Source organism: Paroedura picta, chromosome 10 (assembly GCF_049243985.1).
Source record: "Paroedura picta isolate Pp20150507F chromosome 10, Ppicta_v3.0, whole genome shotgun sequence".
Classification (NCBI taxonomy): domain Eukaryota; kingdom Metazoa; phylum Chordata; class Lepidosauria; order Squamata; family Gekkonidae; genus Paroedura; species Paroedura picta.
Window position 1 is genome coordinate 34,329,053 of NC_135378.1, and position 71,064 is coordinate 34,400,116.

The following is a 71,064-nucleotide window of genomic DNA, read 5'->3' on the forward strand; positions in this document are numbered from 1 at the left end:
AGCACAAAGGAAAAACCAAACATCAAAAGGGAAGGAAAACTACGGGTCAGGAATGGGGGTTCACGACAACAAGTACCAATGGCAAACGTTTAAGAGACCCAGAAGAACCAGGATCACAATCCGTTTGTAAGCAAATGAAAATCAGTGACTTTTTTTCTACAAAGGGAAGTGTATACCCATGCAATTGAGACATCCAACTGTTTCACCCCCTTAGCCATCCCAGCAGAGGGGACAACAGGGGAGGGTATGCCTTTAAATCTGGAAGATGAGCAGTCAGAGGCATCTCTCCTCCGCCTTGAGCAAGAAGCTGGAGATAATGAGCTGTTTAAATTGATGGCAAGAACTGTGGGCTATATTGTGACAGTGTTAAAAGGATCATATCCCAATTGGAACGTCTGAGCAGCTAGTATGCAAAGCACCAAGGCCTCATCACACAATGGAATTAATCAATACCCGGATCTCTGAACCGATGACTGCCTCTTTACTCATGGTGAAACATACATCTGAATATGTAAGCAGGCAAATGATGAATTCACCTTAAGGCCCCAGGGAAATGCCCAGCACCTGATCCTGCAGGCAAGGAAAATTTGTTTGACCATTTGCAACTACGAGGGTCACAAACCAATCTGGTGTGACCATTATACGGTGAAAGAACACTTGAGTGAGCTACTCATGATCAACCAATCTTTGGTGGATCTGACAGCAATGGAAATCTTTAACCAACCAACTCAGTCTCAAAGGATTTTGCTTTCCTTTGCCTCTGCCAGAATTCCAACAAAATTTCAGAGGATGAAAAAGAGATTGCAAGTAAGAGGAGTATTCTCTATGCAACTGTTTGCAAACGCAATCCTCAGACTCCTGTACCAAGTATATCACAATAAAACCCAGCCATTTACTACTGTTGAACAAGAGTCCCAACAGAAAAAGAATGGTGACAACACAGATAGAGGCTCCTAAAGAGGATTTGGTAGCCTGGGAGGATGCAGAAGTCATGACACCACAGGTCCAGTATTTACAAAAACAAAGCCCAAAGAATAAAGTCTGTGTGGGATAAAGTCTGAATAGAGATAAAGTCTGTATAAAGTTGGGATATAACAACTCATGTTTTTATAAAACTCCCTCAAAAGATAACTGCTGTCTTCCTTTGGGAACTTGTCCTCTTCGATCCAGCAGGCAATTATTGATAAACTGGACTTTGTGAAACTCTATCTTCAGACAACTAGAGAATCAGTGTTAATGTTTTCAGGCCAACCAGATCGACTTCAGGAACCTCAGGATGAAGCACTTCAGTTTTTTTTTTTTCAGGCCCCAAGATCACCAGACCCGTCAATGCCCCATGGCCTGGAGGCCTGGCAGACCTTGGAAAGGGGGCCAGGTTAAGGAAGATGGGGCAACCAAGAGCACTGAACCCAGGCATCTTAATTGGTGTGTTTATATGGACACAGAAAATATACCTATACCCTTGAAAATATACCTATAGAAGACTGACGATTAAAGTTCCTTTTCTGGAATGTTGGCGGTTGGTGGAATAAGTCACATGATCCAGGGTTTAAAAAACTGCTCCATAGTGCTTATATGCTTTTGATCCAAGAAACCTGGGCACAGGAAACAGCACCACCAACGACTGATGGGTATATAGAACCCTAAGCAGTGCGGCTATTAAAAGACAGGCAAAAGGAAGGAGCAGTGGTGGCCTAGCAATATGCATCAGATTTATCAATCCAAGCTGAACGGGTTTTGGAAGGCTGTTCAGAATATGTGATGGTGTTACTGTTGAGTGTTTTGGCTCTTGTTGTGTGTTAATGTTTATATCCCCCCTAAATTAGCCTTGGCCCGTGATAACGGCCGATTCTGGGATAATTTGTTTTCTGTATTTGAAAACTTAGCACTTAAATTCCCAAAAGTTCCTCGTGTTGTAGTTCCAGCAAGTGAGGATGAATGGGCAGGTAGCAGGAGTGCTTCCGAGGAGTGCTTCCCTAGGGACCAGGTGGTAAACAAGGCAGGGAAAAATGTTTTGGAGCTTCTTCTGCCATTTAATTTATATATCCAACATAGTACGAAATTTGATTCATCTGGGAGAATGTTTACTTATCTCCTAAACATGCCAGCACTGTAGATTATATTGCTGTATCCATGGATCTATTACCTAGTACACTCCAGTTTGAAGTACTGGAAACCCCCTTTAGTGACCACAATTCCCTTAAGGCAGGGTTAGTTAAACTGTGGCAGGGGCTCATGGGAATTGTAGTCCATGGACATCTGGAGGGCCGCAGTTTGACTACCCCTGCCTTAAGGCCTTCAGTCTGCTGCAGTTCTTCCCCTAATGTTGGGGTTCAAAGTATGGTAGGGCACAGAAAACCTAAATGGTCTGATCAACTTCAAGCTGTAATCAGCCAATTTCTGGTCAGTGACGAATCTGTGTTGCATGTAAGAGAAAACCTAATACTAGGCAGCAAACTGATAAGCCATTACATGGAAATTATAAACCAGTGGGCCCCCAAACCCCTGGTCCGTGGATCAGTCGGTACCGGGCTGCGGCTCCTCCTCGTCCTCCTCCCCGGTTGCTGCCTTGGGGGCTGCCCTGCCACTCTGCTGCCGTCTCACCTTTGGTGTTCCCTGGCGGCCACCATGGCTGGGGCTCCCCGTCCCCACTGTGCAGCTGCTGTGGCACTGTGCAGCTGCTGCTGGCAGCACCACCCAGCGGGTGGTGGGAAGTTGGGGGCGCCAGCGGGAAGGCAAGTGGAGCAGAGCAGGGGCTCAGGCGGTGGCGACGTCCCTGCTGGCCTCAGTAAAATTGTCAAGTGTTGACCGGTCCCCGGTGATAAAAAAAGGTTGGGGACCACTGATATAAACTGTCTAAAGCCTCTGTTCCTGCATAAGAAACATCAGAATTCAAGTCCTAATATGGAAGTGCTTGGTTCCATGATGTGTGTAAAGATTGTAAAAAAAAAATTGTCTTGAGCTGTCTCAGAACAGCTGATCGAACTATCCTGAATAATTGTGCTGGGTGTGAGTGCTCAGATGTGATGCAAGTAGAGTAAAAGCTGTGTTTCACTGACTTCACCAACATCTCATAGGCTCTTAACTGCATTCTATAACATGTTCTCAATACTTCGTTGCAAATCTTCCTACAGACCGACTCTAGTTGTCTCAGTTCCTGTTACTTCCTGTGGAGCTTCTTGGTGTACCAGGGGGCCTGCTTGAGATGGCAGTGGAGAGCACATCTGGGAGCTATCTCATCAATGGCAGCCAGCGTAGTGTCATGCCAGTCGCTGACCAGTCCATCGACAGAAGTGCCAGAAGGCACTGGATCCTGCAGAGCATTCAGGAATCCAGTTGGCTCCATAAGTCTCCATGGGTGAGCTGAAATCTGCTTGGCACCCAACAGAGGGGGAGGTGGCAACCTTAGCTGGGTCTTCAGGGTATGGGTGAATTTAACATCCTATGAGAGCTTGAAAAGGATTGGACCCATGGCAGGCTGAAGCATTTTTGTCTGTTCCCCTGTATGGCCTTTTAAATGCAGAAATCCACCCCCACACACCCCTGGGGGGGGGGAGAAAACCTCAGACTGCCATGCTATAGTCCTCAAGCCATTTTTAACTACCTCATTAGTCTTTAAAAATGGGGGTGTTCCCAGGCCAGAAGCTGGGTGCCCTCTCATCTAGTTTTGCCAGCAGAAGAGTGGGTTTTTATATCCTGCTTTTGCTACACAAAGGAGTCTCCAAGCGGCTTACAAGTGCGTTTCCTTCCTCTCCCCACAGCAGACCCTCTGTGTGGTGGGTAGGTGAGGCTGAGACAGCTGAGAGAACTCAGGCTGCATGTGGAGGAGGAGTGGGGAATCAACTGTTAACCACTACACCAATCTAGTGTAGCTTGGAGACTGCTGTTTTTCAAGCACAAATAAGTGATGAAACATAAATCAAGCTCCAAAATAGAGGTTAATGCGAAGGACATGTGGCAAAACTCAGCAATTTAGTCTCATCTTCCCTTCCACACTATGCCCAGGGCAACAACAGATTGAGAAGACACACTTCCTCTTGGAATTCCTTTTTAATTGTAAAATGAAAATCAAGAACACAAATCAAAAGGTACATTTATAAAAATATCAAATAGCAGCACAGAAGCATCCATAGCCTCAGTGAGTAACCAAGGGGTGCAGAGGAGGGGATAGGAACAAGACATTGTTCAATGAGCAAGCAATGGCACCCAACCTCTTTGGCAAGCACATTATGAGAGCCCAGTGTATGAGACAGAGCTGCTTTCTCACATGCACTACAGTACACAGGAAGCCTCTCGAAGCCTTGGTACCAAGCAGACGACCGTGTGTGGCAGAAGAGGCAGGCAGAACCTATAAGCCTGATAGCACCGCCACTAACTCCACAAGCTACACGCAGCAGCTGCACTCCAAGTTAACCCCTCCAGCAGGTTGAACTTAGCTGCCTGCACAAGATGGGAGTGAGTGCACCTGCGATCTGGTCCAAGAGGGCAAGAACCCAGCAAATACCTTTCTCTCTTTTCAAGGTCAGAATCACAGAGGTCAGAAGACTAGTGCTGGTTGTGACTCAGCAAACGTGGGATAACTACGCTAGCTCTCATCCCCCCCCTCCAAAAAAAGAGAAAGAAAAACGGTTTTAACAAACAGCCAGGACGGCTCTGAGGTACTTTTAAATCCCAATAAGTGTTCTGGGCTGCTTTTCTCACAGACTGCACTGACTGCTGCATGGCAGGCTCTCCTCCCTTCCCAAGGGCTAGGAGTCATACGGACAGCCCTGCAGTGTTTCTTCAGCTGAGTGGAGACGAGAAACAGAACAGCAGGAACGGAGGAGTGATGGGAAGACTAGGTGAACAGCAAGCACCTCCTCATTCGTGGAGAAGAGCCGCTCGCTTTATTTCTGTCCCTAGTCCCAGAATAAAACCCTCTGCTTGAATTTGTGCAATGCCACTTCCAACCCAAAAGCCTAACAGACAGTTTTTTGAAAACTGACCAGCTGCGGCAGCAGGAGAAGTAGGAATCCAAAAGCAGTCATTAGTTTCATTCATTAAAAAAGCATACTTGAAAGGAAGAGTGGCGGGACATTAAGTGCCAGTTCATTGAACTGTAAGCAGTTAATGGAACAGGATGTTCCAACTCTGAAGACATGTGGAAGAGCCTAATGGCTACAGTAGATGAACATCTCTTGGGAGACTGCAGGCGAAGAAGGTTCCTGGCAGAAATATAGTTGCCGCCCAGTTCACCCTGGGGAACATTCATTCCTCTGGCGCGCTCAGTCCTCACCAGGGACTGCAAGGATCGGGACAGTTTCTCAAGTAAGTCTCTATACGGCCTTCAGAAACCTCCATCAACGTTGTAGACACGGTCAACTAATACGGAGGCAAAGAAAAAATAAACTCAGTATGACTTAAAGGTTGGTTACTTTCCCCCTAGGTTACCGCATTATTTCAAACTAGAAATAAAGCCCGCTGTAAAAATAATACAGCGGGCGCTAGCTGTTCCCAGCGGCCATGGCAGTGATGGCAGGGCGGCTGGGAAGGGCCCCCCCAGGCCTTCCCCTCCAGGCCACAGGCCTTCCCAGGTGGGAGGGAACGCGATCGCTGGATCACGCTCCTGCCCGCCTGGGAAGGCCTTTTTCAGGGCCCCCTTTCCCGACCCGGGACAGGAAAGGTGCAGGGCTGCCGCTTCTTTGATGTGGTGTCCCTCCTCCTTTCCCAAGGCCGAGGAGAAGCTGGCCGGCGGACTTACTGTCGGGGAAGGTTTCTTCCTCGGAGGTGACTTCTCAGCCGGTCCATTGGCTGCTTGGCCCGGGATTGACACTTGGAGGGCCCAATCAGAAGCCACTTCGTGTCTCCTGATTGGGCCCTCTGAGTTTTTAATCTGGACAGGGCCCACCCTTTCTCCTCCCACATTGCCCTTACTCTTTTATTACTGCCGCTCCGCAGGAGCGCTTTAAAGATAATATGGCAGTTCAGTAAGGCAAACCAATTACTTTTAGAAAGAAACACAAGCTATCAAACCAACATCCTACCTTAGCAAAGTCGCACATAAAATTTGTGCATGATGCTTCCATGGACAGAGGCCTACATGTGTTGCTCAGGAAATGCAGTGCTCATAAATTTTGGCACAGCAGGGGCAGCAATCCATTCTGTTGCACATGGGAGAACCATGGTGCCCACTCAGGCATTGGTCAGGGCTTGTTTGCTTCTTGGTAATAATATGAAGGATCTTGAATGGAACCACTTCCTACCAGCTGATTGATTAGGAACATGCCTTGGCTTGGCAATAAACAAAGGAGTTCCTTATATCTGGGGTCTTGAAAAATGCTCCCTGAGACTATGCAGAGAGCAAACTTTCCCCTTCTCTAGGAACTGAAGCTGCAGTGCCTCTTCCTGAAAGAAGAGCAAACGAGGCATTGCTCTTGTGGCTGCAGAAGTACCCATCAGGAAGTTGTTGCCTCCATCCCAGGAGGATACTTGGCTTGCAGCCTCCCAGCCTTTCGTGAGAGTCCAACCTGCTGCTACAGCGGCCGTTTCCTGATGATTCCTGCTGCCCTTTATTAAGATGCCAAGAACATTTCAGCGAGGAGTCCTCTGATGAAAAGATTCAATCTCATCCCTCCCACACTTGCCCCAGCGTTACTGGCACAGTTGTTAAGTGCTCTACCTTCTAAGCCATTTATGTTTCATAGTTCTCCAGAGACAAAGAGCATCTAGTACAAAGCACCACCTTGCCCTACAACAAGCACATAGAGACTGCTCCTTACATCATGGCCTTGTAAGCAGACCCACGCCAGCCACAAAGCACAAATAAAAGGAGGGCTGCTGAGTGCAACGTGGGGCTATCTAGACTGTCAATCTGTACATTCAGCAGAAGCAAGCCATGCAGTTTTCCTTGCATGGTATTACTTTCTGGAAGCATGCAGGCATGTTGCCAATAGGATGCACCCACTTGATGAACTCCTGCCATTAAACAAGGCTAGCTTTCTACATGCCGGGAGCTTTTTCAGGGGTCAACATTAAAAAAAAAATGCTTTTCTGTTGTCAGCCAAAAGTGTTGTGATATGGTAAAGAATAGCAGCACATTATACTCATCCAAATGTATTAACTGAATTTTGAGGGTCTCCCAAGCTTTGAAAGGCTAAGAGAGGCATATGGTTGTTTTCCCTGGGTCGGGTATGGGGCAGCATTCTACTAGTTTCCAAGTTTCAAAAGAGTGGACAGCATTCCTCCCCTTCTCCACTTGGGAGCAGCGCAGATAGCCTTTTGATGTTTTTAGTATGTGGTTTTGGATTTAGAGCAGAACAGTTGCCTCTGTTTACCACTACAAATCCACAGGAACTAAAACCACTAAGTTTTCAGAGCACTGCAATCAGCGAAAGCCAAAATATTTCCGTAAGTATTACTGGGGAAACTCAAATGAAGCTTTTTGGGCTGTGCAAAACACCAAACAATAGACAACTGGAAAAAACTTACCTTATTAAGGATAGGCTTTGTGGAGAGAACATTGTACAAAGCTGGTGTTGAGACATTCTGGAGGAAAAGGAAAGAAGAGTGCAGACTGAATTTAGCTGGAAACTGGAACAACAATGACAAATAGGTAGTGATTTCTGTACAGATCTTGCATACAAGTGGAACTTTTACCCACCTAATTTTCTTATGAGCCAACAGCTATGAACTTTCTAGGGGGCTTTAAGAAATTGTCGTATCACGCCTGCAACATGGTGCTACTGAATGAAACATGTAAGGGTAACTCTGAACAGTCAGCAATAAGTCGTAGTCTTCCTAACACAAGAATCCCTCAGATTATCCTGTATGTTTATCTGTACAAAGTTATTTCTGGGAGGAGGCGAATTTCTGCTTACACATTGTTCAAAGGCCCAGGCAGAGATGGCCGAACAGAAGGCTGCCAGGCCAGTGTTGCAGATTTATTCTACCTGCAGTAGACAGCAGAAGAGCTAACTTTGATATTGTGGTTCTTCGGCTACTAGAAAGGATTCATGATGGGTCTTTATTGTTTTATTTACATCTTGCCACTCTCAGAACATGGCGGATTACAATCATAAATATTCATTTAAATCTCCCCAGAACTATAATAAAATCCCTATAAAAATCCATCCCACAGGCAGCAAAAGATTCCCCCTCCCCCCGATATAATAGACCCTATGATGGCACAGTGCCTGGGGGAGGGGGGGGGGGAATTCCAGCGGTGCCTGATGACCTGGATCACCAGCAAAGAGACCAGATCTAAAATAAAACATTTTGTATATCTTGATTTCTGCCCTGAGAGTAGCCACAACCTGAATTTCTGAAACCAGCAGGCTTGTCATGCAACCCTGAATGGAGCTACACCCAACTAAGCTGATTCAAGTCAACGGGCTTAAAAAGGATTAGCTGCTTTGGGTTGCTCTGCTAGAAGATGAAGGATGACATTGAGAAGTGGCTGCTTCCACAGTCGACCGAGCTACCTGCTGCATCGTTTGGTTCAAGCACTTCATTGCTGGAGTTCTCCGATCGTCCACAATCAACGGAACCTTCCAGCGATCGTAATTGGTCTCCAGCACATACCAGACGCCAGTGCTGGAATTCAGGCTTGAGAGAAAGAGAAATGACTATCATGCATTTTCTAACAAGAAATCTCGGCAAGAGACATTTAAACGCATTAACAGGATGCATTTACCTAAAGCGAGATATTGCCCGCAGTTTGAGCATTACAAAATTGCCCAGTGTTATTAGCAGTCAGAATTAATTTTTTAAAAAATATTTAAGACACGCAAAAGTAGAGCAAAGGTTTCCACCCTGACCCTTGTAGAGATTAATAATGCTGCCTAACATCAGTGTATTCAGCAAGCACCTCTGTCACGTGGGCAGTGAGATTCCGTCTTAATATCAATCAAGACATACTTACTTCCAAATATCTAGGGAAGCCGTTCGGGATCGTGTAATCACACTTCCCTGTCCAGACTGATTCCCTGCCAATATGAAATAAGCTGGAGCCAGTAGTCTCGTGTTGGTCAGTCTGTCCTTTGCCTCTTCGTAGCTACAGACAACAGAAACAGCAACATGAACCAACAATGTACAATATGCAGAATGAGAAGTCTATCCCTTCCGTCTGTGACCGGCAGCCTTGTGCACTGAGTCATGTAGCACATTCCCAAGAGCAAACACTGAAATCTTGGGTCAGAGAAAAAGACGACACTGGCATAATCTCATCCCATCACTTCCAGGAGCAACTGAAGACAGGCAAGGGGAAGTTGAATACTTCCTTTATTGATGAATGCATCAGGAAAGGCAGATACAGCACAGGAGCCCCTCTACAAGCTGCAGGGGACTCTAAACAATACACTCCCACCTGATTCCAGTTGGCAACCTTTTGGGCTGGGGGAAGAAGCAGCTGGGACAGAGCTGGTAAAGGCATGAACCAAAAGACTATCACATACAGCAGCTTAACAGCCAAGCATTGATTGGTTAGAATGTATTCTTCATTTTGCTCCAAATGTGTTAAAACTAAGGATGTGCATTTGGTATATCTGAGCCGAAAAACAGCTGAAAAACACCTTATCAGTATTATCAAGATATTTTTTGGGCCGGTTATAAACCAGGGCATTTATCCAACTATCCAAATGTTGTTGTTGCTTTTTTCACACTCCTAGTCATAACTTTAAAGTTAAGTATCTCATAGGCTGACTTTGAAGTATTTTTGCCTACTGATACAAGACTTAATCTTTTCTGTACGCTCCATTTCTTTGATCTATGATGGGTGTTAAAGGCCCTTAAGAAAAGTCAGTGCCCCTTGATTTTTTGAGAGAGGCATTATAAAAGCACAAAGCAATCCAAAGTTCCTTGCAGCAGTGTTAGTCCTATCCCTAGATAAAGCACTTAAGAATCTCAAGTGTTACCTTGTGCTATTTTCAAGGACACTTCTAGTAAGGAAACTCATCCACCATCCATCTCTCTTGCCAAAGATCCACTCAAAGACTCCTGTGAGAAAGACAAGTCAAGAGCTTTAATAGCACATAGCCTCCTTACATTACTATGCATGTTTACTTAGAAGTAAGTCCTACTCGGATGGATGCTGCCTAACTTCAGGTAGTAGGGGAGATGCGATTTTCACTAACCTCTGCCCCCACACCCCATCATACTCCTGGGGTCTCACCGCATGGTGGGGGGAGGTAAAGAAAGACATGCTCTCAAGATGGAAATCCTCCTGGTCAGCAGTATTCTTTTTAAGCAGGATCCAAACAATCTGATCTGCTGTCAGGTTTACGTGCTCAGGACTGCAGTCTTACACACCCAGCCTTATCACATTTAGCTAGTAGGGCAACTGACAGCTTTGTGTCCATATAAATATGCTCGGGGATATAGTCCCTGTCGGGCCAAGCTGATTCTGAGTGGCATCTATATCATGCCACTGACTGATTTCTCTAGTCTGCATGCATCTCTCTCGTGTAACTGATGATCGGAGGCTATTAGGCTAGTGCAAGTCATCCCCTCATGTGAGCTTATGCCTCATAACTGTTCTTCTACATGTAAAAATGTTTACTCACCGATGTAGCCACCATCAATACTGAAACGCTCATTCATGGTCAGAGTAAAAAGGCCCTACAAATATAAGGTTAATAAAGAGAGGTTTTACTGGTATCAAACAATTATTCTCCATTTCCTAAATCTGTATCTTCTTGTGGAGGACTATTTGGATGAGACTATTTGTGTAAGGAATTCTTCAAACAACTGAACTGTGAAGATCCTTTGTACACAGACATCAGGGCCTCATCTCCTGATTATGACAGAGAAAACAAAAGGTTTTTGGCTACTTAGCTAGACCCCTGATATTTGGCTCATGTGGACCTCAAGTCTGTAGGAAAATTTGGAAAAAAAACAGGACAACTCTAACCAAAATAACTCAAAGTACGGGCCACAATTATTAAAGTACTTTCAGGAAAACTGAAAGCAAAGTTGAAATTTGGCAAACATAGATGAAGGCATACTGACAGCAAGAAAGAACAGGAAAAAATGAATATATTTTGCACTTAGCTGTCAAAATGGGAGCATGACATTCACATTCTAACAGGGCCGCATTCCAACACAAGGTAAGCCAACCTTTCAAGGGATGAATTTCATTCTGTGAGAGCTCTGTTACCTCCTCAACATTTCTGGTTTGGCAAGAAAATGTATGTTTGCTTGACAAATACAAGCTTTGTGCACTGTTTAAATATTCTTGCCTTTGGACTCAAGCCACCAAAAATTATAGGTCTACAGGACAATCTCCTTACAACTTGACACCTAAGTATGTAGAAAGTCTCATCAACAAAAATTATATGTCTAAGGCGGCGGTCCCCAACCCCCAGGCCGGAGACTGGTACCGGTCCGTAGATCAGTCAGTACCAAGCAGCGGCTCCTCCTCGTCCTCCTCCCAGGCTGCTGCCTCGGGGGCTGCCCTGCCACTCTGCCGCAGGCTCACTTTAGGTGCTCTCCAGCGGCCGCCATGGCTGGGGCTCCCCCTTGGCATGGCACTGCGCAGCTGCTGCTGGCAGCGCCCCCCAGCAGGCGGCAGGAAGTCAGGGGCGCTGGCAGGAAAGCAAGTGGAGCAGGGGCTCAGGTGGTGGTGGCAACGTCCCTCGGCAAAAGACTACCCCCCCCCCCCGGCCTCAGTAAAATTGTCAAACCTTGACCTGTCTGCTTACCTATATTGTTCTTTATGCCAATAAAGGCTTTTGTATCTCTTTGTATCTCTCTTGACCGGTCCCCGGTGATAAAAAGGTTGGGGACCACTGGTCTAAGGTACAAGATCCTTATCTCTTAACATCTCAGTATGTAGCAAAAGTAGCAACTTCAGCACTAGTCCTTCAAAAAAGACTATGATTACATTACTTACATTTTTTTATCCCACCTTTCCTCCAAGGGTCTCAGTGTAGCAAAGCTTTTTAAAATCACTCTCACCTAATTTTGTTTTCACAATCACTCTGTCAGGCAACTAACCCCTTGGTGGTTTGGAAAGACTTGGTTGGTATTTTAAGTCAGCGTTGTAATATATGTCTCTGGGAGACACTGTGAGCAAACCATGCCCAATATTGCATAAAAGAAGGAGTTCTTACTGGTTTGATCCCGGATACCATTCCCACGTAGCCTGCCAAGTTTGAAGACCGGAAGACTGTCTTATTGTTCTTCTGAAAATCCAGTGACACCATTAAGGGTTTCAATTTCTGTGTTACAATCCAGGAACTATTTTTAATATCCCACCTGCAAGAAATATTGCTTTAAGCATACATGGGGTTTGCGTACTTAATCCTGTTGAAAGAGGGGGTTATCCTACCACAAAGGAGATGTGGACCACTTGCCATATGTTTGAAGCCTTTTCATTTTTATGCACAAAATGAAAAACAACCGCAAATAACAAGTTACTCCACCCTCGACAAAATGCCACAGAGCCCCTGCCCTGTATGGCCACTGACGGCCTCAAAGTGGGCAAGAAGTGAGTGTGTCATGATTCTGGACACAGAAACAGCCTAAGGCAGAGTCTTTGAGTTCAAAGCCCACAAGGAGTTTTTATTAGATCCAGAGCAGAAACAGGAAAACAATCACACCAGGCAATCACTGTTAAAGACAAGTGGCCTTGGAAGGTAGGGGATACATAAAGGATTTAGCCCTAAGTCCCCCCTTCCCCTGGTCGCTTCATGCCAAATTCTTTTCCCACCAGAGAAGCCTACATTCCTCTAAACAAAAGTGAATCAAGAACATTCAGAGCTGCTTAGATACGACCATGTTTCCCCGAAAATAAGACAGTGTCTTATATTAATTTTAGGTAAAAGAAATGCACTAGGGCTTATTTTCGGATAGGCCTTATATTTCTTCCTTTGCAGTGTCCGATCCAGTATGCTTTCTCCCCTCATCCCATGCCTGCAGCGGGGCAGACGCTCTGTTGGAGCCTTCTTCCCCCAAGAGCTCAGGTGAAGATTGGGGGCGGGGAGAGGTCCTAATGATAAAGCCAACACCCGTGTAGGGCAAATGGTGGGTCGTCTTTGCAGCGGAGCCTGTGTCCCCCTTGCTCAAACCGCTGGAAGGACACCGGCGGAGAGCAGCTGGAGCTTGGGCGCTAAGAGGAAGCTGGGCAAACTCTCCAGCTCTGACTGAGTCCACCTCTTCCTGAGATGTGCACAGGGGGTGGGGAGGTCCATTCTGCAGCACCGGGATGCCGGCCTGGGGACTGTTGCTGGGCTCTCCAGGAAGGGAACGCTCCCCCCCCTCCCTCCCACTGGCTCATCCTGGCCCAAGTGGGAAGGGAACCCCCATCCTGCAAGCTGGATCCAATACTCTCCACTGAAATCCTTCTGGCTGCAGTGGGGAACCGGTTCCCCACCACATCGCCATGTTAAAATGACACTTACATGTGTCCTGGGGAGTGTCCAGGGGCAAACTGCCCACAATGTCAGCAGAGAGCCCCTGGCTGGTTGGGTGGATGGGAGTAGGAGTGGCCTGACCGAGGTAGGTCTTATTTTTGGGGGGAGGGTTTACAGTAGCGGTGCATGAAGAAGTACTGCTAGGTCTTACTTTTGGAATAGGTCTTATTTTCAGGAAAACATGGTACATAGGCCTCCAATAAAGATAAGGCTATAGAAAACACTCTAGTGACTCAAGGATCAAGGAACAAGGGGAGGGGGAAGATAAGGATGAAAAATTCACATCTATTGAAAAATAGCTAGTGCAGGTGGAGTCCTCCTGATTGAAGGTATGGCACTGATGCGCCACCATGACAAAACCTATGCTGGTTGCCAACTTAGGCAGCCCCAGCAGGGGGGCCAGCTTAGGAGGGCTGATGTGGCTCAGCGTTCTCCAGGGTGATTTTATCAATCCTGTCACCGCCTCGGAGGAGAAACAAGAGACCAGGCAAAGAACTGCAGCCTAATCTTCACTGAAAATCCCATCAATCCATTCTTTGGCTTCACAGATGTTACCAAATATTGCCCGCAGTTGTCATGTGGCAAGGAGGGCAGTCACTGCACATGCTAGTCATAATGGGAGAAACACTCCTCATAATACAAAATATGCATGACACCTTTGTACTGAAGATGCATGTTTGAGACTGCTTTTATCAGTGGTAGTCTGACAGCTAATTTCCGCCCTGCCTCTGAGATAATTACAGGACTCTGCACCCAATTTCCAGTTAAAACCTCCTTCTATCCTCCCCCAGTGCTTGCACAGCACAACCACTCAAATAATTGCCATTTTCAGATAATGGGACAGAGATGTAACAGGGCATGCACACTGGCGTCTCTATGTAAGAGCAAAGATGCTGCAAGGTTCTTGCCTTTATCCTTTTTTCTCCTTACCACAATTATCAAAAGGTGTGTCATGCTAATGAAGGGTGTGATTTAGAGATTAAACTAGTGATAACAAAAAAGTCACAGCAATATTACATACCCAAGAAAGAGTCCAAAATCAAGATTTCTGGCATGATACAGCTTTCCTGGTTGAGAAGCAGGCATGGAAGAGAGACAAAGGGATTGTATTTATTTATTTAGATTTTTATACCACCCATTCTTTACAGCTCTGGGCAGTTTACATGGCGGTTTACATTGATTGTAGACATTAATGATAAAATACCTTAAGAGAAAAATATTTCTTATGACTCCCAAACCAAGTAGTGGCTAAGCAATCCTTACCTGTTTTGTCTTCAGCTACTATTGAAGTGCACAAGGTGAAGATTTCATAGAAGACATTGAATACAACAATATCACCTGTATTAAAGAAAAAAAGGAAAGACGTAGAAATGGGGGGGGGGGGATGACCACTGTTTTCATTGACTGTAACACTAAACTTTGTGCAAAGTAGGAGGGAGTAAAGGAAAAGGTGGCATGCATCTTCAGAACATTACTAGGTAGTTCCACTTCTAGCTACTCACACACAGAATACACCAGAAGGACAGTTCCAAACTTTACCCAGAAAGGTTGAAACAAAAACTCTTGAGCAACTTGGCTATACTACAATCCATTCTTAAATTGCTACTTTATTCATCTTTAATGTTACCAACATGTCACCTGGAAACAAGTTATGCAAGTTACTAGCTTGGCTGTTTCCACTTCTCTGTTCAATATCTGAAGCTGCTCCCTCATTTAGGTTTTGCATTAACATGGTAATGACATCCTTCTGGACTGTATGATATAGGAAGCAGATAACCTGTACTTTCAAAAGCTTTAATCGGGGGAATCTGCCTACAGGTGCAGGCATAGCCTTTTTCAAGTACTTTTTAATGCCTGAAGAGAACATAGCACATGTATACAAATGGGAGGTTTGCTCCCAACTAAATTGTATTGTCTTTCACTCAAGAGAAGCAACACCTCACCACACGAATAAAAATGATCCATGTGTGCAGTTTCAGCCATGTACACAGAGTACTCTTGGATACATACATATCAAAACCCAGTGTGGCTTGCCAGAATTGCTAAAATACCCTACTGCAGCAACACAAGACTTTATATATACAACCAGCATGTTCAGCGGGTGAAAAAGGGAAGAAGGGATCCCTTTTGGCCACCAAAAAGTCTACACTGGGGATTGTGGGACCTGCATGGACAAAAACCATGTGGGATGTGGGCTAAAGGCATTAATTGTTAAAGTGATTACTGGGCAGGATTCCAGAAGTAACAAGAGATATCAACTGACTGATTTTACTGTTTCCTGCTGTTATCCTTATCCATGGGTCCTCTATATAGAGCTCTCAGCCCCATATCCCTCACAGGGTGTCTGTTAAGGGGAGAGGAAGGAAAGGCGATTTTAAATTGCTTACGGACACCTGAGGCCTGCTGGGTGACTGGCCCATTCTCAGTTCTCTCCCTAAGAAGAGTCTCCAGTCTGATTTTCCCTTCACATATCTGAAGACATGGCTCTGGAAACCTCATCTATAACCACTATGCCACAATTCCCAAAGCTCAGTCTTCTCCCACAACTAACATTCCAAACCACCCCTACAACCATGCCTTCATTTGTCACCACACTACCACGACCCCCCCACATATACAACCCCACACAACACACATATTCAACAGACTAGACCAGTGGTCCCCAACCCCCGGTCCGGGGACCGTTCCCAGTCCGTGGATCAGTTGGTACCGGGCCGCGGGTCCTCCTCCTTGGCTGTTGCCTTGGGGGCTGCTCTGCCATTCTGCTGCTAGCTCACCGTTGGTGCTCTCCAGCGGCCGCCATGGCTGGGGTGCCCCCTCTGTATGGCACTGTGCAGCTGCTCCTGGCAGCGCCCCCCAGAGGGGCACCGGTGGGAAAGCAATTGGAGCAGGGGCTCAGGCGGCAACGTCCCTCGGCAAAAGACTACCCCCCCCCCCCCGGGCCGCAGTAAAATTGTCAAGCGTTGACCGGTCCCCGGTGATAAAAAGGTTGGGGACCACTGGACTAGACAACCCCCCCTTCTTTTCACCGCCAAGCTCTCTATCTTAATCACTCTCTTCCTTTCTACCTCCCTCTCTTTGCTATTCCCCCCCCCCAGCGCTCATTGTATCAGCTGCAATGGGCTTTAATTCTAGTTGTTTATATTTTGGAATATGTATGATTTTTTTTAAATGTTGTAAACTACTCTGAGCCAGCTATGCCAAGAGGGAAGGTCCTAGAAATATAATAAATAAAATAATTGGGTGAGATTGAGCTAAAAAGCTGGTTTTCAGCTCTGTTCAATGGTCAATCCAAAGGATTTCAACTGCTTAGGACAGCATAAGGTAGTAAAACAATACTATACAGTTACGACAATCATACCCTCTTCCCTCGTCCACATACTGGATTTTCCTTTGTCTACTTTCTTGCTGATCGGTCCCTTTATTTTTTTATTGGTTGACTTATCCAGTCACTTTAATTTTAAACACACACACACACACACACACACACACACAAAGCTTTGTATTCAAACTCCAGATAATTTGTTGCCAACAAGTGTTTCTGCTTTTCAACAAGATCTTTAAAACTTTCTTTTCAGTTTCTGCTTAAATGCTCAAGTATATGTTTCTGAATTTCACTGATATGTAAAGTTTAGAAGGCAGGAACATACAACCAAATCCCCCAAATCCTTCTTTATAAACAGACTACGGATTACACTTCTTTTCTAGATGCTGTTTCCCTTCTTAACTGGGTAGGGATCACTTCACTAGAAACAATTACCCTTTTTTGGCTTGAGTAAGGACCAACACCTGCAATTCCAGCTATAGGTACACAACCTTGTCTGTAGTGACGCCTTGTAACTCTATAAAAAGTGGAATCTTCTAAAGAGGGCTCCAGAAGTACCCCACTAAAAACTGACTAGCATGTCAAAAACATAGGGTTGCAAACACCATATAAAAAAGATGGTTGCTCAATTGCATTCTGTAGCTCCATGAGATGTTTTGTCAGCAGGATATAGAACAGAATCATATGTGCCTAACACATTCCAAGCCTTCTTGTGTAATAATATGCATATAATTTCCCTTTTGAGATTCCTTCTCACTTGGCTAGCTGTTCATATTAATAAACACCACAAGAGCGAATCCAAACAGCTATCATGAATCTGACATGAAACCCAAAACATCCCCCCAAAGCAGCCAATGTAAAGATGGAGTTCTTTACAAAGCTCTCTACAAAGTCTACACCTTTTAAGTTCAAAGAACTACATGGCAATATTTTTATATAGTGAAATTTCAAATTGCTATAACAACATAGGTTACCTAACGGAGCATCAGCTGCCTCAGCAATGCCCTTGATCTCTTCATTGAAAGGATAAGGAAGGGTAGACCCTAACCACACCTAAAAGGAAAATACAAGGTTTTTAACATTTCAGATTTTAACTGGTCAAATGACTTTCTAGTCTGGATTTTTCTGTTCCTTTCCAATTTCTTATGGTACTGATTATTTCAGGAACTGTAAATGAAACAGGTTACAGGAACTTGAGGCCATTTCTAATGTTACCCATGGGTCCAAGTTACTTAAGTTTGCCAGTGAACTTACAGTCATTAGTAGTTGCTCGCAAGTATGGATTGCCATTGACTTTGACATAAGCATATAAATTTAATAAATAAATAAATAAAATGTACATCTAGGTTTGGCTCTTACTGACTTTGCCAGGGCTGCAAGAGGGAAGAATAACTTGAGTAAAGAAAAACTTAAGCTTTTCTCTAGACCATATCTCCTAACAGCTTCATGACATTTTGTAACAGCTAAAGCTATGAGATATGGTTGCAGGAGATTCTTCAAAGCCCCATCCCCTCTCTACAGTTTATTTCAATAACTGAATCTGTCTCAGAGGGAATTGTAGAAGGTTTCTAGATAACAAAGTTTAACCTCTCATCCCTCTTAACAAAGGGAAAGATTCCTACATAGCCATATGATGTAGGATTACACACTCTGTTGTGTATATCTATAAATATTTATATTTATTTTTTTAACAAAATGTGAACAGAAGGTCAGCAGAAGAGACAAAGTCATTTTTAAATTCAAGACTGGTGTTGGGAGAAAGGCAGGCTAGAACCGTTTCAAACAAATATTTAATAAACAAGCTACTCTATCACAAGCTTCTGACCTTTGGGGAAAGTACTCACCAGTTTTGATTCCAACAACTGTACCAATTTGCCACTCGGGAAGAACACAAACATTATTTTTTTGATGTGCTCTATTAGGACCTTCAGCTACAAAGATTTTTGGAAAAAAGCAGAGATTACCATTTTGTGGGAAAGTGACACAAGCAGCAGAAACACATAAAACCTGCATGTACCCCAAAAGCAAGTCAAGAGAGTGTAAAAAATGAAAGTGTTTGCATCCAAGTATTCCTTTACGAGTATGAAACAGCACTTCTGATCATGCGGAGTGCAATTTCTATGGATTCCCCTTCCTGACAAGCTCTTTTTCTGCTGCATTCTGTGGTGCAGCTTTGCTGGTGGGATGGACTGGGTACGTGTGTGTAGTTGGGTCCAAACAAGTCAGTGAGTGAGCAGGGATCTCCTCTGTTTTCTGACTCCCGGCCACTAATCTCAATCTGAAAACTGCTTATGAAAGAGCAGAGAGGGCTGTGGTCGAGGTAGCCCTCTCAGGGCTCTGATTATGTGATGCACAAGGATTTTAACGCTGCAGCCCCGACAGACTTGGCTGGTAGCAATGGGCACCTCAGGGAACGCCAGATACCCTGGGTCTTTGGAATGCCTTGCTTGAGTTGCATACAAAGCAGGTCTGTCTCAAGTCACAACTACAAGCACAGTCAACAGGGAACAGGATGACATCTCCTTTCAATAGGCATGAAAAAAAGAAATAATGTCCACACACCCAGAAATTCATTTTCAGTTCAATGGCTCAAACCTAGGCCCATTACTGAAAGTTCAACTTATACTCATGGTACATTCATTCCTTTATGAAGTCTAACTGTTTCCGATTACATACTCAAGGATTGCGGTCTTAAAAAGGAAAAAAACATGCAAATTAAACAGTTTTCTGTTATGGAATTTTCAATTTGGATTCCTAGTTCCTCAGCAAGACATGTGCCAGACATCAATGATCACATCTATGCCCGTCCTAATTATTTTGATTTTCTTTAAAGACAAGACACAAAGCCCAGTTCTCTCTGCCCAGCCCCTGAAATTAAATACCTCATTTTTCTTCTCATTTGCCATCTGGGCCCATCTTTCTCGAGGTGGCAAGTCAAGATTGATGATGTAATTTGGAATGTTCCCACTAAACCTGAAAAAAGGGAAATACCACAACATTCATACAGTATCTTATATATATGAACCACGATCTTTCAGATGTTTCCACTGGATATGTGTTCCCCCCCACCCCCCGTTCGCCGCAGTTTTTACTATAGGTAGGCCATGTGACTTCCATTGCAAATACACGTTTTCCTATTTTTTCCCAGGAGGAGCCTAAAAGTGTCTCAAACAAGATAATATTCTCAAGAAGACTTGATTGCCAATGCGTGAGTAAATTGCTTCTGATTCTTCTATCCATACTAAAACATGACTGCTGAGGCAACTCACAATGATATTCACCTACCTTATAGCAATCTCACGATGCCAACTCAGTGCAACCTATTCAGTTTTGATTAAGCCAGGGGGAAGAAAGAATTGCCCTTGCACTTACTACTATTAGCTGTAATTTCTTAAGTTACTTACGTTGCTCCTGTTGGAGGATACTGTTGAATTCGGCAATCTTCACCATACTGAAAAAACAAGACAAATCTCTTTTCAGGATAAACACTTCTGCATTTGTTGCAATGAAAGACACATTTGATGTATTTAAAGCCTTTGCAGCTTAAGCAGATGGAAATTAAGATGGAGGCTGGAAACCTATACACACTTAACCAAGAACAAACCCTATGAAGCTCAGTTGGGCTTACTTTCAAGTATAGATGTGGAAGACCAGACTATGACCCATTATGCATGGCGGCCAATTCTCTGGGTGGCCGCCACGACATTGCAGTGGGGCAGGATGCCCCACCATGTCCTGTGTATGCATGGGGGCGAAGCTCCGGGACAGCGCACGTACATGCGCTGCGCACCAAGGCCGGGAAGCCTGGGATGCTGCCCCACAGCCGTGGGCGAGTGGGGATGGGATGGGCTGGGCTCCCACTGCACACGACAGTGGGGGCAGGGGTGTGCGGTATCCCTACAGGAACACCGTAGGTTGGGGCTGGGGGGGGCAGAATGGCCCGGCGCTGTCAATTATGCACAGTGCCGGCCTGCCCCAGCCCCTGCTGGCACCCGCAGTATCCGGGGACCGTGGAAGTTCCTGCGTTTTCTTCTGTGGCCTTGGGCCATGCCATGCCCGTGCTGGCAGTGGGGGCATGCATAATCAGGGATTTACCCTGATGCCCTGCCCCCGCCAGCGCGGGCATTCTGGCCCATGCATAATGGGTCCATGAGACTTCGAAAGCATGGCAAGGATTTTCCACTTGTATATTTCTCTCATATCAGGCTTAAGCACAATTAGACAGTATAGTGGATTTCACAAGAGGTCTTTCCCAGGTATTCTTAGGAACTAGTTTGTACATTACATTCCTAATCAAAGGATTTCACAATTCGGCTCCTTTCAACTGCCCCAAAAGCACTAAGTTAAAAGACTTTAAAAGTGATTTTATGCAGAAATTCCATTTCTACAATTGTAATTTCTAAAATAGGCAAGATAAGCGTATCCTAAACAGCTTATAGTTGTCAGTAACATCTGATCACAGAAATTCTGTGCTCAAGTATGCATAAATGGCCTGCTATAATAAGTACAAGCAATCACTGATTTGCTTGTCAAAACAGATGACCTGAATATGGGTCATAAGACTCTGCATAATCACTGCACGTGGTAGTTCCCATTTTGTTAAATGAGGTGCAATGTTGGAAGGCTTAAAGCACATATTGCATGAATTGGCATTCTCTGTAATAGCCTATGAATACATAGTTGCATTTTCTCAAGATAGGCTGAAGAGGATTGTATTCCAGTTTGGCTTGCCTTTGAAGTGTTCCTCAAACTTCTTGGCCTAAGAAATATCACAAGCTGATTACTACAGGAACCAGATCCTAATATGATTTCCACCCTTTAGAGGCAGTTCCAACATGAAGGGCTGCAACATCACCGGGCCTTCACTGGAATGTTGAGACGGTCAACATTTTAAAGATCACCTCAGTCAGTGAAATAGTCTAGTTTTGAGCTTGATGCTTCCTAGAAGAGAGACAGGCAGGCTTGGAAAAGCCCATCTCTCAGGAAATAGAAGTATTCACAAACCTATCAGCCTACTCTGGCCTGACCAGAGGATATACCCAAAGCAAGTGAAACAAATAGGCAAAAGGTTGTATCTTCTTGAGATTTATTAAGAAGAAGAGTTGGTTCTTATATGCCACTTTTCTCTACCCAAAGGAGGCTCAAAGCGGCTTACAGTCGCCTTCCCTTTCTTCGCCCCACAACAGACACCCTGTGGGGTGGGTGAGGCTGAGAGAGCCCTGATATCACTGCTTGGTCAGAACAGCCTTATCAGTGCCGTGACGAGCCCAAGGTCACCCAGCTGGCTGCAGGTGGGGGAGTGCAGAATCGAACCTGGCATGCCAGATTAGAAATCTGCACTCCTAACCACTACACCAAACTGGCTCTCAAATGCAGTCCTAAATAATTTTGCAACCAGAACGGGGTCCCAGGTATTCAATCCCATTTTTTATTACTTCTTCAGTGGTTGCAATTGTAGTCTTACTATAACATCACCAGTATTAATTTCTACAGGTACGGGAAATCACATTGGCAATAGCTCTTCAGTAAAGGAGTCACTTCTTCAATTGTTTGTCAGAGGATAAGCAAGAAACCTTGTCTTTAAATAAAAGGATATGAGGGTGAAATCTAGCTGGCCTTGTCTAGCTTGTGTTACAGCTGACAAGGTTCAAGACATTTCTTGAAACACTGTTAAAAGTGGCTCCATTACAGAACACTTCAAAACAGGGCTTCAGGTAATCCTGCAAAGCAGAGAATAAAATCAGAATGTTCTTCAGTCAAGCCTCCTTGATTCGGGTGGGCTGCTCTAAACCAGTGGTCCCCAACCTTTCTGAGGCTGGGGACCGGCAGGGCCGCGGGCCGCGCGGGCCGTGTCCGCGCATCGCGCATGCATGAATGCGCCATGCGTGGCCGAAATCGCGCATGCGTGGAACTTTCGCACATGCGCAAAAGTGCAGCGCATGCACGATTTCAGCCGCGCATGGCGCATTTGCGCATGCACGATGTGCGGGCATGGCCCGCACATGCGCGATGTGTGGTCATGATTTCCTCTCCCCACCCTTCCGCAGTAAGAAGCTTCCCGGGCCGCAAGCTTGCGGCCTGGGAAGTTTTTTACTGCGGGGTGGGGGTGGGGAGAGGGAGCTGCGGCCCGGCGCCATGGCCTTCACGGCCCGGCACTGGGCCGCGGCCCGCAGGTTGGGGACCACTGCTCTAAACCAAGCTGGACAGGCATGACGTGCCACTATTCCAGGATTAGAGCATGGGCCCTTAACATGATGCCCATAGGTGCCATGGCACCTTCCCAGGTATATGCCAAGTGTTTTTAGAAAGCTGACAGGGACAGATGGAGCCTTTGCCCAGCAGAGCTTCTGACTGACAATGCAGATTTCTTTAAAGTGCTGCTTCAGCAGAAGCTTCCCTCAGAGTGCAAGGATCTTCACTGTATGCCTGAAGCTAAGCTGTGTATGTGTAAGAAAATATTTTTAAACAAGACAAGATGTTTTTTACAAAGACATCCTGTTAAACTGAGCTTCTGCTGACAAGTTACCAGTGGAGTTATGCATAAGCTCGCTCCCTCACGTTTTGCTGCTGGCTCCATCTCCTACGACAGCCATTCTGACCCCACTTCCTACAGTAGCCCTTTGGGAATTGACTACTTTGGGTTGCCATCTTCTGGATGCATGGTTTCATAGGTTCCTTTGCGAATGACAAGCCACTGACACGATATCATGAGCATCCTGGCCTATTAGCCATGCAAACTGTCCTAGAGAGGTGAGGTAAACACACTCCACACAGCAGTTATAGGGTTGGGCACTTTGGCATCCGAAGCGGCTGTTCTGGCCCGAAGCAGCCAACACCGCGGTGCGGGGGGGGGGAGGGGTAGGTGCTGGCACGACAGTCGACGCAAACACACAGGTGCATTGTGCTACACTAGGAAGTTGAATGCATGTAAATGGCATAGCAGAAGTACCCTTCATTTAAGGGAGAAGGAGTAGGTTTTTATACCCCACTTTCCTCTGCCTTAAGCAGCTCACATGTTCCCTTCCTCTCCCCACAACAGATATCCTGTGTGGTAAGTGGGGCTGGGAGAGTTCTTAGAGACCTGTGTCAGGCCTAAGGTCACCCAGTACACTTTACGTGGATGAGTGGGAATCAAAGATTGTTCTCCAGCGTAGAGCCTGCTGCTCTTAACCACTACCCCAGCCTGGCCTTTCTTTCATACAAAGGAGGAGAGTCTCCATCCAGTGAGTAGTCTGTAAGGACAGCAACAGCAGCAGAAAGCATCGATAGGTTAGGGTATTGTGTCAGCCCAACATATTGTCTATCTTCAAGGAAAAGAATCCGAGATCACCTCCTAATATGAGGTCAGCATTCTAGATTAACATCAAGAGATCCTCTGCAAGGCTCTACTACTTACATCAATGGCAGAGAGAATATAATGTGGATGACACACATACAGCCTTTTGAACAGCATCCATCAAAAAGCACCACTATTTTAAAGCCGCGTTTTATGGATTACAGCAACAAGTAATGATGTATGTAAAGATTCTAAGTTTCCAATGCCATTTTAAAAGCAAGCTTTAAAAAAAAAAACGTTCTCAGTATGGGTGAGAAAAGTCTGATATATTTTATTTGAAACAAACACAGTATCAAGGCTGCCAGAAACCACAAGAGTCTCTCTCCCCTCATGTCAGCAGTTGGAATGGATTTCAAAATATCATCATCAGCAATAATATAAATGCTTGATTTCACAACCTTTATTTTGTTGCTCGTTTTAACCAGCAAAGGCTTAACACTGACTTGAACAAGCGTCATGGACTTCCTGCAACATATTTTTTAATGATTGCTTAACAATCGTCAAGTGTCTCATGGGTATGGGGCGGAAGAGAATCAATTTTAAAAATGATAAACAAGAGTTCAGGGACTTCGCCAGCGGTTGCGCACACATACATAATTAAACAGAGGAATAACTAGTTTAAAGTCCTGGAGGAGTTACTTTCTATTTCATTAAAAAGCACATGATGCAAGCACGGCACGACTAAAGGGAAGGGAAAGTACCTCTGCAGGAACAGTGGCAACCAAAGGGTAACAGAATCTCGTCTTGTTACTAATTGGAATTGCGTCTAAACATCCAGCGCCTGGAAAAAGAGTCCAAGGTAGGCTCTAGAATGTGTTAATTGTTCAACTCAATACTTCAGGCCAATGCTTAATGCAAACAAACTAATCACTCTGCTCAGTCCCAAGGTCCTGTGGAAGCAGATGCGAGACTTCCTGAAAAATGGCTCCCGGACAGCCTGAATTTAACAATGCCAAGGAGCTCCTGAAGAAAGGCAGGGGAGGGAATGCAAACAGCATCTGACACTATAAGCTCAGCATTTTGACTACTGCCAAGCCATCATGGGACAAGGCAAAAAGAAGTCTTTGTATACAAATAATTGTGTGTGTGTGTGTGTGTGTGTGGGGGGGGGTGTGGTTGAGAGAAAGCTATAATTAGTTAACCTATAGTTTAAACCAGGGGGAGTCAAACTGCAGCCCTCCAGATGTCCATGGACTACACTTCCAAGGAGCCCCTGCCAGCGTTTGCTGGCAGGGGCTCTTGGGAATTGTAGTCCATGGACATCTGGAGGGCCGTAGTTTGACTATCCCTGGTTTAAACTCATTCCAGCTGCAGTCCTAAGAATACCATGGAGTAAGTGTCCCTGACTGAAGTAGGGCTTGCTTCCAAGCAGATCTGCTCCCTTGCTGCCTTGTCCTGAGCACATGTAAAGTCTCCCAAGTCTACTGAAGTCAGTGTTTAGGATTGCATTCATCAAAAGGAATCCTACATAGGTCTATTCACTGGGCTTCCTCTCTAGAAAGCATTCTTAGGATTGTGTTGTTGGCCATCTAGGGAAACACTGGTGCTTTGCAACTTCCTCTGTTTATTTGCAAGGGAAGGTCAAAAGGTAAAGAAGCCAGGCAATTTAAACTTCTCCCACCAATTCACAGAAAAGGCAAATTGCAGGTATTTTTGCAGATGCGACGGTATGCTTTTTATGCAGATGACAGAATACCTTTTAGTCTAGACTGTGTCACTTTAGGACAGTATTAATGCAAAGTAAGACCGAAGTCATACTTAAAATCACATTCTGGTTCACGGGTTCTTTTTTTCAGGATGCTGAGACAGAAAACACGCCCCCAATTTTATATGTTGCACATGGAAGAACCTCAGAGCTCCCAGAACTCTTCCTGTAAAAAGCATAAAGAGCTCCAAATGCACTTGTGACTTTTAATTATGCATTTCTCAAAACAGATCCTAAAGGATCTCCATTATGAATGCTTTAATGGCAACTTGTTCTTACTTCTTAGTAGGGGATCCAAAGGGCTAACAACATTCTCCTCTCTGCCACATTATCCTCTGAAAAACCTTGTTAGGTAGATTAGGCTGAGTGTGTGTAACCCATCAAAAACCCCGTGGGGATTTGCACCTGGGACTCCCAGGTCCTAGTTCTAGGCACTAGAACTGGGTTCTTTTTTCTGGTACAGGGAGAATGTAAAAAATAACCGTCCACACTGGGGAGTTCCCAAAACAGTCTGCCAGCATGTGACTCACAATGGCTCTGTTCCTCTTCCAGCACAGAACTGTCAAATGGGGCTCTGGTGTTGGGCCTCTCCTGTTCCTAGACTCCAATCTGAGAACAAAAGACTGTCCAAATACACATCCAGCAGCCAAGGCCAGTTCTCCGGCTGAACCATCCCAGGAATGGCTGGGGACAGCTCCACCAGGGGAGTGCTCACTCATTCACTGCAGGGCAGGACTCCTTCCTGGAGATCATCATAGCCTCCTGGATCAGCACTGCTGCTCGCTGGCAGGCTTGGTTCCGCTTGGGGCTACAAAATACCTTGAGGTGCCTTTAAAACAGGGGTGTTCACTGGCAGGGGCTCATGGGAATTGTAGCTCATGGACATCTGGAGGGCTGCAGTTTGACTACCCCTGCTTTAGAAGACTGTTCTTTCTAGGGAATAAACCTCATCCAGACTGATCTAAGAGGCAAGCTGTATAAGACTGAACATGTGGATCTGTCAAACAGGATCTGCAGCCCCTCCACCTGGATTAACCACCATCAGAGCACCTTTGCTTCTGCCCACCGCACTTTCAGCCTCCAGCTGCTGACAGCCAAAGGCAAAAAGCAAAATAACAACTCAGCTCTGCCCTCCAGTGCAGGACTTTGCTTATGCCAGAGTTCAGACCCGGAATATTTTTCACTGCTAAAGAATGCCCAGAGGCAGAGACACTTCCTCAGCACATGCAGAAGGCTCCTGCTTTTTACCCCAGAGGTGAGCAGGGTGGGGAACTCAAGGATCAAGTCTACCAGGGTCAGATCGCCTGATCTAGGAAACTCCCGTGCAAAGCTGAGGAGTGCTCACTACAGCTACTGAGCAGGAAGGGAGATGCATTTTGTACCTGCTCAGGAGCACTCTTCCTCTGGCCTGATTCCATTCGTCATCCCAGGCACTGGCTAAAAATAACCGTCAACCCTGGCTTTTGCTTCCCTGTCAAGGTCGCCGAGCAGGTCGAGTTTCACCCTGCAGTCTCCGCGCTGCAAAGAACAGCGCGGGTCCGCAAGGCAGGAGAGACCGAGCAGCAGCGGCGGCGGCTGCTGCTGCTTCCGCGGGAAAACAAGGCGCCATCCGACTCACCGGGTCTTTCGCCAGCACGGCGACCAGCGCAACGGCCAGCGCAGCCACCACGACCGCCCGCATCTTGCTCGCAGCCCGCTGCACGGCCCACTCCAGGAAATGGTTCCCGGACGCGGGGAAGAAGTAGGAGCCGTCATGTGACTACCGAGGCGGTGCCCCCCCCCCATTCCCCACGTGAGGCCGGGCGGAAGTGCGGCCCGCGGGGGACAGGCTCCTGGCCCGCCTCGCCTCGCGGCCCTTCCAATCCGGAGCGGATGCCGCTTTCACTCGTGCAGCAAGCGCGGCGGAAGGCGGGCCGGGGCGAGGTTGCCGCGAAGAGAAGGCAAGCGGGAGGAGCGAGCTAGGCGGCAGGGCCAAGTCGGAGTCCCACGGCGCTGGGAGCAAGGTGTGAGCTTCCGTGGGCCCCGCCCGCTTCTTCAGATACTGGAGGATGGAAATGGCTAGGCTACAGATCTCAGGGGAGAGTAAATTAGCGGGGAGTTAGTAAACAGCGAGCCCGCAGCAGCAGGCCTGTCTCCCTGCGTGGATGTGTGTTTGTGGCCTCCATACGCACTCCACATAAAGGGCGAGAAGCCTTGGTGGAAGATTTTTTTTCTTCATTATAACAGTCTTCAAAACAAAAAAAAACCCTCAATATCAAATGGATAAATGTACCATGAAATTTTTTATTCCAGTGTTCAAAACATGAAATTAGTTTTTCTGTACACTTTTCAGCTGTTTTTTTTAAAACTGATATTTGAAGATACCAAACTCTTAAACTGCTCTGTCAGAGAAGGTGAATCTGACCCTCCTGTCCAGATAAGACAATACAGACTTATATGTATCTCTTAACTTTTTTAAAAATATATGTTTTTATTTTTATATGGATATAGAAAAGAACAAGGAAATAATATATTTGATTACAATATCACCCTCCCTCTATCCCCCAAAGTCCCCATTTGCTTGAAGTTCTTAATTTTTTATAAGAATTGAAATTTTCCAGGTCACAAATAGTACTGAGCGAGTGAATGGGGTCAGGGTGTGTGTATTAAAATATCTGATAGCCGAATTACTGAAAAAATATATGTTATGAACGCTTCTACAGTAATCATTTACATCTCCAATTAAAGGTACTTGTGGTGCAGAAGAACAAACAAAACATGGTTTATACTCATTGAGACACTTTGGAGTTTTCGTTAGTTTGTGGTAGATATGGTAAAGCGATGCTATTCAAAACAATCTACTTTGTTAAAAAAATCTAAAATCTTTCAACCTACTGCTTGGTTACTGTATTGTTACGGCACAGGCCAATGCATGTTTACACCCAAAGGGTGTAACAGCTGAGAATTTTACTGGCAAATCTTTCTTGGCCCTTATCTTTCACTTGTCTTTGGAGGTGGAGTAATAGGATTAGCATTGCAATTTCACCATAGCAGTAGTATAGCAAGTTAATGAATTGTGTTAGTGTGTTAGTGACATCTCTGATTTGGCAATTTTCAAGTCTGTGTACTGTACTGTTGTTCTGACATGTAATAGCTTGAAATCAGAAAAAAAAATTAAACTTGTTTAATATGCATATTTAACACGATGGAGTACTATACATATTTTATTGAATTATCAACAGAAGCAATAAAAAACCTCATGATTTGTTGCTCAGGCAGGCCGAAGAGAACCAAGTTGAATGCGTAATTTGCTTTTCACTGTTACTTTGACATAGAAATGAATTCCTCTCCACAAAAAGTCTAATTTATCATACAGTTTCCCTGTGAACAACTTAATAAACCAGCAAAAAAATAAATAAATAGCCAGTCCAGGAGTCCAACTGAAATTGCTAGAGTTTCTGTCCTGTAGTTGCTTCCTAATGCTTGTCTCTGTAGCAGTCAAGAAGGTGAAAATATTTTGGCTTCAACTCGCTGCAGAACCTTGTTTATGGAAAGGCCTTAAACATTACTTTTTTCATGTTCTTTCTTATAATTGACCAAGTGTAAAACTTCACAAATCACATGTGGACATGTGTGAAAGAGCAACTTTTGATCCCAATCTGAATGTTCAAGATCTAATTGCACTTTCATAACACTTAGCGGCGCATAACATTGTTGAGACGCTTCTGGTGAGTAAATTGCTTGAATGCTATTTCATGCCTCCTCTTTGTATTCCATACTGTGCACCTGTATAAACCTGATGTGACTCATACACACCCTAATATAAGAATGCTTGTTGGCGTAACAGATTCAGTTTTACTCAGATGGGTGGGACAACAGGTTTTGAAGATATCTTATCTGGAGGATCCAAAAGCAGGAACCAAAGCTCAAAACTATTCTATTCACTCTGACATCTGTCATTATTATTAATTGGAGATTGAACAAGAGCATAATAATATCCCTCATTTACGAAGTACATACATACACACTATACAGAGTTACATTTTAATATCCTTTCTATTTGCATAATGCCAGGCTAACAAAGGGAAGGCAAATTTCCTTTCTTATTCTGATTATACCTTAAAAAAATTAAATTCAAGTAATGTGTGATTAAACTGTGGAATTTACTGCCAGAGGATTTATTTATCATATACTTATGTAGCTATGACCATAGGAATAAACAGCTTTAAAAGGGGAGTGGATAGATTCATGAAGCAAAGGTCTATCAGTGGCTAATCAGGGTTAATAAATGTCTGGATACTAGAGCCAGGAGCCAACATCAGGGGGAAAGCCTTGGCTTCTCTGCCCTGTTTTTGGCCCTCCAGAAGAACTGGTTGGCCACTGTGTGAGACATGATATTGGACTATTGTCTGATCTAGCAGGGGTCTTCTTATGTTTTTAACTTCTTGAAGAAGGTTCAGCAGTTCAGTTTTATGCTGGAATTTTACTTTGCTGAAAAATGGTGGCTTCTAGGTCAAATAAGATTAAGCAGGTCCCATTTTATTCAATGAGGCTTCCTATCGGGAACGCACACTTCAGATTGCTGCTGGTATTTCCTGGAGATATGAAACATTCTTCCATTGGTTTCCAAGTATCGCTATATTTTCATCTCAGACTTGCTTCTTTTGCTTAGAAACTGATCAGCTTGTCCTAGGTAGAGCATGCAAATAGATGCTGTTCCTGCTGCGTGATGAATGCCCTTAATATTAATGCTGTGCTCTGGTGTTTGAACTTTCTTCGGTCATGTGTTGTGTTACAGGCTGTGTCCACAGACAACGAGCAGCAGTTCATGGAGCGAATCATGGGAAATATCCTAGCATTTCCCACTGAAGGCTACAGAGAAGGCATTGGTCTTTGGGGAGGGTGTTGGGAAGCAGTTGCAAAGTTGTTGGGGCTACAGCTGCAGAGCTGTGCAGTTACACAATGGCTAGTGGAACTTGTTGCTAACAATTGACGAACACCCTGAACTCACAAGAAGGAAGAAAGACACAGCATGGCTCCTGTTTTTGCCCTTTTTAATTTCATATGTATTTAGTTAATGACTGGTAGTTTTGAGTTTGAAAATCAAAGATAGGTTATAAATATGCCCAAGAACACCACAGAATTCTTTACCCCTATGAATAAAAAGGATCCTACAAACCCCGACTTGAGACCATCGAATGGTTGTATTCTTCAAGATTCTTCTAGGGAATTAGAGAAGATCTCGATCCGTGATCCACTTATCTCCACTAACACTCCGTTAAAATACAGAAGACCTCAACAGGATGAGAGTATAAATGATTCACCTCCGCAAAATAGCAGTGATAAATTCCAGTGTTGGTTCTGCCGAATGACTACAGGAGATCCCCCCCCCTCACTATCTTTTCTCTGTTGGAACATAACGGGGTGGCAAAACAAGTGTTCAGATCTGGACTTTAGAAAATTTATTTCAAAATTTGATATTATTTTCAAGCCAAACTGATTCATGCCAAATTGACAAACCCTAGCGACAATGACTCTATCCTTGATGCATATGGGGAACTTATACAAACTTTAAATCCTTTGCTCTCTAAAGCCAACTCAAAATACCACCACCCAAAGCCCCAACCAGCAAAATGGTTTGACCAAGAATGTGTGGTAGCTAAAACAAGGGCAGGTTTCTCAATCATCCGCTGGAGCTAAGTGTATGCCCCTGTGATAATGCCCAGCCTGAGACAATTTCACATATCTTATTATATTGTCCTTTTTATGAAAGCATCAGAAAATATCTAATCCTACCTTTACTATCCCACTACACTAGACATTCATCTTTATCATCATATAATAGTGACACTCTAGTTAAATTTTTGCTAAGGGATAAAGATCCACTTATTTCTAACATGGTAGCAAAGTTCCTTTACATCTTTACTCGAATTAGATCGAAAAGAATGTCTGAACAATAGTAATGGGTAGACCATCTTATCACTTGGGTTAATGGACTGCTCTATAAGATGTATTGATTCCTTGTCCCTGCAGCTAACTTCCTTGAGGTTTATTCCCCCTTCTTTACATGTTATAACCCTTCCCCCTACCTACAATAACATATTATTTGGTTCCCATCAATACATAGTTTTTAACATTGTTTTATTATCTTAATATTTTTATGTAGCAATACTTTTGCATTTTTGCTACACATATTGATTAATTTTTATCATTGATTGCAGTTTGTATTGATGCATTATTTATATGGGTCAATCGACCGAATAAACATACTGTTATAGATGCAATAACTACCTACCTACATTTTTGAATGTGCATATTTGAATTAAATTCATGACTGTGCTAGAACAAAAGGACAAGTGGCAAGCTATGAAAAAAATTACTGCTTCATATTTTGCTTAGCCTTTGTTTATACCAGGCTTTCTCAGCCAGAGTTTCCCAAATGGATGGGAGTTAATTTTAATATATATATTTACTTTGTTCAACATTTACCAGGTGATGAACATGTATGGCCATGTTGACCCACCCCCTCTCCCAAAATCACCAGTGATGGATTTGGAGGGGGTGGGAACCAGAGGGGCCCAAGGTTGGCGTGTTCATAGCAATGCTTCCCAACCACATTCTGCATCATTCTCAGTTTTCTCAAAGCCTGAAGGATGTTTCAGGGGGTTCTCAACAGTAAAATGTTGAGAAAGGCTGGTTTACATCCCTCCCCGTGTCTTTTGAAATAACCCCAAATATTCTTCTGATTTGAAACCATGATTATTAATTTTTATTTAACTATGGAAAATGTTGGCATTTAATAACAATTTAAAATATTACTCACCTTTTATCAACAGTTAAAATCTGAACAATTACATTTCTTCTGTCTTAAATATTTAAACATTAATGGAGAGTGCTAGAATAGAGGTTAAAAGAGAAGAAAGAGAAACAAGAGGAATTAAGAGGAAGAGAAAGAAAGGAGAGACATAAAGGGGAGTGGGGAGATGGAGACAATGGGTGGTAACCTGGAGACATAAAGAAGAGGAAGGCTGAAGGGGGTCCATGTTTCATTGCCTTGGAGGGGGTTTCAGAATTCTTCAGTATTCTCAATATCCTCCATGATAAGCTGACCTGGGTGGTAGAGAAGAGATTTAATTAAACTGGTTCTGCACTTACTTACCGTTTCAATCCTGCTGAATTCAAATCGATTTGAACTTCCTCCCTCTCCTCTCAAATTGAAACAAAAATTGTTCTACACTTGATTGGGGAAGCTCAGAGTGGGGAGGGGAGTGGTGGGTGCAAAGCTGCTTGTTTATTTTTCTTTTCCTGAACGAGCGATGTGGGGGGGGGGTTGGGTGAACCTCCAACTGGTATTAAAGGAGCCCAAGGCTGGAGAATGCTTTATTTCTTGTCTTTTGACTCCTGAGTCTACAGCCAGAGCAAGCCGGGAGAAGAGCAAGTGCAGCATGAGGCTGCTTGTTTCTCTTTCTTTTTCTGAACAAGTGGGGGGGGGGGATTGGAGGCAGCTGGCTCACAGAGAATGAGGAAGGAAAAATAAATCTAAAAGGCAAATCTCTGCTCATAGAAGTGTGGCCTTTTGGAGCACAGTCACTTTAAAACAGACACCAGAACGAGGGCAAAAATTAGTCTTCTTGCTAGGGAAGTCTTGCAACTGGGAACCAGGCAGTCTCTTAACTGATGCCCTGACCAATCAATGACAGACAGTGTTGGAGGTGCCAGGAAGGAAGTTATTTCAGCAAAACACAACATCTACACTTAATACTGGTGGCTCTCAAAGCAATTTCTTCAAATATAACATCTTATATCCACTGGCGGATATTGCGGGGGAAAGGTCACCACGGATCAATCATAGATGTTGCAGAGGGAAAATTTAAAGCACTAAATATCAGAATGAAAATCGAATAACGTGTAGATGACTTTCTTTAAAAGCCCAGTGCATATTCACCACAGTTGTGTTAGGCTTTGGAACATGTGAAACCAGCTGTGTTACCATTACCAGAAAGTTGAATTTATGCCCTGGAAATAAATTGTTATTGTGACTTTTTCAGTTGAGGCTGGAGGGCATACATGCAATGTTCATAGCACAAATGGGCATTCGTGTTACCTGGAGAGTTGACTGGCCACTTGATTGACCCATTGAAGACTATATGTGGTTTTGAGTCCAGATGAAAATGAATCCACCAGGAGAAACTGATCCTGCGTTGAGCAGGAGGTTGTGCCATATGGCTTGCATGGCCCTTTCCAACTCTACGATTCTGTGATTCTAAACAGGGTGTATGTGCATATTGGGAAGGGTGGTGGGAATGGCCTCTACAAAGTTTGTGAACAGATTTTGATATCCTCTAGTAGTTTTGGAGTTTTCGTTTTGTTTTTTATACAGGTCATACAAATATGTTTTTGACCAGCATTGGTTTTACTAAAATGTGTATTCTAAATGATGCTTGACACAATTAAACTACAGCAGTATCTGAAGGGCTTGGTTTTAGACTTTTAGAGTTTGATTGAAAAAGAGAGAGCTAACTAGAAGAACACCGTGATTTGCAGCATCAGAAGACTCTCCAGGCTAAATGTGGCTCAGTATGTTTAGTGGGAGGTGATGAGATGATGGTATATTAATCTTGGAGAGTTACCTTGGTTTGGAAGCAAGCCCTGAAGCAGGTCTGTCACATCTGTGCCTGTTTCTAATTTGTGGATCGCCTTCACTATCTTGGTCTTCACTTCCTTCACCTAGAAAGTAGAAGCAAAATAAGATCTTAAATTTAAAATACTTTGGCACAAGAATGTGTGTGTTTTTCTGGAGTGTGTCTAGTCCAGACTTTCTCAACCAGGGTTTCATGAATCCCTGAGGTTTCTTGATGGCCCTGAAAGGATTACCTGAATGGATGGGAATGAATTAATTGTTAATATATATATTTAAATTTATTAAACTTTAATTGGATGATATGACCATATATAGTCATGTTGACCCCCCCCCGCCATGGTCACTGATGGGCTTGGAGGGGGTGGGAAGGGAAGAGGCCCCAAGTGGGTGTATACTCATCTATGCTGCCAACCATATTCTGCACAATCACGCCACTTCTCAAAGAATGTTTCAGGGGGTTCTCAATGGTAAAAAAATTGAGAAAGGTGGATCAAGTCCCTCAGCCCACCTTTTATATTCAGAATCAGGGTTAACTACTGCGACTACTTTGCCCTGCTTTGATGCTTTAGGCCAGCTGTCAGCTTTGTCTTTCCTTTTTTCTAAGCACTTCTTATGTTGTCAGAATTTACTCTCCCCTGCATGTTACTCTTTAATATTTTCCCCCTCCGACTAGTTTTTTGCACACCAGTGATTGCTCTGAGAAGTAGTTTTATGATTGACACAACAGCTAGTCCATTAGTACTGTACATAGAACCAATGGGCTGGCTTTCTGATTGTTTATTTCTTTATTATTTAAAATATTTCCTAGTCACCTTTCTGCCTTGCGGCACTAAGGCAGCTTATTTAAAAGCACTTATAAAACACATAAATGACAGTTTAAAATCACAGGACTGCCAGTAGATAAAACGAAATTTCAAATGCCATCATAAATAAAACTCTCTTTAATTACCTCCTGAAGACTGAGAGGGAAGGGCAAGGCACAGATTCCTGGGGAGGTTTGTCTACAATTGTGGGGCTGCCAGTGAAAAGGCCCCCTCTCACAAACCCACCAAATAAGCTTCTTTGATTGGCAGAACAGTCAGGAGGGCTTCTCCTTGTGGTGGTAATTCCTAGGCAGGAACATATGGTAGAAGACAGCTCTTCAGATACCCTGGTCTCAAGGGCTTTAAAATAAGAGGCAACCAGTCATCACTGTGCATATTCAGTTCCTGCTTCAATGGGCTTTTTACTTCTGATCTCAGTCTGGAGCAAAAATTTACGGTCAAACTGTGGTGTATGAGCTTCAATGGTAGTCTTGCTGTTAGCACAATGTAGGACTGTTTATTACGTCAGTAATTTTTTGGATGATACAACTTTAAAACATCTCCTATAACTTTTCCACCAGGCACCTTGCCTTCCCCCCCTGCCTTGTGGGTGGAGTGTGCCAAGGGAAATTCTAGAAATGCGATCTGTAGGATACCTTGGGGAAAACAGGGCTGAACCTTCCCCCGGAAAACTCATTACTAATCTTGCTCCAGTTCTCTCTCCTAATGGCAGCAATCATGACTCGCTTTCCTTTTGTGGCTAACGATATCCTGCCATAGGGCAGCTGGGTGCAGTGCATGCCAACAAAGGCTGGCCCCTGCATTTTTCAACTGCAAGCCTGACCCAACAGCTCACCTCCTTTCCCAGGAGCTCCTTCTCTCTCCCTAGCAGGGAGTAGATCAAGAGGACAGCTGCTTCTCTGATGCGTGGCAGTGGGTTGTAAATTGCCAGCAATGAGGTCTGGAGGAAAGATCTCCTTTGTTGTTGATTGAAGATCTTTGCAAACATCTAAAAATATACAGAAGGACATATTAAAAGATGTATCAAGAATCATTCTCAGCAGTTACCCAGTAGGAGGAAAAATTATAGTTTGAGAGGTTGGAAAACGGCTTCCTTGCCATTCAAGTTCTGCCTGGTGGAATGATATCCACACCCCTTGCATCAAACAAGTATCCATTGTGCATCACTTGTTTTAAAATACAATAAGTGGGAAGGTCCCTATATCCAAAGAGTCATAAATCCATTTGTCTTGGAGGGAGGACAGCTATTGACTGGATTTCTGGGTAATCCATTCCACATCAAACTAAATTGGGAACTGTAAGAGACATCTCTACATGCTGAAATTTTGTTCTACATACATCGTCCATGATGCTGTGATGGAATAGCCATACCTGGCCCACTTTGCTGACATCAATATAGCCTAGAATTTCTTTGTTGTTTTCCTTTTGCTGACACCAAGGTGTTTCAATCGTGTGCACATCTGAAAGGAAGACAACAGGAATAAAGTTGCTCTCTATGGCTTGATGGCTTGGGGTATGTGTTTTATGCTTATTTCCTGCTTCTGAATTCATTCATGACTAGGGGCCAAGAATAGGGGCGCTAGATTAGGGGGATGGAGTGGAAGAACTCTGTGGATGGCCTTCCCCTAGGATCTGGAAAGGCTGCAAACAGCTGTTATGAAATTCACCGGCAGGGGCAGCTCTTATGCGGCAGGGATCTGCAGCCTCCAAGCCTCGGAGGGAAAGGGAAGGAGGATGGGGTGGTCAGGGGTGGGGGACAGAAGGCAGTTGGCTGGCTGCTGGACAGACAGGCAAGCCGGTTGGAGGGGTGGGACTCAGGCATGGGACAACTGCCCTGAATGGGTGTTAAGCACTGAGTGGCACTTAAACTATGAGACATGCTCCTCCTCCAAGGCCTTACCAGAAATATTAAGTGGAACAGATGTGGGATAGGAATTCAAGAAGCAAGTCAAGAATTTGGGCCTTCCCAAATGCACTTCTGGTCTCATTCTTTCCAGCTTACTTACTTCGATTAAGAAGCACATTGTAAAGGCACATGATCCCCTCCCTAGCCTGCTCATTCACATCTTGGCTGGTATCTGTTAGGCAGAGAGCGAGTTCTGCCACATGGCGTCCCAGCAATGGGTGGTCATCAAAATCCTAGTGGGGTAGAAGACAAGAGGAATATCCACCCACATATCCCTATCAATTGTTCATCTCTCTCTCTATTAATCCCTATCCTGAAAATCCCTGGGTAGTCTAGATCCTTGCTCTAAGGAATGTTCATCATTCACCGAATCAAAGGAAATGAAGCCTAATTTGGTGGTAGAAAATGCCGCCAATTCACAATGTAAGAAGTATCCTGTAGGGTTTTCAGGGCAAGAGTCATGCAGATTAGGCGTTTTGCCACTGCTGGCCTCTGTGTCATGATCCTGGTATTCCTTGGAAGCCTCCTACCCAAATATTGGCCAAGACTGACCTTGCTTAGCTTCTGAGATCTAATGAGACCAGGGCCCATTATGCACACGTTGGATAATGCACTTTCAATGCATTTTAGAATTAGATTATCCTGTTCTGCACAGGAAAATCCATCTGCAAAAACATATTGAAAGTGCATTATCCAATGTGTGCATAATGGATCCAGGCTAGCCTGGGCTAACCAGGTCAGGGGTTCTACAATTCATGTAAGGCCTACAATTAGAGTGCCTGGTGGGGAATTCCGAAGTCCATTCCATAGGTGAAAATGCTATTTACTCTTCAGAAGACTGAAACGGTGCAATACATTTTATCATGCCTGTGTTGTACTATCCCATTTCTGTTTCATTCTCCACCTACATGAGTGAGTTATGATGTTAGCCTAAAGCTAATTAGAACCAGAGTACATTTCAACTTTCAGACTTCTTCCCCAGAGAAGCTGCACTTTGGATTCACTTTGTCCAACCCTTGTTCCTTCCAATCTAAAGACTGTCAAGCCACACCAGCATTGGGGGGGAGGTACTCACATCAAAATGTTGAGAGAGCATCATATGTTGGAGCAGGGCTGTGTTGACTTTTTGAGCCCTGGCTTTCTCCTTGGGATCTCTGGATTTGATCCAGAAGTTAATGTGCTGTGGGCAGAAGTAGTTCAGGACCATTGTAAGTTCTCTGCCATGCTGATACATTGCTATAAGCCAGCCCCTTTTAGTCTTTTGACCATGGAGGAGCCCATGAAATATTTTCCAGCCTTTGAAGAGCCCTTGAACCAAGGAGGAAATGATATCAACTGGCCATACCTCCCCGTCCCACTCAAAGATTGAGGGAGAGATAGAAAGGAGATGGTTTGAAACAGGAGTAGGCATCCAGGTCAGCGGAAGTGGCAGGTTTCCTGCATGGGAGATAGGGCAAAGGCAGGGGAACCCTTGCAGAGCTCTCACATAGTCCAAGGGCTCCAGGGAGCCCTGGTTGGGAATCCCTGCACTAATCCCTGGTATTGACAAGTCTGTCTACACTGCAGGCTGTTTTTTCTGTACAAGAGGTCTCTGTTTTTTTGTTTTTTAATGGCTCTAAGATGGCTGTACTCCTATTATGTTGCTGACAATTTATTTTGGTCATCAAGACTCATACTGGTGCCTTGTGTATGCGTGTGTATACTATATGATAAGTGTGCCAAGAAGATGGCAGTTGATATATTCCCATGCTAGTCTCTTGCTTGTATTAAGTGTAAGACAGATCCCTCCACTCTTCTTCTTACCTCCAGTATGAAGAGGATGTGACCAGTTGTTGGCTCCTCCTCCAGTAGCCCTTTCAGCATTGCCTGCAACGTATCTATGGACGTTTTGTAAAGTGCCTAAAAGGAGAGAAAGTCATATAAGCCATAATCTCTCTTTGAAGGTTCAAGTAGACTGTGATGGCCATCAAGCAGATATGTTTCTGCTGTGGACGGTTTCAAGGAGTCAGGAAACTCAGAATCAGATGGAACTTGCTATAGTAAGATTCCCTCCCTGCCTTGCCTGGGTTATCCATTACATGGAGTTAGAGTAGGAATCAGCCCTCACAAGTCACACCACAGTGACTTCCTCAATGCTGATGAGTTCTGCCACAGCTCACCTGATTATGGGGGTTGGAATCCTCAATGTCCGCACTTAAAACACCCTGAAGAGCAAACCGCAGAACACCAGATTCCACATCTGGGGGAAGGGGTGTCTTGATTTTGCTGACAACAAGATATTCAGATAAATGTTAGATGCTGCTGCTTGTAAGGGAAGGACCTTCAGCTCGGCTGACCCTTGGGCAGTGAACCTGATATACGTTCTTTTGCCAGTGTCCTGTAGGAAGGATGCTGATCACCATCATTTCATAGCTTTGTTATGCCTCCCATGTATCAGGTTTCCCAGATTTTTAGGTTGATTGATTCTCCACCGCTTCCCCCTCCCCCCCCAAAATAAAAATTCCAAAGAAGGTTTACTTACTTTTTATGGTCCATTATACCATCACTGAATTAGTATTTTTGAAAAGTCTCAAATAAGTAAATCATTCAAAGATATAAATAGAAACCATCTTTTCCAGAATGAGAATTTGAATAAAACTTTTAGCCATGGAGAAAAACCGTAAGCCCTATAGAATTATAACATATGAGACCATTTGTCTTGGCATTTTTTGCCAGCTGGCACATACTTTTTCTGGATTAGAGTTGGAGGCATAGGTCAGTGACACTAGAGGAGAAGTAGGAATCATCTGAGAAAGCCAAAGATTAAGCCTAGACATTGGACTCAAGAAGAATTTACATAACTTTGCATAGAGACGGTAAAAGTTAATTTAGATGGCAGTCCAGTATAGTCAGCTATTTTGCACATGGTGTTTAAGACAATGTCTGATAACATGACGATCGGAAATATTGGCAAGAACAGGAGGGAATGCAGAAAAATAAGAGCAGAAGGTCATCGGCATAACAGGAATGTAAGCAGGCTGCAGTAATGTTTGTCAGAAGGGCAAGTATAAAACTGCTTCTCCCCCGGCCCTTCCCAACTGAACCATGTGCTTCAGTAACTCTGGTACTAGAACTGGAATGGTATTCTTATAAATAGTAGGGATACCTGAGATTCTGGATAGCAAACATAGCACATATCAGAGTAGTGTTTGGCACTGACTGTTCAGGTAGATTTGCCATCATCATCTAGGAGAAAGAAATTAGTAAAGCACAAACAATGAATCAGTGCTCCATCACCTCTCAGATTTGTGAAGGGCAATTTGATATATTGTGTTTCTCCAATCTGATTCCACACTTTCAGCTTGGCCAGCCATATTTGTCTGATCTCCTTTTCTATGATGTAGCCACACAAATTTAGGAGGTGTTAGTTCTTTTTAGAATAAAGATGTTCGTGATGTGGCTACAGCCTTTTTTTTTTTTTTTTTTTACAATTCCTAGGATTCCTGTATCACTCCCCATCCCCTCCTTGGACCCCAGGTTTGGTTCCCCACCTAACCTTTTGATGTTACCTGACAGCTCATGCTGCATCTTACCCACCATGACGTACTCTGCCAAAATAGCTTTTGAGTGTGGCAGCTGTGATTCCCCCAAGCCTTTCTCTTCAGCTTCCCTGGAAAGTGCAGATATTGAACTCAGGAAACTGATGTTTAAAAATTTTTCCTGGAATCCATGGAAGTGGTAAGATTCAGCCTGCAAGGGAGAGAGATTTGTGGCTTGTGTGAAATCATGCCAGGACCCTTCCAGCAGCGTCTGAATGGAAGTAGTCCTGGTACAGTCTGCAGCTTCCCTTGCCCTGAAGGCAGTTGCAGAACCTTTTAATATAGTTCCAAGAAGGAATCTTGGTGTGCACTTCTCAAAGTTTGACAGGACATATTAAGCATACTGAAAATCATCTCATCCTCTTGATTCATGTAGGAATTAGTGACACAGTTAGGCTTAGCTTTTGAGATAGCATAAGGAATTATGAAGACCTGGGTAGAAAATTGAAACATCTTAATGTAAAGGTAGGGATTTGACCCTCCCATATGTAGGTCGTGGTGCAAGGAGGGAGGAAAAGATAATGAAGGTAAACAAGTGTCTGCATGAGTGATGTCGGCAAGAGCATTTTCGTTTTATGCATCATGGTTCGTGGTTCCAGCACGGTGAACTTTGGACAATGGGTTACACCTCACGGCAGCTGGAATAAACATTTTTGCTAAGAAACACGCAAATGAAATTAGGAGAGAGTTAAACTGAGTGATGGGGAAGGGAGGGAGTATTTTTGAGAGCAGTAGTTTTTATAGTGGGGGAGACAGTAATCTAGTACTGACAGTGAGATAAGAGTGAAAAATTCAAGTGCCCCACAGTGAAAGAAGAATAGATTTAAATAAGCAGATAGGGTGAAGGGACCATGGCATGAAATGTTTATATACTAATGCACAGAACATGGGCAGTAAGCAAGAATTATTAGTGCAGAAAAGCAAATACGGTATAATGAACATTACTGAGACTTGATGGGACAAATCTCATATTGGAATGTATTAGTTGTGGGGTATAGTTTATATAGAAGGAAAAGGAGGCAATGGTGTCGTGATAACAGGAGATGGTGACAAGGCAAAAGTTTTTAATTCCTTCTTTTTTTGGCGTTTTCTCATAAGGAAAAAGATATTCAGCTGGGGGAAAATGAAGTAGAGAATATTGGGGATGGGATAAAGAGGTTGTACACAAATATTTGGCTACTTTAAATGAAATTAAATCTCCAGGGCCTAATGAATTACCTCCAAGAGTATTGAAAGGATTGACAGAGGAAATCCCAGAATCTTTAGAATCCCAGAATCTTTGAGAAGTCCTCGAGAATAGGGGATGTTCCAGTGGACTGGAGGAGTGCAGATGTAGCCCTCATTTTTGAAAAAGGGAAAAAGAAGTCCCCAACAATTACCACCCAGTCCGTTTCATATTACCAGTAAATGTTTTGGAACATTTCCATAGGGTGTGCAAAAGGGAGCTCCTCCACCAGTCATTCGCTTGAGGCTGACTACTTGGAACATCTGGTCCTCCCCAGACACCCTTTCATGACTGAACAATTTGTTCTCCCCACTATTGTTATTCATGTTGTGTTGTAATTGTTATGATAGATTGTGTTGTTCTGTTGAAAATTGTATAATGCTATAGAGTGCTATAATGTTCCATGAAAAGTTATGCAGTGTTCCATGTAAACCGCCTAGAGCTGTAAAGAATGAATGGTATAAAAATCCAAATAAAGAAATAAAATAAATAGATCATTACAAAGGCAGTGTGAAAGCACTTAGAGGATAATGTGGTGCTTAATAAAAGTCAGCATGGATTTATCAGAGATAAATCCTCTCAGATTAACCTTATTTCTTTTTTTGGTAGAATTACTTGTTTAGTAGATGCAGGAAATGCATAGGAAGTAATATATCTTGATTTTAATAAGGTTTTTGATAAGGTCCCCCATGATATTCTTGTGAGAAATTTAGTAAAAACAGGGATGGATAAGGTCACAATCAAAAGGATTTGTAATAGTCTGTAGGGAGATGACCAGCAGTATACTGCAGGGTTCTGTGCTGAGGCCGTTATTAATATTTTCCTTAATGGTTTGGAAGAGGCAATAAAGAGTACATTGATCAAACTTGCAGATGACGCTAAATTGGGCGGGGCGCCTGATACCTCAGAGCAAAGGATTCAAGGAGATCTGGATAAACTGGAAAATTTGGCCATAGCCAACAAAATGAATTTTATTAGGGAGAAGTATATTACATTTGGGCAATAAAAATGTGTTGCATAAATATAAGATGGGGGATACTTGTCTTGATAGTAGTACATGTGAAAGGCCTTAGGCATTCTGGTGGACAATATGTTGAATATAAGCCAACAGTGCAAGATCGCAGCTAAGAAGGCTAATGCAATATTAGGCTGCATTGCTAGGAACATAGAATTTAGAGTAAGAGAAGTTATAATACCACTCTATTCTGCATTGGTTAGACTTCATTTGGAATACTCTGTCCAGTTCTGGGCAACACTGTTCAAGAAGGATATTGACAAGTTGGACATGTTCTGAGAAGGGCAACTAGGATGCTTGAGGTGTTGGAATCTGTGCCTTATGAGCAAAGGTTGAGAGAGTTGGGTATATGTAGCTTGGAGAAGAGGAGGGCAAGGGGTGATATGACAGCTGTGTTTCATTGTGTAAAAGGTAGACATGTCGAAGAGGTGGCCAGCTTGTTTACTGCAACAGGGACTGGGAACAATGGATTCGCATTACAGGAAAGGAGGTTCCACTTAGAAAGAATTTCTTGATGGTGAGGGCTTTTTGTAGGTGGGATATGCTGCCCAGAGGGTGGTAGAGTCTCCTTCATCAAAAGTTTTTAGGAGGAGCTTGGATGAGCACCTGCCAAGAATGTGCGTTTTTTAAGTCTGTGAAAAGTTGGGGGGCTGGACTTGATGGTCCTTCCTTGTATCTTCCAGCTCTGTGTGATTCTGATTCTGATCATGTAAAGAAAATGCCAGAAAATGTATATTCATTGAATATATGCTGTATTAAGAATACTGGAAATTATGAATGTGCAGCACTGTCCAAAACAGATGGATTAGGATTGATTCTGCCCTAAAATACCCTAGCAATTCCCTTGCTGTGTATGGAATGCTGCATATATAAATAAAAAAACATGTGGGAGCAAAGAGACATACTCTGGGACCGTGTGGGGTAGTTAAGGGATCTTCAAATTGTCTTGGTTTATGTGCAGGAAAACAAGAGCCTCTTGTGGTGCAGAGTGGAAAGCGGCTGAAAGGCTGTCTGAAATCTCTGCTCATGAAGTTGGGAGTTCGATCCCAGCAGCCGGCTCAAGGTTGACTCAGCCTTCCATCCTTCTGAGGTCGGTAAAATGAGTATCCAGCTTGCTGTGGGATAAAATGGTAATGACTGGGGAAGGCACTGGCAAGGCCACCCTATACTGAGTCTGCCATAAAAACGCTGGAGGGCATCACCCCAAGGTGATGAGCAGGGTCAGACATGACTCGGGGCTTGCACAGGGGATACCTTTACCATTTTATGTGCAGGAAATGATTGTCCTGAGAGGTTTTGTACCTTCTCTAGATGCTTTATATGCTCCAGGATGGTGACACAGGAATCATCAGCCAAAGAGACCTCCTCTTCCTTTGGTATAGTTGCAGTTGAACAGGAATCCATAAAACTTGCTGTTGAAACTGGGGTTGGGGGTGGGGGAACAAGAAGAATGTGGAAAAAGATCAGTTCCTCCTTTCTTCTTTAAAATTGATCTTTTTAACTTTTTGAACCAGGATGGCATCTAGGACCACCATCCCCTCCAGGTCCTGTTTTCTGTCAGCCAAGCTTCAGGAAGAGTCTTCAGGAAGGAGGGGTTGGCAGCACCCTTGGATGCCCTTTCTCTGGCTAGCAACCTTTCCCATGACTGGCATGGAATCGATTTGGCCCTTCCTTGCTGGCCTAATAAAGCCCTGTCTGGTGGTAGGCTGACTAGGGATGAGTATGAACCTAGAAAATGCAGTTTATGAGATTTGTGACAGAGCAGAATGTCCCCAAGTGATAAAGATGGGAATCTCTAACTAATACTCCTATATCTGTCCTCCAAATTTGGTGATGATTGGATTTATGGAGTCTGAGTTATGGCCATGCAAAGAAGATGCTCCCAGGAAAGTGTTCCTGGGGGAAATGACAGATCAGGTTCAGGAGATTCAGGAGTGTATAGAACAAACCCTATGCAAGCTAGAGTCATAGAACTTGCAGGGAACCTCCCCCCTGATGCTCCTCTATATGCCCTTCTAGTTATTTGTGGATTGGATTTAGGAAATTCTGAACTATGGCTCTCCAAAGAAGATGACCCCAGGAAAGTGCTTCTCCTTGCAAGTCCTCGCTACCATCCTTATCCCCTGCCTGTTGCCAGAGGGAACTGGCAACACTGGCAAAGCTGTCCTGTGCTGGAGTGCCTTCTGGAGCAGGTGAAGACAGGATTGGGCAGCCACACTGAGACAGTCATCAAAACTCCTTTTATTTTGAGAGGTGTAGATGCCTGAGCACCACATGTTCCTTTGTCCCATTCCTAACTAATAAGATGGATTCTCCTACCAATATCCTACGAGCCCTAGATTTCTTCTCATCCACAAAATGAGGTGCAATATATTTCTAGCCAGTTCAGTAATAGACCCAATGGTGTCTGGGATGGAATTTTTCCTGTGAGGATAGTACTAATCTTGCAATCCCTATACTCACTTGTAAAAATAGAACTTTTCATTGTGGTGATTTCCAGAGCCTCCTGAGAAGTGCACTCCTGGGGACTGATTTTATTGCACGTACAGCACTCACATATGTTCTTCAGTTTTTCCCCAGCCTGTTTGCAGACCTCCTTCTTTTCTTTGCAGAGAAGAAACCAGCTTTTGTGGGGAGAAGTTGTTGGTGTTTCATCCAGCATCGGCTTCCTATTTCCAGATGTGGAAACGACAACATCCCCTTCCTCATTGGTGCCCACCATTGTACCACTCTTCCACAGGAACCCACTCATCCTTTTGAACCTAGAATAAAGAGAAGGTCACAGATCTCCTACCTTGTGTGTATTTCAACTAAACTAGACTGGACTCTTCAAACCTCTACACTGTATGAAAAGTTTCTTCCATGGCCCTTGTGGACAGTGTTTTAATGAGCCAGGTTATATCTGTAGAGAGGAGAATGTTCTGTTACAGCTATACTTGGTTGCAGCAGTGGAAACACTGGCTTTTATCCAGGCATGAATACTCGGCCAATTGTCTTTTGTGTATCTCTATTCTTTTTAAGCTTCCTGTTTACTGATGAAATACTGTCAGTTGTCGGCATTATAGAGCGCTATTTATTATCATTTTCTCAGTGTAGTTTAATGTTATGTCTTCTGCAGTTTTGGGAGGCAGTTTATGGGGGATACCTGTTGAAGATAGACTATGCCCATGTGGTACTAGTGAAAGGGAGACTTTAGTCTGTATGATGTTTTATTGCGCCTTTTATGAATTTCAACAGAAATTTTATACCAGGTGCCTTCTAGATGAGAGCAGCGATCCCTCTGATTCAATAAGACTCTATAGTCTTTTTGTTGACACGATGCCTGAGAGAATTGAGAAGGTAGCAAGATTTCTATAGAGTGTTCAGTTTATTTGCCAGAGCAGTTATGATATAAATTGAAACTTCATCTAAAGTATGCTTGTTGTTATTTGTCTCACCAACTGAATCTCCTTTGTATAATGCCAGTAAATGTGCTAAGACAGTGTACTATTCTGTTTAATGTGATGCAAAATGAGGGCAGATTTAAAGGAAGAGCTTAAGAATCCAAGAGCTTTAGGTAAAGCTTCAGAATCGAGGTCATAATATGATTTTAATTCTGCAAAGGTGAACTCATGTCAGGACAACTGATTGTATCCATCAGCCTCATTCTTTTAGAAGAAGAAGAAAAAGAAGAAGAAGAGTTGGTTCTTATATGCTGCTTTTCTCTACCCAAAGGAGTCTTCACCTTCCCTTTCCCTTATTAGAGAGGATACTTACTGAATTTGCAGACGATACTAAACTGGGAGGGGTAGCAAACACAACTGAAGACAATCAGAATAGAGGATGATCTTGACAGGCTCGAGAAATGGACTAAACTGAATAAAATGAAGTTCAATAGGGACAAATTTAAAGTTCTGCATTTAGGTAGGAAAAGCCAAATACATCAATATAGGATGGGGGAGACTTGTCTTGGTAGTAGCATGTGCGAAAAGGATCTAGGAGTCTTAGTAGACTATACATTGAACATGAGCCAGCAGTGTGACTCGGCTAGACAGGCAAATGGGATTTTGGGCTGTATCAAATGGAGTATCGTGTCCAGATCACGGGAGGTGATGGTACCGCTTTACTTTGCTCTGGTTTAGCCTCACTTGGAGTACCATTTTGGGCACCCCAATTGAAGAGGGATGTAGACAAACTGGAACGTGTCCAGAGGAGAGCAACAAAGATGGTGAGGGGTTTGGAGACCAAAATGTATGAAGAAAGGTTGGGGGAGTTTGGTCACTTTAGCCTGGAGAGGAGAAGACTGAAAGGAGATTTGATAACTATCGTAAAGTATTTAAAAAGCTGCCATATAGCAGATGGAGCAGAGTTGTTCTCTTTTGCCCCGGAGGGACGGACCAGAACCAATGGGATGAAATTATTTCAAAAGAAATTCCGTCTAAACATCAGGAAGAAGTTATTGACAGTTAGAGCAGTTTCTCAGTGGAACAGGCTTCCTTGGGAGGTGGTGGGTTCTCCATCTTTGGAAATTTTTAAACAGAGGCTGGATAGCCCTCTGACAGAGAGGCTGATTCTGTGAAGGCTTAAGGGGGTGGAAGGTTACAGTGGATGAGCGATAGGGATGTGAGCATCCTGCATAGTGCAGGACTAGATGACCCATGAGGTCCCTTCCAACTCTATGATTCTATGATTCTAGGAACAAAATGCCTCATACTGTGGGGGAAATCCAACTGGTCAAGGATATTTTGAATTTTACCATAGATTCAAGTGGGTAGCCATGTTGGCCTGAAGCAGGGTTACTCAAACTACGGCCTGTGGGCCACATACAGCCTGCTGAAGACTTTTATCCGACCCACCAGGTATTTTTGCTGCGGCTGCCGGTCCTGCTTAGCAGCCGACTCACCCCAGGCCCGCAGTGCACATGTGTGGAATGTGTTCCGCGTTCTCCGACTCCACTCCTTCTCTCTGTCTCTCCCAGGGCGGGCAGGCTTGGCAATCAGGAGAGGGTGAGTTGGGAGGTGGCCCTTCTTGGGCAGCAGTTGGGAGGGCAGCTGGCTTGGATCTATGAAAATTAGGTTCATGGAAATCTCCCCCCCTGCTTCTGGGGACATTGAGGGGCTATTCTATGGGGGTGTCTGTGGGGGTGGGTTGGATCCCCCCCTGCTTTGTAGCTGCAAGGGGAGGGAATTGGAAGTTTGGCACAGCTGCTAAGAGTGGGATCCAACAGCCACTGGGCACTCCCACCTTTTTTTCCCTTTTTTTCTTTTTTTGCTGGATCCTTTTGGGCAAATGTTGAATGCAAGGGAGCTGACTTCCCCACACCCCAGGTTCTCAAGAGCCAGGACATTCAATATGGGGAGCAGGAATAAACATTTTGGGAGAGCTCTTGCAGGCATGCTTTCCAAGGGCTTCTCTTGAGCCAGGATGTTGGGTTGATCATTTGGCCCAACAGCTACATAGTGAACTGGGGGGTCCCTCCCAGCTCTTCTACACATGCAGCCTGCTGGGTCACCTTTGCTTTCCATAGCACTGCAAGCTGTTCTTCTGCCATACCATCGGGGCTCTATCAGCCTCACCTATCTCACAGTGTGCCTGTTGTGGGGAGAGAAAAGGGAAGGAAAATTGGAAGCTGCTTTGAGACTTCTGGTAGAAAAAAGTAGAATATAAGAACCAACTCCTCTGCAACAGCTTTTAGCATTCAGAGCAGTCGGCAAGTCCATGACAGGACTAATCGTTGGAGGCAGATCTCCCAGATTTAGCTCACTGCCTGACAGTGTAGCAGCCAGTGCATTGGGGGGGGGGGTGGTGGTGGTGGAGGAGTTCACATTTTGTCAGAGTGGGCAAGTTGAGCAGGTCTTGTCACTAGCTGGCACTGGGATAGTAGACACATAGCTCCTCTGGAGCATAGAGTTGGAATTTGTTCATAGGGTTTTTTTAAAATTACTGTCCAGCCCTCAAACAGTCTGAGGGACAGTGAACTGGCCCCCTGTTTAAAAGGTTTGTGGATCTCTGGTCTGAAGTATAACAAAAATTGAGTCCAATAGCAAAAGTAAATTGTGCCAAGTTAGTAAACTGTGTCATATTATCTCCCTTATATTATTATACAGTTTACTAATTTGCCACAATTTACTTTTGTCTTATATCTATACGCTTATGATCCTTGTTCCATTTAGTCTGAAGAAGAGTGCATGCAGCCGAAAGCTCAGGCCTTGAATAAATCTTTGTTGGTCTTAAAGGTTCCGTTAGACTCCATTTTTGTTGAGTTTTACCAGTATATCAAGAAGAACCTCAAGAGACAGCAGTGATAAAGGAGGGGTTTATCCTTAATGTTTTTTCAGGATATAGGATCTGACTGAGAAACTATCAATCTACAGTATATAGAAGTACACTTCTCAGTTCCTTAAGTAGTGAAACATTCTGTAGACATTGAAATTTATTGATGTTTTCCAGGTGAGAGTACACTGGAGAATTAAGGCTCCATACTCAGAAGTGGTGGTTAATAAATTAAATAAATAATAAAATAAATAATAATAATATTTTGCATACCTGCCTCTTCACATTTGCTGAGGGGAGTGAAAATTTTAATTAGTATGATGTGTTTTTGTACCAAAAAGTTCTCCAAAGACAATTTGCAGCTATTGTAAAACCATCTATAGCTGTTAAAGTGTTTTGTCACAAATTGTGTTTTATAGCCGGTAAAACCACAGTGACCCATCCATAGTATTCTGATAGCCTGTACCAACAACTGAAATATTGAATACATATATTAGCTCCTTTAGTTGTTAAGAGAATAAAATGATTCCACATAATTGCTACTTAGTTTTAAGGGAAATTATTCTCAACAGTCTTATGAAAATAAGAACTTGGTTTTTACTGGAGTCACGAGGAACTTTCTACTTGAATTTGGGGGGAAGTTAGTCAACTGATATATAATTTGGAAGCAAATTATTTCCTAGAAATAACAAGCTTATATTTCATGGGGCTTTGTGCATCCATCCATCTAAACATACTTCTTTTATCAGAATAAACTTTTATTTGTAGTAATTTTAGATCACATGCCCAGCTGGTCGTATGTATGTGTGTGTGTGTGTGTGTGTGTGTGTGTGTGTGTGTGTGTGTGTGTGTGTATCCCTTGCATAATAATTTCTCAGTTTGTAGGATACTGGTTTCATCCACTGTATGCTCCCTGTTCTACTGAGAGCCAGAGTAACAACATTGTAGCTTCCACTCTTGTTATAATGTTATCAGTACCTTTATTTTCTAGTTAAGTAGAGCTATTTCTTTCCTTACTTATGTCTTCTTAAAGAGGACTTTTGGTAGTGAGATAATGTATTCAATGGAAGAGCTGTATAAACTGGATCCCTACACAGATGTATCTGAATTAAAAAAAGAAAAAGAGTGAGAGCAAGATTATAAATCAAACAGAATAGAAATATATTCTGCTCTACTTCTAGCTGATGCTGTTCATCCTATAATTTTGACCTATAATTCCTAGCCATACGTATTGCTCCAACTGTCATTTACCAACTGTCATTTATCTTCCAACTGAAAAGAACCATCTGTCTCACCCACAGATCACAGAACTTTATTACAGTCAGACACCAGAATAGGAAAATGAAGTACAATAATTTAAAATCAATAATTAAAAGCAGCCTAAACTACAATAATATATTAGATAGAACCTGGAATAAGAGTGTAGACATACAGCCCGAGCAAACAAAGAACTACTCTGAGACATCGCAGTTCTCTGTCTCTCACCAAGACTTGACTGAGAAGCTTCATTTCATCTACTAATGGACAAGCTCCTTTTTAAAAAAAGAAAAAAAAGTTTCTATTTATTATCAATGGAAAATTAGCCTCTTCAGTATTTTCTTCTACTCAAGTTCCTGTTTGATTCTTTTTGCATTTCTCTTTTTAAACCTTCCCTATATATTTCTAAGAATATATAATTTCCTTTTAAACTATATAATTGTTTTGCCACCATATATTATCTTCCTCCTTCTTCTAAAGCATAACACAGATCTTATTCAAAACTCAATCTGCAGCATCCTTTTTATTTATTTTTGCTTATTTTTATATTTATTCCCCACCACTCCCAAAGCCGGCTTGTGGCGGGTCACATAAATCCATAAACAATTCAAAACCCCCATAAAAAACATAAAATCACATTACAATCAATTTAATAACATAAAAACATGGTGAGAAAAAAAGATCAATTGTGCTTATCCATGTTTTCTCTTGCTCCTTCCTTGATAAGGCACATGCAATAGCCTTTTATTCTTCCTGCTGTATCTTCGATTTTCATGTTAAGTTTTTGGAACTTCTAACCCGAGCTCTTCAGTTTTGCGTTTATATCTCTCAGGTTTGTAGCCATTCTAGAGCAAGCTAATATGTCAAAACAGATCCAATCAATCAGTCAATCAATCAGTCAATTTATTACAGTTCTCAACCACTATGAAAATGGTAACAGTTGTAGTTTAAAATATAAAATATACAGTACAAATTTAGAAACATGCATAATATATAAACAATATTTTAGAACCAATAAACATTTGTATAAAAGGATACAAATTCCAAATGATAAAATGTCATCAATCCAAAACTTAGTTGCCTAATCTTACAAACCTGAGGACAGAATCTAGCTACTCAACATGTCATCTGATGGTTTCTGTCAGAGAGGAGGTAATTTAGCTTAATTGTATTTGATTGCTCAGGGAACGATTCTGACAAAGGGCAAATAACTTCCATATGTATTTTGCTGGAACTCTGATCCACAAATATAAAACCTCAAATAAGGGCCAAATTACTGCAAGGCATTTCTTTGACATCAATTTTATCCCCATTGATGATTTTTGAATAAGGTCAGCTACAGAATGCTTTGCTCCTACATTCTCTTGTAATAAAACAGTTCTCAATTACATTTGTGACACATCCTTGGGCACAAAAAAAAGTGCTTATAGGAGCTTTTCACACTAGCATAGATGTTGGAACAGCTTTCATTTGTGAAAGCCTTCTTGACATTCTGTAACCTACACAACTTGTCTGGTTTCATTTCCCACATACGCTTACTATTTCCCCAAATTATGGTATGAACCTGTGATGATATCATGCCACTCCCAGAAAAGGTTTAAACAGTTTCTTGATCCTAGGTAGAAACCATGAGTTAGCTGCATCCACTCCACTCCCATAGTACAATTGTCCCCATTGTCTACTTTGTGACCCCATTCCACAGTGTTTCAGCTGGGTGTTTTTTTTTTTTTTTCATTCCAAAACACTGCAGAAGCTGCACAAAACATTTTTCACAAAACAGGAGGATAAGGTTATACGCTCTGGACCTGCAGAAGATAGCCCCCTCACTGAAAATTAGCTGGCCTTCAGGAGCAGCCCTTTGAGTCCTATTCATGAAGAACAATTTAAACCAGTCCAAAGTACATCCCCTGATAAAAGTGGCTGCTGGCTCACCAGCAGACCACCATTATTGAAGCGGCCGGATCCAGACGAAAGGAGAGGGTGCCACTGGACTCGCATCCCCCCTCCCTTCCCCTGCCCACCATGCACGCTGAAAGGGCCAGTCTCACCTAGCTGGGGGGAGGGCTTGGGAAGGGGTGGGTGGGGCCTGGATCCTATTTAGCTGGGAGCACATGCTGAAGACCTCCCTTTGTTCCACGGCTCCCAGCATATCCCCTGATAACTACTCCTGCCTCCAAATGCCTCACCAAGATAGTGTGATTAACTGCAGGGGTCCCTGGTCTTTTTGAGCCTGTGGACATATTTTGAATTCTGATACAAAAACACACAAAAAAAATGGAGTCAGCAACAGAACAGTTGCCATAACTCCTCTTCAGTTACAGAGTAACTGAAGTATGCTTTGGATGCTTTGGGCTGATCCTGCGTTGAGCAGGGGGTTGGACTAGACGGCCTGTATGGCCCCTTCCAACTCTATGATTCTATGATTCTATGAGAGTAAAGATCCTTGTACTGTGGTTACAGCTGCTTCCAAAGCAACATTTAGGGCTTTTCCGCACATTGGGCATTATCATGTGAAGCCTACTGCATGACAAAGCATAAGAAATAATGGCGACTCACTGGCACTCCACACCTCTCGAGCTGTCTCAAATGTTTCTGGGCGCTTTTTGTGCGTCTTGCACTCCTCATTCATTGCCAGAAACTTGAGAAGAGAGAGCAAGGTGCTTTAGTCTTGTTTCGTTTTGGCCTGCCTACCATGTCACCAACTGAACCCCTCCTGGCATGGCTGATGGACACATGACCTTCCGGTGACTGCCAAAATTTTTAAATAGACTTATTAGTTTAAATACCTCTCCTTCATAGAGGCACGGACAATCATAGCTGAGATGCTTGTCCACATATTTGTTCCCTGAGGTGGTTCTCAATTTTTAAAAAGAACTTCCTGTCCTGGGAAGAGGGGAGAAGGAGGCGGGTGCGAGGGTTGGACATTGGAGGTAGATTCTTTGCCTCCATACTTTTCTTTTGCTGGTGGCCTGCCGGGGATAGCGCTTTTTAGGTTGAATCCACTTTTGGGGATTCACCAGCTCGTGCTTTAAAATGGTGGATGTAGCGACCATTTTGCTGGCCAGACGCGAGAGATTGGTGACATCATGTGGAACGGCCAGAATATAGCGTCTTCATGATGCTAGATTTATGGTGTGCAGAAAAGCCCTTAAAAAAATCCTGCACAGCCAGTCAAAACTTCAGTGGCCAATTGGAAGCCTTGCTGGGCAAAAACCCCACCTAGTAATGGGCACATTCTAAAAACACTTGGAGGGCAATAGAAAAGGTTTTGGTAGGCACAATGGTGCCCATGGACACCACATTGGGGACCCTGAATCTACTGTGTTAAAGGCTGCATTTAGATCTAGGAGGAACAAAGAAGCATGACCTTAGTCTAGATTTAGATTGAGGTTTACAGGCCTTATTAACTAGGACTTTTAGGGCAGGGTAGTCAACCTGTGGTCCTCCAGATGTCAATGGACTACAATTCCCATGAGCCCCTGCCAGCAAACTCTGGCAGGGGCTCATGGGAATTGTAGTCCATGGACATTTGGAGGACCACAGGTTGACTACCCCAGTTCTAGGACATCCTCTAAATCGTAGCTTAGCCTGAAAAGGGTCCAGAACACGAGTTATCCAAGAAGATCTGGAGCTGGTTCATTACTGCTTTTTCAACCACATTTTCCAGGAAATGCAGATAAGACACTGGGCAATAATTATACACATCATTTTTGTGTAAGGGCTTTTAAAGGTAGTGGATGGATAACCACTTCTTTGAGTGGTTGATGCAAAGTACCATGAGTTTTTGACTGATTTATGATGTACTTCTTGAGCTCATTAATGCAGTCCTTCCATGCTTTCAGGAGCCAGGATGAGCAGGGATTCAGTGCACATGTGGTGGTCTTCACAGATCCCAGGATCCTATCAACATCCATCATGGCAACTAGGTCAAAGTGGACCATAAGCAGACTGAATGAAGTGTTAGACAATTAATCTGCTTGGCTTACATTTCAGTTGGCATACATTTTAGAGCACATTAATTTTATTTTATCAGCAAAAAGATCTGCGAAGGCATAACCACTAATTGTCCCCTCATTTTTGAATTGGAATGTAGATTGAGCATTTCTAATATGTGGGGCATTTTTGTTTGTGGAGCATTTCAAATATGTGGGACATTTATCTGTTGACCTGTTCTTGGAAAGATTTTGATAGACAGCTTCTGTAACTCGGAATAGCTTTACTGAAATCCCATCTATCCCTGGTAATTTGTTTTCCCAACTGCTTTGAGTGCAGCTTTGACCACTTTCTAAAATTGCAGGTTCTTCCAAGAAATTCTTCTAGGAAGGAATTTGTCATTATTCTCTATGTTCATATAGTTTTTTGGTGTGTTGTTCTTATCTTTTCTTTCTTATGTCCTGTTCAGTTAATGCATTTCAGTAGTTATCTTACAGCATGCCTAACTGTGATTTCTTGGATCTTATATTGTGCTTACCCTTTTGTTCTCCTGGGTTCTTTTTAAAAACTAGTTATTATTTCTTGTTCTCTGTGTGCAAGTTGTTGGAACACTGCATTTGCACTTCTGATTTTATACTCTTTACTTTTCTTGGTCTGCAATACCCCAAAGTTTGTACGAAGTACCAATACCATGGCAGGATTGCCATGGTAGGGTTGGGAGGTAGGGTTGCCAACAGTGGGTTGAGAAATTCCTGGTGATTATGGGGAAGAATTTGTAAAGACCAGAGTTTGGAGAGTAAAGGGAGCTCTGCAAGGATGTGATACCATAGAGTCCACCCTTGGTTTAGTGGTTAAAAGACAACTTGGTGCAGTGGTTAAGAGCAGCAGCTTCTAATCTGGCGAGTTGGATTTGATTCCATGCTCCTCCACATGCAGCCAGATGGGTGACCTTGGACTCATCACAACACTGATAGAGCTGTTCTGTTCTGACTGAGCAGTAATATCAGAGCTCTCTAAGCCTCATGTACTTCAGGGTGTCTGTTGTGAGGAGAGTAAGGTGATTATAAGCCGTTTTGAGACTCCTTCTGGTAGAGAAAAGCGGCATATAAAAACTAACTCTTCTTCTTCCTTTGAAGCTGCCATTTTATAAATGTTCAGTATTAAATGCCTGTGAAATTCTAGTCTCCAGTAGAAAGACCTTTTAAATTAATCCTCTAACATTAGCTGAAACCGCATTGCAAGCTTATTTCTGTATCTCTTGTAACTCATTCCTTAAAAACTCTTTGGTTCTATACTGTCAGAATGTCAAGAAACGATGAAACATCCAGAGATGAAAATAAGGAAGATTGCAAAAGGAATCTAATCAGCAAATTAGAATACAATGATAAAATCAGTAAGAAGCCCTCAGACTATTCAAATTCCCATGGATTTCATGAAAATCTAGTTATTCTGGCTCTGCACGTTTCCAGAGAACATGCTCTATAAGCAGCAACATTAATTGCAGAAAAAACCAAAACCAAAACCAAAACCACTTACTACACTTGGGACCAAATTTCTGTTCTGGGGCTGTTCATTTCTCACCCTTCAGTTTTGAAAAAAAAAAAACACCTTTATTTTTTAGGCTTACAACAGGTGTACAAAGCAGTGGGTCCTGAGAGAAATGAACAGGAACAGCACTTTACTTACATTAATCATCTGTGTCATTTTGAAGCTAGAAAATGACCTTTTGATCTTACCTTGTGAAGGGTCCTTCTCTAGGGGAAAAGAGGACATCTTCTGGGTGATTTCCACCAATCCGTCAGGGAGGCAGGATTTAAAAGTTCTTCCTGTTGTTATCAGGTGGGAGTCGACTGGAGGTTCAGTTCGGCAACTCCAATAGCCTTCATATCTAAACACCTTAACTGGCAACAACTTTCTTAACAACAAGAAGAACCGTACAAACATTAATACAATGCTACTTGCAGCACAAATGGCAGACCCCATATTAACATATATAACACATATGTTATCTTATTTTTTAATGTGCAATGCTTGTGATGATGATGAGAGAGGGATGAATTTATCCTTTTTTTCCTTCTAGCGGAGAAGGTCCCTTCACAAGGTAAGATCAAAAGATTAGTCTCTCTCTAGAGGGCAAGGACATCTTCTGGGACCTCCCTGAGCTGTGGTTGAAGAACATTTTCCAGATCCTTTTGATCAAAGGTAATCTGTGATGCACATTGTTCTTATACTTATCAATATGGACAACCAGGTCGCTGCTTGCATATTTCTTCTACTGATGCCCTTTTGACAGGACAGCAGTAGTAGCCACACTCCTAACTGAATGTGCTGTGAAATCTTCTGGTGGCTTTAACTTCTGGCATTTATAAGCCTCGGCTATGCTAGTCCTTGTCAGGGTTCCCATGGGGGGGGGGGCATCACCAAGGCCTATTATGCACGGCCGCTGAAACAGCAGCATGGAGAACGCAGAGGAGGAAGAAGCGAAGCAAACCGCTTACGCACGGGATGGAACACAACGGCGGCAAAACCCAGAGTATCCGATTATGCACGTGGCTACTTGTGCCCTGGTCCTGGGAAGCTCCACTTTCTTCCGCATCTCGCTAACGCGGCTTTTTTGGCGGCATACATTGACTCTGCGCCCGGTTGCTGCCTGCAGTGTGCATAACTGGTGATGTTAGCCGCAGCCATTCCACCCCAAATGCGGACCTTCCACTCTGTGCATAATGGCCCCAAGGGAATTATATGCCCTGCCTTTTAGATTGAACTTTAGTTCTATCAAAGCCTGCATTGAGCAGATTTGCTAGCTAAATAAATGAAACTTCTTTCAAAAAAGCTTGGTTTTCTTTTGGCTTATGAAGAATCTCACAGGCTTGAGGCATTAGCTAATTGCTGATGGGGTCATCTTCAACCTAAGTATAGAAATGACAATGCATATCGACTCTGTCTTAATGAATATTTTGACTGTGCTTCACACATCTAATAGATGCCAAGATCTGTCTTTGTCAGTCTTCAGTTTCTCAAAAGGATGTAGGTAATACAATCTCTTGTACTCTATGAAAGCTGACTTTTGGCTGTAACATTGGATCTAAACATGGAATTGCTTTGTCCTTGTGTAGCATACACAGGTCTTTTCTAACCAACAGTGCTGCCAGCTTAGACACTCCTCTAGCTGAAGTTACTGATATTATCACAAAAAACTTCCATATGTAGCCACTTGAGTGACACCTCCTTCAATGTCTCAAGGGGATAACTTGTAAGACCTGCTAGTACCCCATTCAAATTCCAAGAAGGGACTTTATGTTTTGTTGAAGCTGGACTGGAAGATACCCCCTTTTACAATACTCATGACACGACTGTGTCTCAATATGGACTTATTTTGGAGTAAGGGAAGACCTGATAACATGGCTGCTGCCTGCCTTTTTTACTGTATCCGGTCTGAATTTGTGCTTCACTCCATTTTATAGGAAGTCAAGAACTTCTAAACTTTGGGCACTGGATATTCTATCCACTTCCTCCTGCACCATCCTATAACCACCTTTGAAGTATAATTGTAACGTTTAGATGTAGATTTTCTTCTGAATGACAATATCCTTGCTACCTTATGGAATGTCACTCAACTTTCAGAAGGTCAGACTTCACCACTGCAGGTCTTGGTGTCGTACTGGTCCCTGCATGATCAGGTCTGGAGCCACTAGGAGTGTTAATGGATCTTTTACTGACAGACTTACTAGGATTTAATACCCTGGTCTTCATGGCCCACAAGGAGCGATGAGAATCACGTCTGCTTTCCCTTGCAGTTTCTGCTTTAACACCTTGGGATTATTTAAAGAGGAGGAAATGTGCATGCTACCTTAGGGTCATTTCCACACCCGTGCATCTGCTGCTTCCACCTGCGGATGCCAAAAACTTTGTCTTGAACTTTGTCACCTGTCTGTTCTCATCCATTGCAAACGGATATATCTGGCATTCCCCAGGTTCCCTTTACTCAGAGGAAGACTTCCTTCTTCAGCATCCATCCTGCTGCTGATATTGTGGTGTGACTTAATCAGTCCACTTTCTCATTGTCTTTGATATGTTCTGCTCTTATTGAGCGTAGGTTCTTTTCTACCCAACACAGCACCCACAATTCCTCCTTGTGTAATGCTGACAATTGAGCCTTGTTGTTTGTTGAAGTTTGCCTTTATGGCTATCTTGTTTGATCTGATCAGACAATGTTTTTTGGCCAGTCTGTTTTGAATTGTGTCAGGGCCAAATATACAGCTGTCATCTCTGCCACATTTATTGGCATCTTCATTTCTTCTGTGGTCCACAGCTCTTGCACTGAAGTGTTTCTCATTCTGTATGTCAGAAACGCTTCCCCAGTGTAAAATTGGAATCCACAGCCCAGCATTGTAGGCTGCCTTTTACCTGTGTTAGCAGCAAACAACTTCTTAAACCCTTGTTCAGAATCTGATTCTGAGATGGCTTTAGGTATTCTTGTAAACTTCTGGAGTACTGCCCTGCCCAGACAATTATGTCTAGGTTGGCTATCTTTATAACCATCATGCTGGCCAAGTCCCTAAGCTATGAACTTCTGCCCTTTATGTATTTTCCTGGCTGCCAACACTACTTCTGTTGACCTTTTGGCTATCCTTATCAACTTTAACTGTGCAGTGTTGTTGCTTTATCCCTTGACTCAGAGTCATCAAACTATTTGCCACATGACAAATCAGAATTCCTGAAAGACCTCCATGATCTACAGCATGTCTTCTGTGGAGCTCTCTAGTGTCTGTGCCTGGATCAGGAAAACATATACGTATGAGCGTACATGAATATCCATACTCCCTAGTGTCGCTACTGGAAGAAATATCAGCTTGAAGATGTTCCTGGTGCCATTGCCAGTCCACAAGGAAGAGCCTTTTACTGATAATATACATTCTTTATGCAAAAAAACCCAGAGTAATTTCTATAATCTGGTTTTATTGGTTAGTTAATCCTGTGACTGCAAGGATTCCTTAGTGGAGTTCAGTGTTTCCATTCAAAAATGCTTTATGCAGCGGTTAGGAATTTTAAGCCCAGCACTGCTCTCCAGTTGCCACTGGACTTTGGAACGAGGAAAAAGCGGGGCTGAGAAAACTTATTGTTTCTCTTCTGTATTTTCTCTTGTATTGCCAGGTGATGACTTGCCAAATAAGTGGCCTCTCTTTTATTTGGGTTTTGCTTCTGCATTTTTTTTTGGTGGGAGCCTTTTGAATTCTAATTGAGGAACCTTGTTGTACTGTTTCCTTCACCCTCGATCTACTTGTGGGCCTTCCCATCTGTCTTGAACAAAGAAAGTCTGCCTCCCCCCCAGTGCTGACTGCCAGTCATACCTTCGATGGCCTGTCCTTGTCCTGTTTGATAGAGCTGTTGTTACCACTATTAAATTGTTGGCCTCTGTCATCATAACCTCCTCGAAAGGAGTGCCTTTGTTGTATCCAGGACTGACTTCTACCATCTTGATGGAAGCAAGGCAATGTATGCTGCCTACAAAGAGATGCGTTAGTACCATAGTAATTACCTCTATCCGTTCCTCATAGAGATCTGGGTAACACTTTTTTCTCATCTTTTGGTTCTATCAGAATACTTTCTGATGTTTCTCCAAACATCTTTTGCCCTAAAAAATAAACGGGTATGCAGTTACAACAGTTGCCTTAGCTCCCATATCAGCTTGCCAGACCCGAAGCCCTAACGTTCTCCTAGCTGCTGTACTAGTTGCCATCCTGCTTTCAGTGAAGCAACTGCCCTGAAGGCTAGCTCTTGAAACATCCTCTGCCAGCCATTTATCATTTTCTAGAATCAACTATGCCATCTTACTCATCCAGGTGATTGAAGCCCTGGCAGCAATTGAGGGGCGTGGCAAATGCTCTAGATACCACTGACATTGCATCAAATGTCTTGCATAACACATAGTTGTTTTTCTATCCAAGTGAGCCTTTCCCGTTTCTCACCCTTCCTCAGGCGAAAGCCCATAAGATTGTATTTCTACCACAAGCTCGTCAGGAAACTGAAAAACTGGAAAAAAATTCCTCTACATATGTCAGCATGAAATAGTTTTCTTGCTGATGCTGGAAATTACCTATTTCCCTAGGCTTTGTCCTCTTAGCCCTCTACTAAGAGCCAGTTTGGTGTAGTGGTTAGGAGTGTGGACTTCTAATCTGGCATGCCAGGTTCGATTCTGTGCTCCCCCACATGCAACCAGCTGGGTGACCTTGGGCTCCACACAGCACTGATAAAACTGTTCTGACCCAGCAGTGATATCAGCGCTCTCTCAGCCTCACCCACCTCACAAGGTGTCTGTTGTGGGGAGAGGAATGGGAAGGCGACTGTAAACCGCTTTGAGCCTCCTTCGGGTAGGGAAAAGTGGCATATAAGAACCAACTCTTCTTCTTCTTCTACTTCCTTTCAAGAAATGGGGCACAGGTATTAGCTTGGGACTTGAATCTTCAGGTGAGAAAATTTTTTCTGTTCCCTTGTGGTCTAGATCAGCGGTCTGCAGCCTTTTTCAGGTTGCGGCCCATTGCCAAGGGGTGGGGGGAGAGGACGACCCAGGGCCCCGTGTATGCGTGACAGCCCCGCGCAAACCTGCGTGGACCTGCCGTGCATGCACACTTGCATCCGACCGGGGTGCAAATGCACATGTGCGGTGGCTCCGTGCATCTGTGCATGCCCAAAACTTCCACGCATGCGCGGCAGCCCTTGTTGGGTGCAAACACGCATGTGCGGACAGCCGATTTGCTCGCAGCCTGGCTGGGGTTGGGGACCACTGGTCTACATGGGTCTTGCATTTCTGTATTCCCATCTCCTACCTTTTACCTGAGTTGTAAATTTTCTAAGCCTCTACTTAAAACATATTGATAATCATCAAGATTAAAGACAATGCTTAGATTGTTCTCCTTCTTCCAGAAGGAGTCTCAAAGCAGCTTAGAACCAACTTCCCTTCCTCTGTGAGTGTTATAGTGCCTGCCTAATGATTTCAAAAAGTAGATATGGCCAGGTAGGGCTTTCCGCAGCAAGGTTTCTGATTGGCTGAACAGATTTTTTTAAACGTTGCTTCGGCAGCAGCTGCCATCACAGCACCAAAATCTTGTGTGAATGAGGTTAAACTGCATGGATTATTTTGTGGTTGCCTCCACTTCCCTACGGGAGCCACCATGCTGCATTTGAATTCCAAAAGTGCCAGCAGGCTCAAAAGGATTGGGGACCCAAATCGACTCCATCTTCAAGACTTGTGACATTGTGTATACTAGCTCAGAACAGTGGATAAACTCATTTTCATCCAATTTTGTACCATTTGAATTTTAGCTGCTATTAATAGCAATAAACTGTCTCCTAAACAAATGGATGGTTGCATTTTCTAGACATCCTGGTAATGTTTAAGTTTGAACAGGGTTGGGCTAAAACCCATGTTCTTTCTTATATGTATATTAGTATACAAGTACACAGAAAACCAGAACCAATTTGAACAGTTTGAGAGGAAAGGGCGACTGTAAGCCGCTTTGAGCCTCCTTCGGGTAGGGAAAAGTGACATATAAGAACCAAATCTTCTTCTTCAGTGGAGAGAATGGGAGCCACCTGTTGGTACAAAGCAGTAGTCTGCGTTTATATATTTTAAATAACTTGAGCCAACCACAAGCATTAAAGTAATACAATATTATGCAGTCAGGTTACTCATAACGTTTAGCAGTTATGAGTTATATTAATTTTCATGACATTTGGCCCCACATACTCTATATACATTAAAGTGTGCGTGTATGGGGGGGAGGGGGAGATGACCAGTGAAGTTCTTCCACTGTGTCAGTACTCAGCCTTCTAACAGAAGGATCTCTCAATTGGTGGTAAGCAATATCCAGGCATTGTGAGTGCGAGGCAGAGAGAAAGCAGGGTGTCCTGTGACCAGAATAGTCTCAACTCAGAGGAGGCACTTTGGAGCCACTACAGAGATACTGAAAGCGTAAATATCTAGTCTCCAACAAAATGAAACATTTGCATAACAGTTGCCATACCTAGGTGAGCAGAAGTGACCTAACCACTCTGGATGACTTTGGCCCCACTGTAGGAAAAATAGGATGCTACTTTATAGTTGTTTTAAAGAACACAATTTTTCTCTGGAAGTTCTCACAATCTCTCCATCTAACAACATTCTGTTAGTAGTTCCCTTCAGTGTGTGAAAACTAAGAACAGCAATAAGAACATTTAATGCTAAGCTTACAGAGTTATATCAAAGAAACCAGTATTCTGAGTATTAAAAAGCATTTGCCTTTCTTGAAAGCTTGTGTGGGTCACTAGACTGATGGGTGAACTAAGACCTAGGGCACAAAACTCAGCTTTGTTACAACTTCTCAAGTTTTGCATTGGTGACCTGGGCTGAAAAGAGACAGAATTGTTGGGAGGGCCGCCCTGAGCTGACCAGGGAAGGGTAGGGTACAAAGAAAATGTATTATTATTATTCAAGATTCTAAGCAGTTTGCAAAATTATAATCATGTTTTCTTACAGCACAAATCCTACTTGAGGAGTTTCCCTATTTTTAAAATTTATTTAATCTAATTCAATAATACATTCAAGAAGAGAAAATGGAATCTACATAGTAAGATTGAATGTGTAAAATATAAAAAACATACTACCATCACAAATTAATCAATTACTGAACTTTATGATATTTTTTAAAGACATGAGTTGTCTTTGTTGACCAAGTCAAACCTGCTGTTAAAGACTAGCCCTCAGCTGGTATTAGCAATCCTAATACCTAATAATGGTATTAGCTTCCACTTCAAGGTGTCTGGCATCAGCTCAAACCCTCAGTAATAAAAACTGCTTTCCTGTGCGCAGGTTTATTTTTTTGTCATGCATGATTTCAAGCCAGCCCAGTAAACCACCATAGCCATTGGTATTTTCACTTATTTTTTGGGGTCACGTCAATAACTTTTGCTCCAATAGCTTGACTTGATGCAAGTTAACTCTGAAGAACTTGCTACAGGATCCAGTAGTACTGATTTTATTAGCAAGTGTTTTCAAGATTACTGTGTAAATAAAATGCCTCAGCATTAGGTACCCAACTATTAAGCCCACAGAAAAATCACTGCTTGTACATTTACAGTCTCAACCCCTCTCTCCCCATAGATGGAAAGTAGCAGATCCCATAGATTACAGTATTGAGTAAGAACAGACATTTTCAGATATTGGTGAAACACTTGCAAAGAGGGAGCAGTGGGGGTGCAGATGGGCATGCAATGATCTTTAGACAAAGAGGGCAGTCAAGAGAAAAATGAATGGAGGTCTGAATGGGAATACTTGATCCAAAGTGACCATAATATGGCTTGAAACAGAAATACATATATTTGTTGGTACCATTTTCACTAAAAAAAACAACAACGAAGAACACTTCAAAAAGAAGAAAACGTTTTAATTGTACTCCACTAAAATGTTTTATTCAGGCTATATTCACAACACGTATGGACACTAATAAAGCGGGCAAAGAGAAGCTGCACTCTTTGGGCTATTTGCAATATCGATCAGCTTTCAATTTTGATCTCCTGTAACAGAAAAGGGGGGAAAAAAGGATTAAAATGATTTGTAAGTCTGCTCCTTCTAAATGCCAACCAAGAAGATGCAGCATTTTGATACACTTTGCATAGAACCTTTAAAAGCAAGAGGTTCTACTCTATTAGTCCAGTTTTAGGTGAACTAAAGTAGAATTACCAGGCTCCGAAAATAATCACTCTGTCGCAGATTGCACAGCTAAAGCCAGAAGATTTTCTCTCTAGCCTTAAAAGCAGTTATGTCATTTATCAATATAGAACATTTATCAATATAGGCCTTTGGAATGATCATGGAAGCAACTTCTATTCTAGTACATTTCTCTTTAAGGAAAAAAAAATCTCAGAAGCTGCAACAATCTTTGACACAGACTATCTTTATATAGCTGAAAGCTGCATGAATGGCTGCTGCTGCTGAAAATGTTAGTTTTTATGACAGAAAATTGGGTAGACTAGTGGCAAATTTACACTTATGCACCCCCTACTTGGTAACTCTGGTGGCATACAACAACAAGCCTTTAATAGCATATAAAAGTACAATATAAGAAGGGAAAGTGCAAAAGGATCCACTGCTAGTGAGAACAAAGGCAAAGATCATGTTTTAGACATAATACATTCATGATTTCTCATGGCAAGATATAAAAACTTTGCAACTGGTTCAATTATATCAGGGTTCTGGGATGTCAAAAGAAACTGAGTCTTACGTTCATCCGAATGCAGTTCTCTTTTACACAGCAGTGAGTTAAGAAATTTGGCTCGGATCGAAGAATAAAATGGACAGTGGAAGAAAACATGTGTAATTGATTCTATACAGCATTGTCCACATGGGCACAACCTAGATGAATTAAAAGAGTCCATATCTGGTGGCATACTACGCCATATTTCAAACCCAGCAAACGGATTTTTCCTATCACTCTTTGGCACAATTCAGGGTTTTATAATTTCCACCAGCTATTTGCTTAGACTATGCCTCAGAGTTAGAGAATGTTTCATTGACCATAGAGATGGTATTCAAATGGAAGACATACCTGTCCAACAGGGCTTCGTGAAAACTGCCTTCCTTCCTAGCTTTTTTGAGAGCTTTACTGTCTTCCTGGCTTACTTTGAGTTTGCGGTCTTGAAAACTCTGAAATTTCTTTCTGGAAAGGAAATTACAGTCTATAAACATAAATATATACATTTATTCCATCAATGCCCACTAGAACTGAAAGCTAAAATTTTAATTCTATGGTCCAAAACAGCTTGAAAAAGTTTTCTTGCTTTTTTTTTTTAACTGAAGGACAAGAAATCCTCTTTTTACGTACACATAGTTGATTTCACATTGCTTAATGTTTCCTTTGTCTTCTTCAGGAATGTCATCTTTTTGTTTGGCTTCTCTTTCAGCACATGTTCTAATCTAAATAACAAAAGGAGGGGGAAAATGTGGCTTATCTAAAGTTGATGCCAAAAAGTTGAATACAAAACTTCTTGACCCAGGAATTTTGAAAAGTTTTGTGGTTTTAAGCATCATAACATTACAAACACTCACTTAGTAAAACAAGCTATTGTAATTTCTTTTTATAATACAAGGAGAAGAAGTCTCTCTCTCTAACAAACTGTCCATTACTATGACTAATAAAATACTAGGAACGCTCATAGCAGAGGGGGAACAACTAGAATACAATGTTTGCATGTGTTTTAGCTAGAACCTTTTCCCCTGATTCCAGGTCTGAGATGCATACCAGTTGAAACAGAAGCTGATGAGACTATGGTTTGTAGCGTAAAGGAAGTCCTTTGCTTCCTAAAGATGTGGAAGGCATTTAATTATTGGCTCAAAATTAATCTTCAACCTGTAGGCCTTATTGCTTTTTTCTTGTCAGTTAACCCACAACCCGCCTGGTGTACAGAAATAATAAACTTCTTAAAATTGGTTTAGCTCCTGATCAGCTATTAGAAATGGGATAAGGTAAAGGTGTATTCCCTGTGCAAGCACCGAGTCATGTCTGACCCTTGGAGTGATGCCCTCTAGCATTTTCTTGGCAGACTCAATACAGGTTGGTTTGCCATTCCCTTACCCAGGAATGGGGTATAGGCAAGCAAAACATGTAAGTTTATCAATGACTTATGGATATTGAGCTGCAAAATGAGATAGCCCTCCTCCCAAGCCCATATAGGTTATTAAAGTCCTGGAAGGGATTTTCTACCACACCATATTTAACACCTATCACCTTTTCTAAATGTCGATGGGCTTTTTCAAGGGCTAGGTTCAACGCATTTCTATCAGCACTGCTAAGTGGTAGACTGCAGTGTGTACCTATATGCCCTTGCAATTCAGGTGCAATTGAATCAGTTGCCCACACTATATTTTACTATGACTTTTATAGGGTTGCCAGAAGCAGTTTTAATTTTGCCCATTCTATCTGGACTTACAGATAATCATCTAATTCAGGGTAGTCAACCTGTGGTCCTCCAGATGTCCATTCACTACAATTCCCATGAGCCCCTGCCAGCAGATAAAGATAATTCTATTTCTTACATGGTGGTGAAGGTTTGCTACATTGCCAGCAGAGTGCAGAAATCATTGGTTATTGTTGATGAGTGACCTGGCTGTCAAAATGCTGTAATAATATTTGTGGCTTTGTTTATATTCTGATGCTGAATGTCCTGGCTGTTAAAATGCTATAACAATGTATGAGGTTTTATTTATACTTTGTTTGATGATGCTGATCAATGACCGTAAATAAATTATCTATCTTGTGGAAGGTATTTCATATGGACGTGTGCTACACTTTCTGCATTTTGTTCTGAAAAGTACACACATGTGAAAACCGCTATATACACAGCTCATTCAGATTACCTTAATAATTTCCTCATCACCTGCAGTTTTACTTTTGGCTTCTATATCACCTTCTTCATTACATCTGATAAAGCAGCTGTTAGCTGCCAACAGAGCAATTTTCCCCTGGAAAAAAAAAACCACCAAACCAAATTAATGATCTTGTGCACAATATGGTTAACTGTCTTGAAACAAAATGGCAGCAAAATTTCAAAACCTAATAATTTCCACTTAAAACATACAGTAATGTATATTGATTTTTAGACCCAAAATTAGCAGTTGATGATTGCATTTTCAAATGGCATTTAGAATTCACCTGTAGCGTTTGCAGATTAATGTCAGCTATATGTATAACATACTGGAATTTGCTTCTGAGGATATAAAACTGTTAGTGTCTTGGACTAGAACAGCTACCTCTGAAAGCCTTACAGTGCATGTCAGAGAACTGATTTTTACTGGATACTAGTTGATTTTTACTATTAATTGGCAGTAATGTTTGCAATGTACTCACAATATCTATGCATGGACTCAGATAATTTGCTCAAAGGGAATGGATGAATGATTGACAGCTCTCAACTAAATTCTACCCAACTATGATAAAGTCAACAATGAAAAGCAATCATTTCCCCTCATACCACATTCTGCGTGCTAGAGAGAAATTGCAGAATACAAACAGCTTTATTCAAGTTCTTTCAGAAATAATAAACAAGTATAATCCCAGACCAACACATTATTTGCTAGGACCAACTATTTTAAGGCACTTGCCTCCTGAAAGACCGGTTCCCACTGCTCCCTTGAACCGATTGCATCAGAACGTCCAATAACGAGTCCATCTGAATTGATACCAAGGTATTTGCCATAGCCTGATTTCAGTGCAATTCTTAAAGAAAGAATGAAAACAAAGCAACAGCATTAACAACTATCACTTCATCATGTGACTTAGGGGAACACTGGTGCTCCTTCAAAGTTAATCAGAGATTCTGCAGTGAGATGATGCTAGACAAGACTTCCTTAACCCAACCTGCCTATCACTATTGATCTTTTCCTGCAAACAGACAGCTGCAGGAGAACCCTGGTTACATTTTCGTGCATTGGTATACTCAAGTCACACCAGAAAACAGTAAAGCCCAACTGGTTTGGGCAACTTTCCACATTAACTGACAAGTGCAATGTATCCCAGTATCTTCTGTATTACACTGAGCTTCTATGTCAGACACATAGAGGTTCACACAGACACACAGAGGCAGTTGAAGTGGAAAAGGCACCTTGAAGGTACAAAATTTAAAACTAACGTAAGTTAAGATAGAAACTTGTAGTATTGTCCCAGTATCTCCATTTAATGGATGAGGTGTGAGTTTAACAGACTACACTAACATTATTTTAAATACTAAGAAACAAGGTTGGGAGGACAGCAGTCAGTTTGTATTAGCACAAGGCATGATCCTGGAAACTTGGGAATCGAGCTGGGAATCAATACATTTGGCTTCTTTCTTACAGGATTCCACTTTGCAGCCTTTTCTCGTGCTTGTTTCTGCCATGAGATCTAGAAGCAATTTTTAGTTTTAAATGGCATTCTTGGGAAGCAAGGGAAGAGCTCTCTCTCTCTTTGCGCAATCTTAAGTAAACACTGAGAAGTCGTATTTGGCACAGAACTGAGCTTTTTAGGTGTTAGCTTTTTTCAGGCAAAGTTCTGGTTCATGTGCTTACAAAGATATAGTTTAAGTATAATGGCACTGTGTACTGAAATATCAAAAAATGGCATTGTGGAATCAGGTTTCCAGTGGCAGGAGAAGGAGTTGTTATGTCCTGTGTAGCTTCAGAATAGCTTATACAAGATGATCCCCCCACCGAGCAAGCAAGCAAACTTTACTTGACAAAGTACATTAATTTTAATTGTCAAAGACTTTCTTTATCTAGACTCACACCGCACTGTGTCATAAACTTTGGTTGAGTGTCACCTACGATACAGGCATGTGTTTAATACCAGTATTTTAAAGAAACTGAATATTATTTCTCATTTATTATTAGGAAGCAGTCCTGAAGAGTTTAAATGAGTTTTGATCCTTCCTGGATAGAGAAACTCAAGAATGCCTTAGGAAAATGGCTGGTTTAAAGTTCAGGAGAGTAATCACCTTGTGTCTGATAGCTTGACAGCAGTAAATTGTTCAGGAGGGCTAGGACCTTCATCTGAAAGTGATAAAAAGAGACCTACTGGAGAATCCTGTTGATGATGACTGATGTACAATAGAAGAATTGTTTTTTTTTATACCATGCTTTTCACTACCTGAAGGAATCCCAAAGTGGCTAACGGCCACCTTCCCTTCCTCTCCCCACAACAGAAGAAGGTGGAACTGAAAAAGCTCTATGAGAATTGCTCTGAGAGAACAGCTCTAAAAAAACTGATTACCCCAAGGTCACTAACCTGGCTGCATGTGGAGGAGTGAAGAGTCAAAACTGGTTCTCCAATTTAGAGTTTGCTGCTCTTTAACAACTTCACCGCACTCTCAATCATTTATTCACTATTTTCCCTAGTGTACATGCTAGCAGATTAGCTGTGTTGGTCTAGTGTTCCAAAACAAAACTCTGAGCTTTCATGAGGCAGAACTCATTTCACATAAACTCATACTGGAATAAATGTTGGCAGTCCTTAAAGTGTCACTGGTGCAGCTCCCCTGTAGAATTCTCATCCCCATATATTTTTGCTTGGTGCCATCTTGCTTATCTTATGAAGAAAAACCTTCCCTCCAGGTCTGCTGATACCAACCTTTATGAGGTGCTCCAAGTGTGAAAAGCCCATTGTCAAGAGCGTTGATGTAGGCTCCTTGTCCCATCTCTATTGCTACAGTTCCTGTGATTTCACCAAAATTTGCTACTTTCCACCAGCCTTCTAACAAAACAACACAAAAAACAAAACAGGAACTCATTTGCTACCTGTTTCAAAGTACACCCATTACAGCTGCTCCTAGAAAATGTTTCAGGGATACTAAACATTCAAATAACTTTGCATTATAACATTTTTGCACAAGAGATAGAAAAAAGCTAAGTGCAACACAAAATGATAATTTAACCAAAATAAACACACATTATAATTTTAGTTATGGTATGACAATACCTATTATGACAAAAGCCTAAGGGAGTGATAACTTTTTTGAAAGTAACATGAGCATTCATACTTGTCAATGCTCTGGGGAATGTGAACACAGTTTCTGTAATGAGTGGGAAACTGCAAGTGGATTAAAACTGTATGGAGTTGGTAGCTTTGTGACCATAATAGACCAGTGGTCTGACTCAAGATATGGCAGCTTCATATACTCTCATGTGCAATTTCACAAACTGATTTGAAATCAAGCAGTTAAGTATATCTGTGATGTTGCTGGTGCCCAGTTGTTGGATTTTTAAAAGATCATTTCAATGTTCTTTAACATTCAAATGCTATAACGTGCTAGATGAGTACAGATGTGCCCTGGAAGGACTATACTAAATAGCTACACCAGAGCAAGGTGACAAGCGATATCATGCTAGCATAATAGGATGCTGTACATTCCTGTCAAAATTATAATTCTGTTCCATTGGAAAATAACAAATGCTTGTTAACTAGAAAAGATCTCTACCCATCACATCAAGTAGCCTCATGTCAATGGAAAAGTCAACTCACCAACAATATCAAGCTGATCTTCTGCATTTTCTTCTCTTTTCCTTTTTTTGTCTTTGTTTTTCTTCTTACTACAAGAAGCATCACAAGAAAATGTTAACATACAATACCTGGGTTCCACATATAATAACTATTCTTAGAGCTCACTGAGAAGAGGATGGATATGGCCAAGGTAAATTCCTACCAGTAAGGTACATTCATTTGCGTTTCTTAACCCAGAGTGTGTATTCCCAACCCCAAACCTTAACAATAAGATTTGTTTCTTATGATAACCTATGATAATATACTTTGGTAGCAATTTTCTCAAACTCCTCCTGGGTTTGTACATGAAGGAGACAGTATGAACTATTAAATGGGAATCCTTAACCCCACACCTCACCAATGTTCATTTTGGAACAGCAATAACATAAATGTAAATCCCCAAATGATGCAGCATTTTATACAGTAGACACAGGGAGCAAATAGTACACATGAAGATTGCTTACGCAAAGAAAAGGGAAGTGATTACCAGATCCATGAAAAAAGGCTATATGGGAAAAGATACACTAGAATCCTACAATCCCAAAGGTTCAAATTGACCCAGAAGACACTCAGAGATACTTTCAGGCACATAAAGCTGCCTTATACTAAATCAGAACATTGCTCCATCAAGATCAGTCCTGTCTATTCAGACTGGCA

At 42.8% G+C, this 71,064-nt stretch overlaps 3 protein-coding genes and 1 long non-coding RNA gene across 4 annotated transcripts in view; 1 reads left to right on the forward strand and 3 right to left on the reverse strand.

Annotated features, from left to right (window-relative positions):
• Nucleotides 1–4,031: 4,031 nt before the first annotated feature.
• On the reverse strand, nucleotides 4,032–27,551 carry ASAH1 (N-acylsphingosine amidohydrolase 1). Its single transcript, XM_077302131.1, has 14 exons — nucleotides 27,373–27,551; nucleotides 20,118–20,164; nucleotides 19,596–19,686; nucleotides 18,558–18,644; nucleotides 17,688–17,766; nucleotides 14,652–14,726; nucleotides 14,410–14,455; nucleotides 12,087–12,231; nucleotides 10,539–10,593; nucleotides 9,891–9,972; nucleotides 8,900–9,031; nucleotides 8,460–8,583; nucleotides 7,468–7,524; nucleotides 4,032–5,361 (listed from the first exon to the last, which is right to left on the reverse strand). The coding sequence occupies exons 1-14, from the start codon at nucleotides 27,433–27,435 to the stop codon at nucleotides 5,272–5,274; spliced, it is 1,173 nt and encodes a 390-aa protein (XP_077158246.1). The 5' UTR covers nucleotides 27,436–27,551; the 3' UTR covers nucleotides 4,032–5,271.
• Nucleotides 24,618–29,023, forward strand: LOC143819935 (uncharacterized). The gene is made up of 2 exons (XR_013225161.1): nucleotides 24,618–24,848; nucleotides 26,307–29,023. It is a non-coding gene; the product is annotated as an uncharacterized LOC143819935 (long non-coding RNA).
• A 3,384-nt stretch (nucleotides 29,024–32,407) lies between these two features.
• LOC143819642 (maestro heat-like repeat-containing protein family member 7) lies at nucleotides 32,408–50,369 on the reverse strand. Its single transcript, XM_077301505.1, has 13 exons — nucleotides 50,153–50,369; nucleotides 45,386–45,684; nucleotides 44,225–44,343; nucleotides 40,681–40,833; nucleotides 40,250–40,329; nucleotides 39,264–39,369; nucleotides 38,908–39,003; nucleotides 38,180–38,284; nucleotides 37,205–37,337; nucleotides 36,570–36,658; nucleotides 36,034–36,186; nucleotides 34,364–34,460; nucleotides 32,408–32,843 (listed from the first exon to the last, which is right to left on the reverse strand). The coding sequence occupies exons 2-13, from the start codon at nucleotides 45,672–45,674 to the stop codon at nucleotides 32,800–32,802; spliced, it is 1,464 nt and encodes a 487-aa protein (XP_077157620.1). The 5' UTR covers nucleotides 45,675–45,684; nucleotides 50,153–50,369; the 3' UTR covers nucleotides 32,408–32,799.
• Nucleotides 50,370–63,765: 13,396 nt separating this feature from the next.
• Nucleotides 63,766–71,064, reverse strand: part of FRG1 (FSHD region gene 1) — an 8,285-nt gene continuing 986 nt past the window's right edge. Inside the window, exons 2-9 of the mRNA XM_077302132.1 lie at nucleotides 70,390–70,457; nucleotides 69,499–69,621; nucleotides 68,867–68,921; nucleotides 67,500–67,614; nucleotides 66,756–66,860; nucleotides 65,224–65,315; nucleotides 64,948–65,058; nucleotides 63,766–63,916 (exon numbers count right to left, since the gene is read on the reverse strand). Of these exons, the coding sequence (XP_077158247.1) occupies nucleotides 63,880–63,916; nucleotides 64,948–65,058; nucleotides 65,224–65,315; nucleotides 66,756–66,860; nucleotides 67,500–67,614; nucleotides 68,867–68,921; nucleotides 69,499–69,621; nucleotides 70,390–70,457 (706 nt within the window). The 3' untranslated portion in view covers nucleotides 63,766–63,879. The remainder of the gene's footprint in view (nucleotides 63,917–64,947; nucleotides 65,059–65,223; nucleotides 65,316–66,755; nucleotides 66,861–67,499; nucleotides 67,615–68,866; nucleotides 68,922–69,498; nucleotides 69,622–70,389; nucleotides 70,458–71,064) is intronic.

Excerpts from the sequence above, each read along its gene's own strand:
- LOC143819642 (XM_077301505.1), bottom strand. The coding sequence starts at position 45,674 with ATGAGTGGGTTCCTGTGGAAGAGTGGTACAATGGTGGGCACCAATGAG. Across the intron at positions 37,338-38,179 it reads TGCTCTCTCAACATTTTGAT|GATTTTGATGACCACCCATT; the intron begins GTGAGTACCTCC and ends CTACCCCACTAG. Across the intron at positions 36,187-36,569 it reads ATGTCAGCAAAGTGGGCCAG|ATGTTTGCAAAGATCTTCAA; the intron begins GTATGGCTATTC and ends GTATATTTTTAG.
- ASAH1 (XM_077302131.1), bottom strand. The coding sequence starts at position 27,435 with ATGCGGGCGGTCGTGGTGGCTGCGCTGGCCGTTGCGCTGGTCGCCGTG. Across the intron at positions 9,973-10,538 it reads TATTGATGGTGGCTACATCG|GAGTCTTTGAGTGGATCTTT; the intron begins GTGAGTAAACAT and ends TCTTTCTCACAG. Across the intron at positions 9,032-9,890 it reads GTCCTTGAAAATAGCACAAG|CTACGAAGAGGCAAAGGACA; the intron begins GTAACACTTGAG and ends TGTTGTCTGTAG.